The 71596-nt window shown below is 43.2% G+C and overlaps 5 protein-coding genes across 5 annotated transcripts; 2 read left to right on the forward strand and 3 right to left on the reverse strand.

Moving 5' to 3' along the window:
- Positions 1-9846: 9846 nt before the first annotated feature.
- On the forward strand, positions 9847-10878 carry LOC100346078 (olfactory receptor 52P1-like). Its single transcript, XM_008264937.3, has one exon. It carries the CDS (start codon positions 9847-9849, stop codon positions 10792-10794), a length of 948 nt encoding a protein of 315 aa, XP_008263159.2. The 3' UTR covers positions 10795-10878.
- A 10532-nt stretch (positions 10879-21410) lies between these two features.
- Positions 21411-22364, reverse strand: LOC100346598 (olfactory receptor 51H1-like). The gene has a single exon (XM_002708733.3). It carries the CDS (start codon positions 22362-22364, stop codon positions 21411-21413), a length of 954 nt encoding a protein of 317 aa, XP_002708779.1.
- Positions 22365-41432: 19068 nt separating this feature from the next.
- TRIM21 (tripartite motif containing 21) lies at positions 41433-50368 on the forward strand. The gene is made up of 7 exons (XM_070074479.1): positions 41433-41591; positions 42903-43358; positions 44164-44259; positions 45343-45573; positions 46967-46989; positions 48608-48708; positions 49013-50368. The coding sequence occupies exons 2-7, from the start codon at positions 42951-42953 to the stop codon at positions 49558-49560; spliced, it is 1407 nt and encodes a 468-aa protein (XP_069930580.1). The 5' UTR covers positions 41433-41591; positions 42903-42950; the 3' UTR covers positions 49561-50368.
- A 6734-nt stretch (positions 50369-57102) lies between these two features.
- LOC100345302 (olfactory receptor 52B4-like) lies at positions 57103-58047 on the reverse strand. The gene has a single exon (XM_008264910.2). It carries the CDS (start codon positions 58045-58047, stop codon positions 57103-57105), a length of 945 nt encoding a protein of 314 aa, XP_008263132.2.
- An 8519-nt stretch (positions 58048-66566) lies between these two features.
- Positions 66567-67510, reverse strand: LOC100346343 (olfactory receptor 52B4-like). Its single transcript, XM_002708732.4, has one exon. The coding sequence runs from the start codon at positions 67506-67508 to the stop codon at positions 66567-66569; it is 942 nt and encodes a 313-aa protein (XP_002708778.2). The 5' UTR covers positions 67509-67510.
- Positions 67511-71596: the final 4086 nt, after the last annotated feature.

Below are 71596 nucleotides of genomic sequence, written 5' to 3' on the forward strand. Positions count from 1 at the left end.
TGTCAATAAGCAAGAATACATGACCTCTCCTTTCTAACTCCTTATTCCGGACTGCTTTTTTTCCAAGGCATTACTGCAGCTACAACTGAAGTGGGGCCAGGAAATGCAATAGAAGGGAAGTGAGCAGTAGTAATGGAGGACTGTGACTAAGGTGACCTGGGTTATTACTCAGTAGATCCAGAAGCTAAGGTTTGTGGATGGGCTCCTTAATGCACAAAAGAGAAAGAAACACCAGCTCCTTTAGAAGAAAGGGTTTCTCCTATAAGGGTAGGATAGGAGGCTTTGAAGCTTGCAGGAAATCAAGTATTTGATAAGGGCAGAAAGATCTGTAGATGGAGATGCACAAGGATGAAACTTCTAGAAGAGAAGCAGGAGGGAAGATAATGCCTGAGCCAAGGATAAGTTATCTGTTTGGGACTAAGGGACACAAAAGCAGGACTTGCTCTTTCATCCCATGGCTCACTCCCCTGACCAAGCTTATTCCCCTCCAACATTGAACAAATCTCCACTCTGCCTTTGGGTAATTCCTCTAGTTATCAATCCTACTTCTGCCATTCTGCTTTCTTGCCTACCCAAGTTAACATCCCTGGGCCTGTTTCTCATGGCCTGTGTTGTCCAGTTAATTTGCTCCAGTGCCCAGAGTCAGCCAATTCCAGAATAGCAACCCCTCCCTGGTCTGCTGGCCCCTCATCTCATCTGTGTAAACCACCCTGTTGTACCTCTGTATGCTCTTGGTGCTCTCACTCCTCAGCATGACTCATTTTCTGCAGGCTTTGAGAAGAAGTACAACCATCTTCCTCTTGGTGTGAAGGATGGGTAAGACAGGGTTGGAAAGGGAGTCTGGCTATATCCTCATAACCAGACCCTCTTTTCCCAAAAGAAAGAGGAAACGGCAGGCATTTCTCCCCGAGGAACATCCAGAAGGGGCCCCTTGATTGGCCCTGATCTCTCCTCTAGGGGACACTCTGCTCCAGTCTCCAGTCTTTGGGGATTTCTGCCTCTGGCTTCTTACCCTATTCCCTCACCATCCTGTCGCTTTCACCTCTCTCAGGGCAGAGTGCTGTCTGATTTCAGTGGTAACTCTGCCTCTCCACACTCTCCTTGCTTTCTTGGAGGGTCTTCATAGATTGTGCAGATGGCTGCCCACTGTATGTGATTGTGACAAAGGCAGGATTCAGTCATAATTAGGTTAACGTTATCTGTTTGTTTTGCTTGGAGTTCTAATGTTTCATGGACAAGGTTGTGAGTTAAGGTTATGGGTGAGAGATCTAGGCTTGAGTCTTGTGTCCTATTTGAGACACTGAATATCTCTTCCTTGGACTGTTTCCTCATTGTGAAGACAATAATTCTTGTTTCCCAACTCTTAGGATTTGGGAGTATCCAATTAGATAACTGTGATAAATAACTTAATGTTTAGCCATGAATACGGAGATGTTTTCCTCCTATGACCTCAGAGCCGGCTAGGCTGCCATTGTCCTGAGAAGGAAAAGTTGATTTTTTTTTTTTTTTGACAGGCAGAGTGGACAGTGAGAGAGAGAGAGAGACAGAGAGAAAGGTCTTCCTTTGCCGTTGGTTATGTCCTCTAATCTGAGCTAACCTCCATTGGACATCCTCACAGCTCCTAAGACTGCCCTACTCCTCACATGTCTCTCTTCTCACAGACATCCAGATCTCACCAGGAGCCTCCTGAACATATTGGGTTGAGGAGGGGCTTCTACATATGGGCTTGCTTGCTGCAGTCTGAGTTAAGCTTAGGAGACACAGACTATGTAGAGATGGTAATCCTGTCTTGAGGTTCATAGGTTGATATTAGGAGCAGTCAATGTGTAAGATATCTAGGCTGGGGGCCAGTGCAGTGGGTTAACGCCCTAGCCTGAAGTACCGGCATCCCATATGGGTGCTGGTTCTAGTCCCGACTGCTCCACTTTTGATCCAGCTCCCTGCTATGGCCTGGGAAAGCAGTGGAAGATGGCCGTAGTCCTTAGGCCCCTGCACCTGCGTGAGAGACCCAGAGGAAGTAACTCTCTTCATATCAGCACAGCTCTGGCCATTGCAGCCTACTGGGGAATGAACCATCGGATGAAAGATCCTCTGTCTCTGTCTCTCTGCCTCTTCTCTGTGTAACTCTGACTTTGAAATAAAAATAAATAAATCTTTAAAAATCTAGGCTGAGTTAGGGAAAGATCATGTAGCTTTGTTTACTTTCTCTGAAGAAATACCATACAGTTTTCCACAGTGACTGTGACATTCCCACAAGCAATGTACAGTGTTCAAAATCCATACATTTATTAACACTTATTTTCTTAGTGCTGATATTCACCATTCTGATGGGTATGAATTGATATCACTGTTTTCATTTGTATCTCCCTAATTAGTGATGTGGGGCATCTTAATGTATTTATTGGCAATCTGTATGCTATTTTTGAATTCAATTATCTGGGAGACTTTGTCAGAGTTCTATAATCTGGATAGTATATTTTCTGATTACAAATACTTCATAAGTCGCAATTCCATTATCTTGAAAGTATTCTTTGAACAACAGTCTAAAGTCCAATTTTTCTCTTGCTGTCTATAGTTCAAGGGTCCTATCCAAAATCACTTTATTGCCAAACCCAAAGTCATGAAGCTTTTTTCTTGTTTATTTCTGATTTTTATAATTCTAGATATTCCAATCTTCGTTTCATTTGTTGTGTGGATCCAGTCCCATCCTTTTTCATGAGGACATTCAGTTTTTCCAGTACTGCTTATCAAGAATCCATTCTTACACTCCATCTTACTGCACCATATGACAGCATTTGGTAGTTCATCAATCCCCACTTCATGTTTTCCTGAACAATTCTCCCTCCAGATTTTCTTCCTCCTTCATTAACACTGTCTGATAAGAACTAGTTATTCGATCCAACATGGGAAGCGAGATACACAGCAGACCCATAGAATGGCAGATGTCCTAAACAGCACTCTGGCCTCAGAATCAGCCCTTAAGGCATGTGGATCCGGCTGAAAAGTCCATAAGAGTATTAAGGCATGGAAAGCCAAGACACTCTGGAAAAAAAAAAAAAACTAAATGAAGATCTCCACGAGTGAGATCCCAGTGAAAAGAACAGGTCATCAAAGAAGGAGGTACCTTTCTCTGAAGGGAGGAGAGAACTTCCACTTTGACTACGACCTTGTCTAAATATGATCAGAGTTGGTGAACTCAAAAGGCTTCCATAGCCTTGGCAACTCATGACAAGAGCCTAGGGTGATTATTGACGCCATAAACAAGAGTGTCAATTTGTTAAGTCAACAACAGGAGTCACTGTGCACTTACTCCCCATGTAGGATCTCTGTCCTTAAAGTGCTGTACATTGTGATTTAATGCTATAACTAGTACTCAAACAGTATTTTTCACTTTTTTCTATGTGGGTGCAAACTGTTGAAATCTTTACTTAATATATGCTAAACTGATCTTCTGTATATAAAGAGAATTGAAAATGAATCTTGATGTGAATGGAAGGGGGGAGGGAGAGGGAAAGGGGAGGGTTGTGGGTGGGAGGGAAGTTATGGGTGGGGGGAGCCATTGTACTCCATAAGCTGTACTTTGGAAATTTATATTCATTAAATAAAAGTTAAAAAAAATAAAAAAAATTTTTTTTTGCTTGTGCCTAATAAAATTAACTTAGTTTCCTGTTAACTAAATAACTAGCTCTTTTTTTTTTTTTACATTATTTTTCCTAGCCTTGGTGAACTTTCTCTATCCATACTCATCTTTAGGTAGTGTCATTTGTCATAGCTCTACCTAGCTATCCTTTGACTTCCAATGTATATCTTCAACTCAGATACTTCCCTTAAATTTTATAAATAGTAAATAAAATCAAGTCTTACACCCCTGGATCCAACCAACCAAAGATCAAAAACGTTATGAAAATTGCACCTATATTGAATATATACAGACTTTTTTAAACAACACATAAGAACTCATAGCATTTACATCACTTTAGGTATTATAGCAATCTAGAGATGACTGAATATGGAAAGATTTCATATGCAAATATCTAGCATTCTAGATTTTAAAATGTCTACTATTTTATATAAAATAAAAACCTGAGTACCTGGATTTCAGTACCCACAGGGGATCCTGGAACCCATCCCTCACAGATACCAAAGAATGACTAATTTTTCTAATTGACTTCTATTGAGTAACATGCATTTACAAGCTAACGTGTCCAAAACAAAGCTGATTTCTCTCTCTCCCTTCACCCTTGTAATCCTTGTTTTCTGTTTTACTTATCACACTAAAGCCCTTCCATTCACCTAGTTCCTCAGCTGGGAAACCTCCTAGAAGCCTATCATGTTCTCATAATGCCACATCCAATCAACTCACTAATAAATCCTATGTATTGCAACTTCAAAATTTACCCCAAGTGTAGACACTAATCTGTGCATCCACTGCTGCCACTGTGGTCCAAGCCACCTTCATGTTACACTTTGGATTTAATAACTTGAACAAGTGTCCTTTTTTTTTTTTTAACTCTAATCCCCTACATATTATCCAGAGAATATCTTTTAAAGTTCAGGTCACAAGACAACACAACTGTAGAGTGGCTAAATCAAGGTAATTCTGTGGTAAGAACACAAAACTCAGCAGTCTTCAAGAATGCTGTACACTGTTCACTATGAGCACCATGTTGTACAACAGATCTTAGACCTATCCTCCTAACAAACTTTTAACCCTTTTTAAAAACTTAGCTCATTAAATGTATACCATGCTGACTGATCAAAACAGGGTAATAACATTTCTCTTCTTTGAGATTACTTTGTGATTGAAGGATTGAAGTTTGTTTCTCCTACTCATTCATATAATATGTATTAGTCTATCATGAACTAGTTACCAATGATGTCGTATAACACTAGGAACTTACTCCTTCATTAAAATCCTGATTTGGTACCTGTTACCCAAATCCACTCTATCTCCCCAAACTTTCCCAAACTCTAGGATGACCATTCCCTGCTCCAAATTAAGGGGTTTTTTTTAAGCTCTCACATGAGAGAGAACAAGCAGTATTTGTCCTTAGTTCATTCAACAGGACGTTCCATTCCTTTTACTGCCAGTAATAGGATGTTTTCCTTATCCATTCACCCGCTGATGGATACTTAGGTTGTTTCCATATCTTGATACTATAAACAAGGCTGCAATGGATAGTGGAATGTGTACTGATTCCATAAATATCCTCAGTAGTGGGATAACTGGATCATATGGTAGTGACTTGTTTAACTTTGAGGAACTCTGTACTATTTTTCACAATAGTTGGACTACTTTATATTCCCACTAACTGCAAATCTACTCTCCACATCATCTTTAATACCTGTTATCCTTTATCTTTTTGATAATAACCATTCTAACTCCATAGAACCTCTTAATACCTTTGCTATATGTTGAATTTAGTGAAAGACTTCCATTATCATAAAAGCCCAACAAGAGCAGGGCTTTCTCTTTATGCACTACCACATTCCCAATATTTGGAGAGAAATTGATATATCATAGGTTCTCTGTAATCTGTAGAATAAATGCTGTTTAGGGAAATCTGCCCAATATTATCAGTTCTTGCTGGGTATCCATGACTGTCCCCAAGATCCATTAGTATAATGGATATCTTGAGTACACTGGGGATGACAAAGTTTATCTGTTTGCCATAGTAAAATTGTTGTGTCTCAGAACAAAATAGGAGAATTTCCAAAACTAAGATCCCTTAAACTTCTAATTCTTGAAGCTAGTCTTCTTAACTCCCCAGGGAAGCTATATACTTAGTGCATAAACTATAGGTTTTATTCTCTATCATTGAGGCCATGATAGCTGACTACATATTCAAGTGCACTTAAATCAGGAAGCTTGGGAGGTCAACACTGTTGCACAATGGGTTAAACTGCAGCCTAAAATAATGGCATGCCACACTGGAGCACCAGTTCAAGTCCCAACTGCTCTACTTCTGACCCAGCTCCCCCTGAAGGCACCTAAGAAAGCAGTGGAGATAAGTCTAAGTTCCTGTGCCTGAGCCACACGTGTGGGAGACCTGGATGGGGTCCCTGGCATTGACCTGGACCAGCTTCACCAATGTGGCCATTTTGGAAGTGAACCACGTTCCCTGTTTCTAAAGTTCAGTGGAACAAGAGGCTAATACCTATTACTTAAGTTACCTAAGATCATGGCAACAAGATCTAGAATGGACAGAACCATTCAAGTAGCACTTGACAAGACTGAGTAGACAAGAAGTGGGAAAGGCTATTCACTGTGAGCAGATTAGGGTATCATAAGACTCACAAAACCTGTCTTTGAGCCAAGTTCAGTGCTCCCAGAACATGCCCATTGTGCCTTGCCTGCCATGTTTTACACATGTGCTCTCCCTTCTGTAGTGTGACTCTCTCTAAGCCTGCCTTAGTCTTGTAAGCCTTAAATGCCTGGCTATCCCTCATGGAGTGAACTCCACTCCTGCTGAATGTGTGACAATTTTATATCTACATCTCAATGAATTAATTTCTGTCTGCCTATTTGCCAAGTCAGCCTCTGATCACCCAGGGAGCATGAGCCTTTAACTTTAGGCCCTAAAATTTAGCACCATACTTCATATAAAATAAATGGTTGATGAAAGACCATTAAGTAAATTACATTAAATATTTCAGTGCTTGGCCTAGTCCAGGTCAGATAAGTGTTTTGCATATATAACCTCATTTAATCTCCATACTGCTTTATTTCACAGAGGCAGAACTAACATTCAGAAAATTTTATCTAGGCTATCCAGAGGAAACACTGAAAGGAAATATTTGGGATGAAGGAAAGAGAAAAGGCATGTTTTAAAATGGCCAAAAAGCCATTGAGATTATTTATGTTCAGGGACCTCTCCACCTGCATACTTCCTACTTGCTATGTCCTAAATTTCCTCTCCAAAACTCATGTTGAAATTTAAGTGCCACTGTAATAGTACTGATGTGTGTGATATTTAAGAGGTGTCTTGGAGGGCCACCATTCTGGCATCCCAGATGGGCACTGATTCTAGACCCAGCTGCTCCACTTCTGATCCAGCTCCCTGCTAATGGCCCAGGAAAAAGAAGAATGACCCAATCATGTGGGCCCTTGTCACCCACATGGGAGAGCTGCATGAAGCCTCTTGGCTTTAGCCTAGCCCAGCTCTGTCCATTGTGGCCATTTGGGGAGTGAAGCAGCAGATGAAAGCTCTCTGTCTCTCCTTCTCTCATTGTAACTCTGCCTTTCAAATAAATCTTAAAAACAAATGATTGGACCATGATGGCTCTGCCTTCATTGAAGAACGAAGGCTGTTGCTGTGGGAGTGCATTAGCTACTAAGGCAATAGGCTCCTGATTGACAGGATGAGTTCAGCCTGTTTCCAATATGTGCCTGCTTGCCCTCCTGCCCTGTCATAATGAGCCCTCAGACAGGGTCCCTTGATCCTCGACTTCTGAGACTCCAGAACTTTGAGCCAAATAAACTGTCATTTATCAAGTCTTTGGTACCCTCTCAGCGGCAGGAAATGGACACTATCCACTTGGAAATCTCAAGCTTCTCTATCCTATCCCTCCCTCTTCAATTTCCTAGCTTTGATTTGCTGACTCTTTCTAGCATCCCAGAGGTCTCTTGCTGTCCTCGTCCGTGGGGAATCACTGTTACAGCTATGGTCCTAAAACTGCATAAATACTCAAACTGTCTTGCTCCATGCACTCTAAGCCCTGCATGACCTGAGAGCCCCCTGCACTCCCTTCCCCAGACCTAGTAAGTCTCTGTGTGCTCAACTCTCCAACAGGTACTCAGAACCAACCAAGGACCTGGCTGCCACTAAGAATTTTCATATTGAGGTAGTATTTCAGGTTAAAGGGATTTACAAATAATCTTATTTTTGACCCTTGCTGTGTGCCTCATACGATGATTGGCTCTTCAGGTAATTGTCTCCCTCATAGTAGCCTATAAACAGGACTCGGGCTCTCCAGGTCACAGAAGAAAGCAGGTTGAGAGAGTTTAGGTGACTTGACCAAGATCACAGCAGGTGAGTTTTAAAGCCAGAATTTGAATTGGGCTTCCTGTTATTGGTGTCTTCTATTAATGAGTGCTGAATCCTTGGCAGGTAGCTTCCAGATGTTCTTGAACACCTGCAGAGATAGAGCTCCATCCTTACTGCATGACACAGCCTTGTTCCTAGTACTCTATCTTCTACTCTTATACACAAGAGATCTTCAGTATGTTCCTGGAAAATTAATATGAGAAACTATGCATGGATTTCAGATCTTTTTGTACCAAGATAAACATCTTTAATTCCTTTTCAATGAACTTTTTGAAGTACCCTCATTTTAAATAAGGTCTTTCTTATATAAAATGCTAAAATAATTCAGAACACAAGGGAGGAAGGAGAGACACATAGTAGAGTTGTTTATTTTTTTAAAGATTTCATTTATTTGAGAGCTAGAGTTGCAGACAGTGAGAGGGAGAGGCAAAGAGAAATGTCTTCTGTCCGTTGGTTCACTCCCCAAATAGCTGCAACGGTCAGAGCTACGTCAATCTGAAGCCAGGAGCCAGGTGCTTCTTCCCGGTCTCCCACGTGGATGCAGGGGCCCAAGCACCTAGGCCATCCTCTACTGCTTTCCCAGGCCATAACAGAGAGCTGGATCAGAAGAGGAGCAATGGGGACCAGAACCGGCGCCCATATGGGATGCTGGCGCTGCAGGCAGAGAATTAACCTACTGCTCCACAGCGCAGGCCCCATTAATAGAATTGTTATTCTGGAAGTTATCTGGAAGTGACTGAGAGTCTTTTTACCTGATCTAACTCATAATTCATTGCCATCCTTAGAAGAAAAGAACACCAGAGTACAGGCAGTTAGTGCTCACAGGTAAAGAAAAAGCTATAAGAGCCTCTAGCTACTTCTGCCACGGAGAGTGCTGCAGAAGTGCCACTCTTCCCCCAGGCCACAGCTGAGACTGCTAAATTGGAATCGGCCAACAGCTCCTATTGAAGTCTAGCTATGGTACCCATCTCCTACCTTGCATAAACTTCCACTGCTGTATGATTTTCTCACACTGAATGCTTTTCAAGTAGCTGCACTGAAATATGACTGAAGAAGAAAAGAAGGGGAGGGAAAGAATAGGGCTGTCCCATTTATGCCTGGCTTACCTAACTCTCAATTTTCTCCACACCAGAGAAAGGACACTGAAACATTGACACTCCAGAAATGATCTCTTATATAAATGTATGTACCTATGTCTTAGCGCAGCCTTGTTAATTTTGCACAGCAGCATCTATAGACAATCACATGCTCAGCCAACCTGAAAGTCCTCAGTTATTAAGTGGAATTTCTACACAGATACTACTTGCCAAGGTTCCCCACACTCTAATTCCTCTCTGTCCCTGGAACCTCAGCCACCAAAAGACCGAAGCCTCTGGGCTTGGGCCCAGGATGAATGGTGGAAATTCAGTGAGGGGAAATACCACCAAATATAGGAAACTAAGAGGGAAGAAATGATGAGGCAGGGACAAGATAATTTGTTCAATGTCAGAGTACAGCTATGGTAGCACTCAGATGGAAAAGAGGGGGGTCCTGTAGCCAATCATCCCCCAACCCACAGCCCAGACATCACTGTAAGAGTTGAAAGGACTCCTTTGACTATTAGGACTTGCTAACCTACCTTTGCTCTATTTCCCAGTAGCCTACAATCTTATCCTGGATATTTTTGTGAAGCCAGACTCAAATATTTCCTGCTGCCCTTCAATCACAGGATAATAATGAATCCCTGTGGCTTCATCTCTCAGGACTTCCTAGGTCTCAGAAGTAAGACTGTGAAGTGTTCTCTATCCACCTCCTAGCCATGCAACCCACCAACCATAGCCATCAGAACCCACCCTCCTTCCTGCTCGTGGGAGTTCCTGGCCTGGAGTCATTCCACTTTTGGATTGCATTTCCCTTCTGCTCCATGTATGCCCTGGCAGTGCTTGGCAACATGGCAGTGCTGCTGGTGGTGTGCTCAGAGCCTGCGCTGCACCAGCCCATGTACCTGTTCCTGTGCATGCTGTCTGCTATTGACCTAGTGCTCTGCACCTCTACTGTGCCCAAACTTCTTGGACTCTTTTGGGCAAATGCTTCAGAGATTGCCTTTGGGGCCTGTGCTGCCCAGATGTTCTTTATCCATGGCTTCTCAGCTGTAGAATCTGGTATCCTTCTAGCAATGGCCTTTGACCGCTACTTGGCCATCTGCCGGCCACTGCACTATGGGTCACTGCTACCTCTAGAGTCTGTGGGTAAGCTGGGGGCTGCTGCTGTGCTTCGTGGTCTGGGCCTCATGACCCCACTCACCTGTTTACTGGCAAGACTGAACTACTGCAGCCGAGTGGTAGCCCACTCCTATTGTGAGCACATGGCTGTGGTGAAGCTGGCTTGTGGAGGCACACAGCCAAACAACATATATGGCATCACTGCTGCCACACTGGTAGTGGGCACTGACTCCATCTGCATTGCTATCTCCTATGCACTCATCCTCCAGGCTGTGTTTAGCCTCACCTCCAAGGAGGCAAGAGCTAAGACTTTTGGCACTTGTGGTTCCCACCTGGGTGTCATCCTTCTCTTCTATACCCCAGGGCTCTTCTCGTTCTATACTCAGCGTTTTGGCCAGCATGTGCCCCAACACATCCACATCCTCCTGGCTGACCTCTACCTCATTGTACCACCTATGCTCAACCCAATCATCTATGGCATGAAGACAAAGCAGATCCGGGATGGGGTGCTCCGACTGCTGAAGCAGAGCCCTGCTGAGTCATAAAATCTTCACCCCCACCCTGCAAACCTCATGTTCTCTTAGCTTTAGGCAATTTTTAAGATTGGCTCCCATTGTGATGAGGAGAGAGAAGCCCATACTCAGCGCTATCCTTACCAATCAGATAGCAGAGGAGCCATCAGGTGTTTCCCATTTGCAATGTAGACATGGTGTCAAAGCTCAAGGACCCCTTATCTAATGGGAAATATGGCTACCAAACTGATGGCCTCCCAGGGAGCCCATTCTGCTGACATCACCCCTACCTTCCAGGAGACCTTGTTAAAATGAGAAAGATATGGCTCCTGGTCTGATAAGGAGAAATAATCCTTATCCACAGGCAGGTGTTTCTTTGATAGGTATACATGGATACCTCCCTTAGCGAATTCTAACTAGGAAGTACATAGAACCAGAAAGACAATGCACTCAACAATTGACCACAGGGACAATAACTGAGGAAGAGTAATCGGGAGCAAACTGAAAAGAGGAACAAGCTATAAGGTCAATCTAATTCTCTTGAAGATGAGTTTTTATCTTTTCATTGATTATGTGCTGTGGACCAAATATTTTTGCTAAAACCTAGAGGCATGGACTTGTTTATGTCAAGAGTCCTACTCTAATGGCGACTATCACTATCAGAGGAAACATACATATAAGGAGACAATGGCCAAACCAAATTACATAATTAGAGCAAGTGCAGAGACTGTTAAAATTGAGTAAGAACACTAACTTGCTGAAGGGAAGCAACATCCCAGGACCCATCTTATCTCATTCATCCCTTCAGGAGTAGGAAAGACTGCTTCCTCAGAAGCCCCTGACCTCACCTGGGTGTGAGGTGCAGAAATAAAGCCTACTAGACGACATCAAATCTTTCCCTCTACTCTCTGGAAATAACTATGTAGAACTTCTACTAAGGCTCAAAACTCTAGGAAACAGACCAGTCTCCTCCTGGAGAGAAAGTGGGGAACTCGGTCCAGTTTGACCTCTTGAGCAGATTTATGAAAATGAAAGGGATGGGGCCAGCACTGTGGCATAGCAGGTAAAGCTCCCACCTGCAATGCCAGCATCCCACGTGGGTGCTTGTTCGTGTCCCAACTATTCACTTCCAATCCATCTCCCTGTTAATGGCCTGGAAAAAGCAGCAGAGGACAGCTCAAATCCTTGGGCCCTTGCACTCACATGGGAAAGGTGGAATAAGCTGCTGGCTTTGGCCTGGCTCAGCCCCAGCCAATGCAATCATCTGGAAAGTAAACCAGCAGATGGAAGATCTGTCTATCCCTCTCTCTCTGCAACTTTTTCAAATTTTTTTTCTCTTTCATAAACAAAAGTGAGCTGGTGCCACGGCTTACTAGACTAATCCTCCACCTGCGGTGCCAGTACCCCGGGTTCTAGTTCCGGTTGAGGTGCCAGATTCTGTCCCAGTTACTCCTCTTCCAGTCCAGCTCTCCGCTGTGACCCAGGAAGGCAGTGGAGGATGGCCCAAGTCCTTGGGCCCCACACTTGCGTGGGAGACCAGGAGGAAGCACCTGGCTCCTGGCTCCGGATCGGCGCAGCAGCCATTTTGGGGGGTGAACCAATGGAAGGAAGACCATTCTCTCTGTCTCTCTAACTCTGCCTGTCCAAAAAAAAGTGATGGCTGCCACTGGAAGGCCCCTTAGGTTCCAGAGTTCTCAAGGGCTTTTGGACAATCTCGCTCAGAATATAAGGGTAGAGCCTTCTTGTCAGGCATTTTACTTCTGGGTAAAGCATTTAATAAGCTAGAAAAGAAGCTGGAGTTGGGAGCCAAAGCCATGAATCAAACTCAGGTGCTCTGATGTGGAACATGGGCATCTTTGTCAGTAGGCCCCTCCATGAACTTCTTGAAGATTGGCAAATGATAGATATCCTACCTCCTCGCTCAAGATAAAGTATTTTTGCAATCCTAGAATCTTCTCTTGTGTTCCCTCCAGGTAATACCTTTATGTCTTTATGGAAACAACCACATTTGATTTTTGATCGCCTTGGATTAAATTTATAATTTTTATAGATGCAATTACACAATATAAATACTTTGTATCTGATTTCTTTGGCTCAGTATACTGTGGAGATCCATTGATGTCATATTGCATTGTCTGTCACCTGTCAAACCTGTAATATTGTGATTCCTTCATTCAGTTTGGCCACCCCAGTGAGTGTAACTCATGGTGATTGTGATGTGCATTTTCTGATGATGAATGATGTTGAGCTACTTCTCATGTGTTTATTGTTCATTCATATCCCTTCTATGAAACGTCCATGTATTTTTCTCCTTAATGTATTTTTTGCTTTGTAAAGAAACTTTGTAATGAAGTCCAAATAATCAATTGTATTCATAGTTAGTGCTTTGTTTTATAAACTCAGCTTTTGATGTCTATGATCCAACACAAGTAACAATTGTATTAGTTATTTTTCCCACAAATAAATGTCGAATTGTTTCAGCGGCTTATTTTTACACCACAGGGTAGTGGTACCTGCTTTGTATGTCAGAAAATTACAACACCTTCAAGAGGTGTTTCTCTCCTTTACCTAACGTTCTAAGACCTTTATAACTTTTTAATCAATACATAGCAATGTGTATATGGGGTACACTGTAACATTTAAATACATGTACACATTTCAATGTGTATACTCTGAGTATCAGTAATTGGCATGTCTATCACTTCAGACATTTCTTTATGTTGGAAATTTCAGAACATTCCCTACTAGATATTTTGAAATATTCAAGCATCAGCAACAATAATTAACCCATTTTGCACTCCAGAGTGCTACCATTCACTCCTCCTGTCCAACTGTACTTCTCTCCATCCCATCTTCTCACCAGGCTCTGTGAACTGACATTTTATTCTCTAATTGACATCAACTTATTAACTCCTATATGTAAATGGAAACATGCGGCATTTGCCTTTCAGTGGCTGACCTATTTCACTTAACACAATACTCTCCAGTTTTGTCCATGTTCATGCAAATGACAGTTTATTAAAAATGTTTTCTAAGAAAAACGTATTTTGTTATGGGCTTCTTTCACTTTATAGTGTTCTATTGTTTCATGTTTTAGCATATACCTCTTGTGGCTGAAAATACTGAGTATAGCACATTTTGTTTATTCATCAGTTTATGGATATGAGTTGCTTCTACTTTGGGCTATTAGGAATAAATGTGGCTGGCTGTAACATTATGTGTTCACATGTTTTCATTTCTTTTGGATATGTACTTAAGATTGGAATTGTTATACAGTGACTTCATACAATCATTTGAACTGCCAGTTTTTCCACAGTAGCTGAAGTATTTTACATTCCCGCCAGCAGTATATGAATACTGCAAAATTTTCACATCATAAATAATACCTGCTAAAGTCCTCTATGGTCTTTTTTAAAACTTTATTAAAACATAATTGATATACGAGAAACCTTACATATTTAATGTACATAGCTTTCATTTGGAAATATCCATATTAGGTGTGGCCTTGTTTCTGATCTTATCAGTCTTTAAGTACAATGTTAACTTTAGGTTTCTCATGAATGCCCTTTATCAGGTCAAGAAAGGATGCATCTATTGAAAGTTTCATGCAAAATGATGAATTTAGTCAAATTATTTCCACATACTTAGATGATAAATGATTTTTTATGCTATTGATATAGTATACTATGTCAACTTATTTTCAAATGTTAAACTACTTTTCACTCCTGGAATATAAACTCTACTTGGTCATGATGTACCATATTCATATATTGTTGGATTTGTTATGGGAATGTTTGTCTCTATTCCATGTTCTTGCCCCCCCCCCTTGAGATAAGAATTCAAATCAGACACATAATAAGGTACACAAATAAGATTTAGAGAAGTGATTATACATCCATGCCTGAGTGTGGGCAATGCTATCAGAGGAGATACATGCCATGAGAAGGCCAGAGAGCTGCCTACAAGGAGGGATTATGGAAAAAAGCAAAGAAGGAAAGCCTAAAGGGCCATTCCACATTCCACAGTTCTTTTATGAGGTAGGGGTATTGAATACACAAATGGGCAGAGTCTGCATGGGGTTTAGCATACATGAGGTGTTCTAGAAGCATCATCATTATCAGCACATGGAGTTTAACTTCCCCATGCCCATTATATCATCTTTCCTGGCATAAGAGACAGATGCATCGTGGGAATGTGGGTATACTGGATTGACATGCCAAGAGGGCGGTGTTATAGTGCAGGGCTGCAGAGACAGAACTCGTGGGTAGTCTCCGAGCTCATTTATTCCTACCTAGTTCCTCCATATCAGTTTGCTATTTCAGTAAGGATAATTATGTCCATGTTTGTGATACTGCTTTTACAGTCTTTCTTAAAATGTCTTTATTATGAGGCAGGCTTTTTCCTGCCTCATAAAATATATCAGAAGTTATATCAATGAAGTCTGTTTTCTTTAATTTTTCATTTTAAGATTTATAGATACCCATCTTAAAATTTTTATACAACTTCTATTCAAATATTTTATAGAATTCTGCAAGACGCAAATGGAGGTCTAAAGTTATTTCTAATTCATTTTTAGTAAGTTAATCTATTCAGATTTTCTACTATTACTTTCCACGTCCTCTAGGATTGTGAAAATATTATACCTACATAGACAAAATGTTAAGATCTCCCTTACTATCCTTTCAGTCCTACAGGACTTATCATCTTTTCTATTTCTCAGATCAGTTAATTGTGCTTTATTCTGTCTTGCTGGTGGGGGAAGTATATGTATCCATTTTACTTTTAAAAGAACCAAATTGTTGCTTCCTTAATTATGATTTCTTTTTCATTAATTTCAAATGTTATCTCTTTCATCTCTACATCAACTTGTTTTTATGATTTTATTATAAAAATTCCATGTATTTCATGCATACAGACATAAGAACATGGTGCTGCTTCCCACCCTTCCTTCCCACCATGGTTCCACCCTTCCTCTTCCTTCCTCTCCTAGTGCCTCTTAGTTTTCACAATGATCTACTTTCAGTTTACATTATACTCGTAAGATTAACTCTATGCTAAGTATTCAACAAGAAGAAAAATAAAAACTGTAAAAACTGTTTAGGTCTGTAAACAATCACGAAGCTCAAAATGTCAATTTCACTCCTACGCAATTTTTAGTTTAAGGTGGAAACTTAGATCACTGGTCAAGAAACAATGGGAAGTGGCCAGCGCCGCGGCTCACTAGGCTAATCCTCCGCCTAGCGGTGCCGGCACACCGGGTTCTAGTCCCAGTCGGGATGCTGAATTCTGTCCTGGTTGCCCCTCTTCCAGGCCAGCTCTCTGCTAGGGCCCGGGAGTGCAGTGGAGGATGACCCAAGTGCTTGAGCCCTGCACTCCATGGGAGACCAGGATAAGCACCTGGCTCCTGCATTCGGATCAGCGCGATGCGCCAGCCGTGGCGGCCATTGGAGGGTGAACCAACGGCAAAGGAAGACCTTTCTCTCTGTCTCTCTCTCTCACTGTCCACTCTGCCTGTCAAAAAAAAATAATAATAATAAAAAAAAAACAATGGGAAGTGATAAAGTAGATTATTTAAGATATAAAAGTCTCACGTATTTCATATACACAAAGTTAGGGACATGATGATACTTCTCCCCCCAACCTTCCCTCCCACCCACAACCCAATCCTTCCTCCTCCCTCTCCCATTCTTAATTTTTACAAAGATCTATTTTCAGTTTCTTTTTAGTTTAATATTTTACTTAACATTTTTAAATGTATTTTTAATTTACACAAGAGTAAAAAGTTTAATGTTGCACTAAATAGAGTTTAACCGATAAAAATACCATAGTTCAGCAGGAATATATGCAAAGGCTATGCATGATAATCAAATGAAAAGATGTTCAACTTCACTCGTATACACTAAAAATTGATAACTAAAGCTATGTTAGTATATAATTTGCTTGACAAAGAGTTAAAAACTTTGACAAAACACTTCATAGCAAAACAGATTTTTTGTTTTAAAAAATTTTAGCACTCATATAATGGTCTATTTCTTAAATTTATACAAGTCTCATTTATTTCATACAGATTTAGGAACATAGTGATACTTCCCCCCTACACTCCCTCCCACCTACCCAAGCTCTCACCCTTCTCCCTCTCACATTCCCACTCTTAATTTTTACAGAAATCTATTTTTAGTTTACTTAATGATCGTATAGTTAACCCTACACTAAGTAAAAGAGTTCAACAAATATTATGAAGAAAAAAAAAACTGCCTCAATGAAAGACAATGGCTGTAAACAATCATCAGACCTCAAAATGTCTTTCACTCCTAAACATGATAATTCAAATACTCCATTAGTTACCTCAGATCAGGGAAAAAATATGGTATCTGTCTCTTGGGATTGGCTTATTTCACTAAGCATAATAGCTTCCAGTTTCGTCCATCTTGTTGCAAAGATCTAATTTTTATGACGATCTATTTTCAGTTTCTTGAAGAGACCAGGAAACCTTGCAAAGCAGCTGCTTTAGGCAAGGTCGTGTCCTGACTCCCAGGCAATCACATTTTCTTCTAGCATGGAAACAGTAGTGCTCCTGCAAGCCTGGAAAGTTCCAATAAAGTGAAAAGTTCAGCGTTATAGGTTCATGCACTCAAATGGCTCATTTCCAGCACCTAAAGGCCCATACTTTCTTGGAATTTACTTTGATGTAGATGACCTTTTGAGACTGCCTATTCAGTCATGTTTATATCTCTGCCACCTTTAAAATCAGATTGATTCTGATTTTCAGCAGCCTGTCTCGGGCTTCAGGAGATTCGAATCATCTTTAAATATACTATGAAGGGACCACTGCCTTTTGCAACACATTTTAAGCAAGGATGGTTGAATAGTATGAGCCCCTCAATTTTTTTTGGCAAGTCCAACCTGGATGAGTTGCTTTATTAAAGGACAAAATCTAAGAATCTAGAACTAAAATTGGGCTTTTTCCTCCTGTGGGCTCTAATGCAGGTCCAGAACAGTTTAACCATTTTCAGAGTATTAATTTCCAATATTTGACCACAAGAAAAAACCTAAAGTGTTCATGCTGTACTTAGGAACATTACTCAATCCTTTAAATCTTTATACATCAAGAATATTTAGAATAAACTTGAAAAACCAAGATTTTGCTCAGTGACAAAAAATAAATATTGTAATTTATAAATGCCTACACAAAAACAAATATGAGGGAGGACTTTTGTCAAAGATTAGCTGTCTGTATATTCATGGACTTATTTCTAGTATCTATTTTGTTCCATTGATCTATATGGATTTAAAATCCACGTGGATTTAATTACTGTAACCCTGTAATGTATTTTAATGTCGGGTAGTATATTGCCCCTCCTCTATTTTTGCTGAGGATTGCTTTGGCTATTCAGTCTTCTGTATAGTTCCACACAGAATTTTAGATTTTTTTTTCTACTTCTGTGAAAGTGTCATGTGCACTTTGATGGAGAATAAGCCAGATATATAAATCAGTTTAGGTAGTACAGACACCTTAACAATACTTATTGTTATAATTCATGAACATAGGGCATCTTTCCATTACTTTGACCTCTTCAATTTCCTTCATTAATTTCTACTTATTTTATATAAACCCACACGCATTTATAGCCAAATGATCTTTGACAAAAGTGCTAAGAACGTGCAATGGAAAACAGTCTTTTCAATAAATGGTGCAAAAATATGACAGGCATTTGATGCAATGGTTAAGGGACCACTTGGGACACCATCATCCCACATCTCGGAGTACCCAGGTTCAAGTCTTGGCTCCTTTGCTTCTGACCTAGCTTTTTGTTACTATGCACTGTGGGAGACAGATGATGGCTCAAGCACTTGGGTCACTGCCACCCATGTAGGAGATACATATTGAGTTCTGGGATCCTGGATGGTATACTCCAAGTTTGTGATACTCTGGAACTAGGTGGTGGAGTCCTTGACTGGGGGATGAATGACAGACTCATGTTGTATACTTTGACATAAAAGTCTGTGAACACTCTGCTAGGCCTGGCTGTTAGCAATCAGAGGATTGAGTAGGGGCTGGTTGCAGAAAAGAGCAGGAGGAGGTGAATTATAGAAATTAAGATGCATGTCTCAAGTTCTTCAAAGCCAAGTCATCTGAAGCAGATGAGTCTACCTTGTTCATGGACTGGCCATAGGGCAAATGATTTCCTAATAGCCCCCAGTAAGACAAAAAGCTGCTTTTTCCCTTTACAGAGATAAGAAAAAGGCCTAGAGTGGTTGATCTAATGAGAAACTGCTGTGAATTCATTTAGTAACCTTGTGATGCAAAGTTTCAATGAATGAAAACAATTTCTGTAATTCTTCATGGGTTAGAATATAAGGGAAAATGGCCATTTGAAATGTCCTGAATTTCCTTCACCTCCTGTCATGGGCCAGTAAGTAAGAATAATTTGAAGGACAGAGCAAGGAGAGAGAAGGGCAACTGCATATTTGACACAGGAAAGAACATAAAGGAGAGAAAAGATTCAAAAACATGAAAATGTTAACAGCATTCCTAAGTCTTACTCCTATATACTAGGCCTTTTTGGGGGATTGTCTTGCTCCAAGTTTGTTTTGTTGTCATTGTTTATAACTTCACTAAGAAACAGAACCAGGTACCTAAAATGTATTGCTTTCAAATATAAGCTTAATTTCTCTATCTCTAAAATTGTGATAATGGTTGTATTCCCCATAAAGCTCTTTTTGATGATTGAGACACATATTTGGAACACCAAAAAATACAATAAATTTAATAATTTGTCGGTGCAATTTATATATCCTTTGGGCCCAAACAGCTGAGGCATTACCTTTCCTAGTACTCACCTTCCTCACACCTGGACCAGATGCCCTGATTTAGAGATGGCAATGGCCTCCTCATTATTGATAGGCACTGACAGGGTCCTGAGATCCTTGGATTCCATGCTTTGGTGGTCAACATAAGCAGTTTATCTAGCAGATGACATTGCCTTTCCAACAAGAACCGTCTGTGTAGGATTCACAGCTCCCCTTTCTACCTTCTTGCCTTTGAGTTCCTCATTATCTCTTAGCTTGTGAAAAATGACACACGGAAATGACTAGTCGTTAAATCCCACTTTTTCCAGATGTCCATAGATACAAGCAAAGTACTTCCTGATAGTTTTCATAACTGCATCTAATAAATTTGGGTGTTTTTCAAGAGTATCAGTTCCTCAAGAAATAGAGAGAGGGTACTATAGGACTGAGCAGGTCAGTAACAGTGATAGAGTAAGACAACCTTCAGTTTCTCAAAAAATTTTGAGTTTGGAAAAAAATCTTAGCTCCTCTGGGAGATGCATCTTCAGAAACAGTCTTCTTGACCATGTGGTATGGAGAATCATACTTTGTCTTCAAGGTTCTGACATCCATTCCCACCTCATTCCATGGCTGGTTATTAACTGCTTATGTTCCCCCAAAAGCCTCAAAATCAGATCCCCCAGTCTTCTCCCACCCTGAGAATTAGCTGTCAAATCTCTTGTCACTTCATCTTCCTTATTCAACAATATGAACTGAGCACTTACTCTGTGGCAGGCACTGTTCTTGGAGCTGTGAATACACCTGTAAACAAAAAGCCCTGGATCCCTGGCCTTGTGGATCTTACAGCCTAGTAGATCGGCTGCTGTGGAAGTGAGTGCCTGTTCTATCATTACTACTAGTACCTGAGAAATCAGCATTACCCAGAAGCTACAGTGAGAAACTTCCCAACCTTGGCACTGCTAAACTTTCTATCTCAGGACACACATGGAGAGAACCGAGAAGAAATTACCACTCAAAAAAAGTGCAAACAAATGCAAGATAAGTTCAGCATGTAAAGTGTATGAGTTTCCAACACATGCTTCCCTTTTATATTTCTTGCTATATTAAGTGGTTAGTAATAATTTCACCAGAAAGCCAATATTAAGGCAAAGGTAGCTTACTGTAATTCTTTTTTAGGCTTAGAAATTAAATGAAATCCAGTATGGAAAAGGAGATGGGGGCATGCACAAATACACATATTCATCTGCTCACTTCATGTTGTTAAGTTCCCTGGACGGCCGGCACCACGGCTCAATAGGCTAATCTTTCTTCCGCCTGCGGTGCCAGCACCCTGAGTTCTAGTCCCATTCGGGGCGCCGGATTCTGTCCCGGTTGCTCCTCTTCCAGTCCAGCTCTCTGCTGTGGCCCGGGAAGGCAGTGGAGGATGGCCCAAGCGCTTGGGCCCTGCACCCGCGTGGGAGACCAGGAGAAGCACCTGGCTTCGGATCAGCACAGTGCGCCGGCCGCAGCAGCCATTGGAGGGTGAACCAACAGAAAAAGGAAGACCTTTCTCTCTGTCTCTCTCTCTCTCTCACTGTCCACTCTGCTGTCAAAAAAAATTCCCTGGGTAAGGAGATGCCACAGTGTGAGTCTGAATAGTTTAGTTTTAACAAGAAAGAGCGATGAGAGGATTATAAAGGTGATACTTTAGTGTTTAGAGACAGATGATTGGAAACATTAATTATAGAGGCTGATGAAGGCTCAACAGTAAGAGCTGAATTAATCAGAAACCTGAACAATTAATGCTTCGTTAGTTCCCCTTTACTCCAAGATGAAGGCTGACCCACTGGGACCATGCACGACCAGGTCTTTCCGCTGTCCTAGGAAACATCAACCCTTTTCTGCTGGAAGCGCCTTAGGAGGCCCTGGCGGATCTGTTTAGACTTAACACAGTACACAATGGGGTTCATGAAGGGCGGGACCAAGAAGTGCAAGTTAGCCATGAACACTGCCAGCGCAGGGTAGCTGTGCTTCTCGACTCGGTGCAACACCGACAGCCCCAGTTTGGGCAAATAAAATATAAGGACAATGCAGAGATGCGAGACACATGTGTTGAGTGTCTTGAGCCGTTCCCCAGGTGATGCAATACCCAGCACAGTCTGCAGGATCAGGGCATAAGAGACCACGATGAGTGAAGAGTCAAGGCACAGTGAGAAGAGGATGGAGACCAGGCCAACCAGGCTGTTGATCTGGGTGTCTGAGCAGGCCAGTCCCACAAGGTCACAGTGCAGGCAGTAGCAGTGAGAGAGCACACTGATGTGAGGAAAGAACAGGCGCCGCAAGAGGATGGGCCCTGGGAGGTTGAGCAGGACAGCCCTTACCAGAATAGCAGCCCCCATTTTGGCCATGGCTGAGTGGGTAAGGACTGTGGCATAGTGTAGAGGGTCCCGGATGGCAATGAAGCGATCAAAGGCCATAGCCAGCAGCACACCGGATTCCACATAGGTGAAGGCATGGATGAAAAACATCTGTGCTGCACAGAGATCAAAGGGCAGCTCACGAGCTCCCAGCCAGAAGAGCCGCACCATGGTGGGGAAGGTTGAGGCACAGAGACCCAGATCGGAGGCTGCCAGCATAGACAGGAAGATGTACATGGGTTCGTGTAAGGCGGGATCTGTCCGGATCAGGAAGAGGATGATGCTGTTACCCAGGATGGAAACAACACAGATGAGGTTGGTGGGGATGGAGACCCAATGTTGAGAGGCTTCCAGGCCTGGAAAGCCAGTGAGGAGGAAGGTGGAGTGCCCAGAAGTGGTGGAATTGCAGGAGAACATAGTGATTCCAGGAGGGAGTTTTCCAGCCTAAGAGAAAGAGAGATTCATTCCCTTATCACCTATAAAGTCCCTACTAAGTATGGTCAGTAAGGAAGAGTCCGTAACTCTTAGACCATGAAAGAAGTCCCATTCCCTTTAGGAACTCCATCCCCCTCCATTTCCCAGAAAGTTTTCCTTTGAATAAAAGGGTATTGGACCAATTTTCTAGGTTGATATATGCTTTACTCACACAGCAACCATCTTCCCTTTGGCCTAAACAACCTCTTTTCGCTTAAGCTAAACCTAAAAGCCATTGCCTCCAGAGTGTTATCTCAGTCTACATGATGAAAGAAAGAGCATAATTTTTCATCAACAGTGAGGTGATAATAGGAACAAGCAGTTTAGACTGCATTTCCCTTCCTCTTAGAAGCAGGTTTTCCTCAATCTCATACATCAAAAAATGCTGTATTTCCAGTGTCATTGTCTTAGAGGCTGGTTGCTTAGTCCTCTGGTGCTGCTAATAGAACCAGCATTTCCTATATTTTTTTCTGGAAATGCCGTTGGGACCCACAACATGGGTTCTCCTGGCTTACTCTTCAAAAGGCCCATGACAGCCAGGTCTGGGCCAAGGTGAAACCAGGTGCCAGGAACTCTATCCAGGTCTCCCACATGGATGGCAGAAACTAAAGTACTCGAGCCATCATTAACTACTTCCCAAGTGCATTAACAAGGAGCTAGACGAGAAACAGAGTACCTAGGGCTCAAGCCGGCCCTATGATATGAGATGTAGATGGTCAAAGTGGCAAATTAACACACCTACCATCCAAACTGCCTCTCAAGTTGATTTTTGTTTTTTAAAGATTCACTTATTTGAAAGTCAAAGTTACAGTAAGAGAGGAAGAGAAAGAGGAGAGAGAGCTTCTATCTGCAGATTCACTCCCCAAATGGCCACAATAATCAGGTCTGGGCCAGGACAAAGCCAGGAGCTTCACTCCCATGTGGGTTCAGGGGCCAAGCATGAAAAATTATGCTCTGTTCAAGTTGATTTTTTTTTTGAAACAAAGACTTCTATTCTTAATCCAGTGGCTACCAGCCAGTCCCCTTCCCCAGGGCCTGGCTCCCTGTGTTAGCCCATCTTGCAACCATGTACCTAAACTCTTAAGATGTCTTTCTATTCAACTTACTCATCTTAATGTGATAATTGAAATATAGCATAGACATAGAAAATATTCATAAGTGTAAAACTTGAATTTCCAGAGTATTACAAACACTCAAATCAATAAACAGGATATCAGCCCTCAAAAATCCCCTGTGACTATTCCTATTACTCTTCTCTCAATGGTAACCACTCTCCTGACTTCTAATACCATTTTTTTGTTTGTTTTCTTCTTGCTATATTCCTTGCTTTCTGATATTTCTTCAGGGTCCTAAGCTTTCTTAAATAATGGTATCATAAAATAACATACCTGTCTTTTTTAATTTTTTTTATTTAATAAATATAAATTTCCAAAGTACAGCTTTTGGATTACAGTGGCTTTTCCCCCATAACCTCCCTCCCACCCACAACCATCCCATCTTCTGCTCCCTCTCCCATCCCATTCACATCAAGATTCATTTTCTATTATCTTTATATACAGAAGATCAATTTACTACATATAAAGTAAAGATTAACAGTTTTCACCCACACAGAAACACAAAGTATAAAGTACTGTGTTGAGTACTATTTATAGCATTAATTCACATAGTACAACACATTAAGGACGGAAATCCTACATGGAAAGTAAGTGCACAGTGACTCCTGTTGTTGATTTAACAATTGACACTCCTGATAATGGCGTCAGTAATTACCCGAGGCTCTTGTCATGAGTTGCCAAGGCTATGGAAGCCTTTTGAGTTCGCCGACTTCGGTCTTATTCCGACAAGGTCGTAGTCAAAGTGGAAGTTCTCTCTTCCCTTCAGAGAAAGGTACCTCCTTCTTTGGCCATTCTTTCCACTGGGATCTCACTCACAGAGATCTTTCATTTAGTTTTTGTTTTGTTTTGTTTTGTTTTGTTTTGTTTTTGCCAGAGTGTCTTGGCTTTCCATGACTGAAATACTCTCTTGGGCTTTTTAGCCGGATCCAAATGCCGTAAGGGCTGATTCTGAGGCCAGAGTGCTGTTTAGGACATCTGTCATTCTTTGAGTCTGCTGTCATACCTGTCTTTTTACATAAGAATTTCACACATACTACTTAATGCCTGTCCCTGTGAGACTTTTTTTTTTCCTTTTCTTATGAGAAAATTAAGGTTTAAGGAGGCTACGTACCTTTACCAAGGTCTTATGAGTAGGCAGTAGAGCCAGGATTTAAATCCACGATGGCCTAAAGACAAAGGCTATCCATTTACTTCATGTAAGGACAGAGTAATTCTGATCCTTAGCACCTCATGGTTATCAGATCCTATGCCCACAAGATACTTAAATGCCAGTTGTTCTACCATTTACTTTTAAAGCAGATGTAGGGATTTAAGATGGGAGCCAGACTACCCAGTAAGAGAAACAGTCTTCAGACCAATCCAGCCAGGCTTCTCTGCTTCCCTTCATTCACAGTGTTTCCAATTTCCCACATGGATTGTGCTTCATCCCCTGGATACAATCCTAAAGTCACCTTCCAGCTCCCAACTATACCCAAGACCCAAAATGCAGCAGGGTCTGGTATGTGAGGCTGTACCTTCTAGGCCAACGCTGTGGGGAGGCAATGTCCTTACCATGTAAGAAGGGACACTAATACTTCAGAGTGGTGTGAACATGGAAAGACTATACACTGTTTAGCATATAGCAGGAATTCATTAAAATGTGGTAACCAGACACCACCCTAGGACTTCACAACCATTAACTTATGAAGTCTGCCTCCTCTTAACGCCTCGGAGTGGCATCATCCCCTTTCCACAGTTGAGAATCATCTGAGAGGAGAGGAAACCTATCTGTGACCAACTCAGAGTTAGTAGAAGAGACTGGCTTCAAGCACCCTTCTGTTCCTCAGCAGTTTCATCCCTAAAATCTCTGAAAAATATTTCTCTAAAGATCATAAAAGTAAGGTACACAAGACACTCAAAACCATGCCTACTGTGTAATCACAAAAATAATGGCTACTAGGAGTATTGATTGCTTTGCAGTTTGGATACAATGATCATTCCCATTTTGTATATGGGAAACCTGAGGTGCCAAGTGGTTGGATAACTTGCCTAAGGTCATGAAGTTACAAGGTGAATGAGCCAGAGTACAAACTCAGGCAGCCTAATTCCAGAGCCCATATTCTTTCGCACTATGTTATGCTGCCTTCTGTTATCTACAATGAATATTAATGCTGAAAATATCCATCCCCAAAGAAGATGAAATACAAGTGCATATTCATGGGATCTCCTCACACACTCCTGCCTTTTCCCTGACCACTGGCCTGCATCAGTCCTTGAGGGTTCCCAAAGAAAGCCCTAAGAGCATAAGGAGCCTGTGTCTTTACTTCACTATCCCTGTTTTGCACACCATTTGGGTTTTATTCTAGGCATATAAGAATTTTCTCCTCAGTCATGTTCTAAGAGATCAAAGGAGACACTTGACAAAACCATGTAGGAAAAGAGCTATAAAGATGGAGGTAGAAAGATGGAGAGAAAATGATGATGAATGAACAGAATTAATGCAGGGACAATCCCTCTAAAAAAAAAAAAAAAAAAGTGGGGAACAAAGTACATTCTCTGCCCTTACACTGTCGTACTCATCCAGGTTCCAGAAGACCATGAATAATGCATAATCAGGGAAGTCTCCCCAAAAGCAAAGCTTTGAGTCACTGTAGGAAATGACCCAGCTTAGAGCAGTTTGGAGACCCTTCTCCCACAAGAAAGTCTCTAGAGCAACTAAGCATCAGTCTCCAGCGCTCCAGGGAGTATGTGGTGTTAAGCCTCTGGCTTTGCCAGCTGTGTCCTGGAGGTAAGAGGAAAGTTAGAGAAAAATGGGGCCTAGCCTGGTAAAGACTGTCAGGAGTTAGGAACCTAAACTTTCTCCAAGCCCACAGTAATGATGTGCTTTCACCAAAAGTATACCTACCACTGTTCTTTTTCAGAAACAAGCTTAATTTAAGCCTGCCCAAGTCAAGCACCTGTAGCTTAAAAGACAATCTGCAAGGTTTCCAGCCCCCAAAAACAACTCGGACTCCTTTATTTCTGCTTCCTAGCTATCTGAAGCTTTATGCTATAGGTGGGAACGGAGGATGTGAAGGGAGGTGCCTACATCCAAACCTGCTTCCTCCCCACACCACATACAAATTGAGGCTCAGAGACTCGTATGATGCTGCTAAGTACTAACACAGGACTTATACAACGAAAGCTACCATGAAGCTGAAGTGAGATCTGATCAAAGGAATAAAATTGGAGTTTCCCAAAGAGTGTTTTATTTTATACATTTAGAATCCAAATGGCAAATAAGACATGTATTTAAAAATTGTTAAGTTTTAAAAATTCTATGCAATATCTAATGTCTAAATATTTTTAAATCATAGATCATATTCACATCTAACCATACAAGTGTTATCTCATATTGAAAGTTGGCAGGAAAGAGTCTTGGTTAGATTGATTAGGGTTAATTTGGTGAAGCCAGAGTCTGAAATGGATCAGAAATAGTCATTGGAAATAGAAGAGGGAGAAGGACGAGGGGTGGGAGAGTTGGGGGGGGGTGGTGGCAGGTACTGTGGGAAGAATTGCCGTGTTCCTAAAGATGTAATTATGAAATGTATGAAGTTTGTATTCCTTAAATAAAAGACTTCTGGGAAAAAATAAGGATTTAACATAAATTGAAAAAATATAAACTCAGAAGCTTTTAAATGCAGAATCAACTCTGATACAGAAGACTTCATATGTAAATCATTAGCTCTTGTGAACATTTTGGGACCCAGCCTTCTGTGTTCTTCCTCTGTGACTAATAGATAAGTCTGCTAAGGAGGTCTGAACTGTTCGCAAATGTGTTTTCTCTACCTTCCTTGAATGTCTTTAAGTACATGAGTGATGTACTTTCCATTAAAGACATGCATCTTACTAACATTTCAATTGGCATACTATGAGGATACTTCATTGAAAAAATGGAATTTGAAGATCTGCTTATTCTGTGCAAAAATTTCAGAAACCCATTCATAGTTTTTTTCATAATAGGCATTGTTCATGAACATTTTGAAGATCACTTTTGTACATGAATTTCATGTACCAGAACAAACATTTAACTGCATTTTCCACAAACTTTGCTGTACACTCATTCATATATTTTACTCTAGTTGGGCAGCACAGGGATAGAAACTCATGCTGGGGCCAGCGCTGTGGGGTAGTGGGTAATGCCACCATCTGCAGTGCAGGCATCCCATATGGGCACCGGCTCGAGTCCTGGCTGCTCCACTTCCAATCCAGCTCTCTATTATGGCCTGGGAAAGCAGTAGAAGATGGCCCAAGCCCTTGGGCCCCTGCACCCATGTGGGAGACCCAGAAGAAGCTCCTGGCTTTGGATCGGTGCAGCTCCAGCAGTTGCGGCCAACTAGGGAGTCAACCAGCAGATGGAAGACTTCTCTTTCTCTCTGCCTCTCCTCTCTGTAACTCTGACTTTCAAGTAAAAAAAAAAATCTTTAAAAAAAAAAAGAAACTTATGCTCTAGATCTAGACTCTGGGTTTGAATCCTGGCATTACTACCTATCAACTGTAAGACCACATGCAAACGTAACCCTCTGTGTCTCAAATGTTCTCACCAATAAAAGGGAAATGACAGCACTTCTGTCACTTAATTGTGACATTAAATGAGTTCATCAGGAAATCATAAGCCCTTAAGTGGTAACTATGATCACTTTTTACATAGCTGACAGTTTCTCTGCTTGAGTTAGGTTAGGGTGATAGGGAGACCCACTCCTCTCTTCCCTTACTCATGCTAGCCAGCATGTGCAGCTAAGGGGAAGTTCAATCAGATGGACCCCAGACAGGGATGCAGAGCCTACATTCTAGGCCTGTCTCTGCCCTACAAGAGATTACAGGGCAACTGTCAGATCCAGCCTGTGTTAAGAGCAGCCACTGCAGATGAGCCTGCAGAACCATCTACAGATATCTTCTAGACTTGACCAGCTGGCTGAAGATTGAAGAGGAGGAACAGTGTTTCCTTTCATCCTGAACTTCCTTGTCCCAAACCCTAAGTTGAGCTCAAACAGGACTGATACGATAGTAGCCCACAGATGCCCAGTGAGGCCCATTATAAAGGGGAAGACCAGCAAAAGTAACTCCCTCTCTCAGGTAATGGAAAGACCTGGAGAAAAATTGCCTTCCTCAGACAGACTCATTTCTGTGCTTCCTAGAGGAAGAAGGGCTGAGGAGGCTGCCAGTACAAGGTCTGAGTTCAGTCTCTTCATCCCAGACCCCAGTTTTGACGCCCTTGTCCTTGCACTCACCACAGCTCCAGAGCTTGTATTTCCTCTCATTTGTTCTTCTGTGTGTGGAAGGCATTTCTTGCTGGGTCTGCAAAGGCCATTACTTTATAATCTTCTGGTGGAGGTATGGAAATAACAGGTCTGCTGGGATACACATTACAAGTCCAGGAGATTTTCATAAGAGAACTTCCTGAACCCCCTGAGTTCTGGCTCAGGCAGCTCTGGGACTTGGGAGGAATCATCAGGCAGAACATCCTGATGATTCAGCACCTGATGATTTTCTTAGCGGACACAAGAAGTTGGACTAAGATTCCTTATACTAAAGCACCTGCCATCCCCGAAGAGCCAGCCCTTTGAATTGCTTGGTGAGACAGATGGAGGCAAGAGGATGGTTACAGACTGGGACACACTCTATCCTGGGGAAACATAGGACATGAGAAATTGACACTTCTAGAACAAATGAACCATAGGTTCTATGGAAAACATGTTAGAGATGACAGGTTGTCTCTATCTAACATTGTACCTAGGGAATGAGAGTAGGTGAAAACAAAGCCATGCTGATGCAGCAGTCTGTCTCCTGGTAATACCTTTGGATATCATCCATCAAGTATGATGCAGTGGAGAAGCCCTGATCTATTCCTAGTTAGGCCACTTATCAACTACAGGATAATGAGCACATGCTTTACTTCCTTGAACCTCGTATGTCTTATTTGTAAACTGGGGACAATGACTACTTTGTGGGATTGTTGGTAGAATATGAGAGTACTTCAAATAGTTCATAGAAAATGGAATTAAAAGATTTTTTACAAAAAAATTCATGCATTTTCCATGAAGTTTTTGAAGACCCTTCATGCAGATTTAAAATGTTCTATGCCAAAATATTTTAATTCTGATTTCCATGAACTTTGTGAAATTGCCTCATATATAAAGGCTCCCAGAAAAGGGTGGCATGCCTTACATTACTCCCTCTATTTCCTTTGCAATAGGAGGTTGAGAACCAGTTCTATAAAAAATTTGAAAGGCAGCATTATTAGGTGAGAGGGATGGGTGGAAGAAGACCTCTCTCCTGTGGTTCACTCTCCAAATGGGCACACCAGCCAGGGCTGGGCCAGGCTGAAACCAGGAGCCTCATTCTAGGTCTCCCACATGAGTACAGGGGCCCATACTCTTCAGCCATCTTCTGATTTCCTAGGCCATTAGCAGGGAATGGGATTGGAAGTGTAGCAGCTAAGACACAAACCAGTGCCCATATGGGATGCTGGCATTGCAAGCAGTGGCTTTGGCTTTACCCACCACACCATGGCGATGGCCCTGAGAACCAATTTTGGTAACTTCTCAGAATTCCTCTATATCCAGTGTGTCATTGTAATCTTTCCCCACCACTCATAGCCAGAGGTATTTAACCAACTTTACCTGAAATAATTTTAAATCTGCAGAAAAATTGCAAAAATAGTTGGTTTCTATATGGTTTCAACCAGTTTCCTTTATGTTAACATATTCCATAAGCAAGGTACATTTGTCAAAATTAAAGGATTAATAATGGTACAATACAACTAACTGAATTCTACTCTTTATTTTGATTTTATCAGCTTTTCTACATGTCTGTATTATGTTTTAACAGCCAACCCAGGAAACCACACTGCTTTTAATTGCCATGCCCCCTTATTCTCCTCTGCTATGTGACAGTTCTCAGTCTTACTTTTCACATTCTTAGAAGTCTTTAAGAGTTAGAAACATGCCAGGGGATTCCAATTCAATCCCATCAAGATGGCATGTACCAATGCCATCTCACTAGTCAAAGTGATCAGTTTCAGTTCACAATTGATCATAATGATAGGATTAAGAACCAAAGGGATCACAGAAACAAGACTAGTGTCTACTAATACTAACTGATAGAATTAAAAAGGAGAGAACGATCCCACATGGGAAGTGGGATACACAGCAGACTCATAGGATGGCAGATGTCCTAAACAGCACTCTGGCCTCAGAATCAGCCCTTAAGGCATTAGGATCTGGCTGAAGAGCCCAGGAGAGTATTTCAGGCATGGAAAGCCAAGACTCTGGCCAAAAAAAAACTGACCTAAATGAAAGATCTCTGAGTGAGATCCCAGTGGAAAGAACGGCCATCAAAGAAGGAGGTACCTTTCTCTGAAGGGAGGAGAGAACTTCCACTTTGACTACGACGTTGTCTAAATAAGATCAGAGTTGGCAAACTCAAAAGGCTTCCATAGCCTTGGCAACTCATGACAAGAGCCTTGGGTGATTACTGACGCCATTATCAGGAGTGTCAATTGTTAAATCAACAACAGCAGTCACTGTGCACTTACTTTCCATGTAGGATTTCTGTCCTTAATGTGTTGTACTATGTGAATTAATGCTGTAACTAGTATTCAAACAGTACTTTACACTTGTATTTCTGTGTGGGTGCAAACTGTTAATCTTTACTTTATATGTAGTAAATTGATCTTCTGTATATAAAGATAATAGAAAATGAATCTTGATGTGAATGGAATGGGAGAGGGAGCAGGAGATGGGAGGGTTGCTGGTGGGAGGGAAGTTATGGGAGTGAAAAAGCCACTGTAATCCAAAAGCTGTACTTTGGAAATTTATATTTATTAAATAAAAGTTAAAATAAAAAAATTAATAAGTCTTGAAGAGTAAAGAAATGACCAGATGTTCCGTAGAAAAGTCAGCTTTTAGGCCGGCACCGCGGCTCACTAGGCTAATCCTGCACCCTTGCGGCGCCGGCACACCAGGTGCTAGTCCCGGTCGGGGCGCCGGATTCTGTCCCGGTTGCCCCTCTTCCAGGCCAGCTCTCTGCTGTGGCCCGGGAGTGCAGTGGAGGATGGCCCAAGTCCTTGGGCCCTGCACCCCATGGGAGACCAGGAGAAGTACCTGGCTCCTGCCATCGGATCAGCGCGGTGCGCCGGCGGCGGCGGCCATTGGAGGGTGAACCAACAGCAAAGGAAGACCTTTCTCTCTGTCTCTCTCTCTCACTGTCCACTCTGCCTGTCAAAAATAAAAAAAAAATAAAAAATAAAAAAGTCAGCTTTTAATTCACTTCAGCTGTCCCATCCTCATCTCTGCTGGAAAGAGAGGAGGGCAACCCAGAAGTGAGACCATGCTACAGATTTCCTGACTTCTCTTTGTTCCAATGTAGGTCTTGGGGTTTCCTGGAGACCAGAGAATGGCATTTGGTCTGCTTAAGGCCATTAGCAGTTCCTCAGATTATCCAGTATTTCTTCCAACCTGGAAACCAATCTCTGTCTTCCATGGGCTGGACCCCATTATAGGCCTTCCCCCACATGTTACACATCACATTTTCATTCATTAAAATTTCATTTAGAAATGTTGCAGGTTCGGGGCCAGCACTGTGGCTCATTTGGTTAATCCTCTGCGGCGCTGGCATAAGGTTCTAGTCCCGGTTGCTCCTCTTCCAGTCCAGCTCTCTGCTGTGGCCCAGGAAGGCAGTGGAGGATGGCCCAAGTGCTTGGGCGCCTGCACCCGCATGGGAGACCAGGAGGAAGCACCTGGCTCCTGGCTTCAGATTGACTCCAGCTTCCTGCTAGTGCAAACCCTGGGAGGTGGCAGTGATGGCTCCAGTGTTGGGTTCCTTACTGTCCATGTGAGAGACCTGGATTGAGTTCCTGGCTCCTGGCTCTGCCCACCCCTCTCCCTCCTTGCCATTGTGGTTGTTTGTGGGGTGAACCAGCTGATAAGAGCATTTTCTCTGTCTCCCCTTCTCTCCCTTTTTTATACAATCACACATGTATACACATATTAATTTTTTAGCCATATGCATGTTATTTATTAGACTTGCAAGCAAAAAATAAATATAAATTTCCAAAGTACAGCTTTTGGATTACAGTGGCTTTTTTCTCCTCCATAACACATATTTTTTTTATTTTTTTTTTGCATCATTTTTTTAACTTTTATTTAATGAATATAAATTTCCAAAGTACAGCTTATGGATTACAATGGCTTCCCCCCCATAACGTCCCTCCCACCCGCAACCCTCCCCTTTCCCACTCCCTCTCCCCTTCCATTCACATCAAGATTCATTTTCAATTCTCTTTATATACAGAAGATCAGTTTAGCATACATTAAGATTTCAACAGTTTGCACCCACACTGAAACATAAAGTGAAAAATACTGTTTGAGTACTAGTTATAGCATCAAATCTCAATGTACAGCACACTAAGGACAAAGATCCTACATGAGGAGTAAGTGCACAGTGACTCCTGTTGTTGACTTAACAAATTGACACTCTTGTTCATGGCATCAGTAATCACCCCAGGCTCTTGCCATGAGCTGCCAAGGCTATGGAAGCCCCCTGAGTTCACTGACTCTGATAATTTTTAGACAAGGCCATGGTCAAAGTGGAAGTTCTTTCCTCCCTTCAGAGAAAGGTACCTCCTTTGATGACCCATTCTTTCCACTGGGATCTCACTCGTGGAGATCTTTCATTTAGGTGGTTTTTTTTCCCCAGAGTGTCTTGGCTTTCCATGCCTGAAATACTCTCATGGGCATTTCAGCTGGATCCGCACGCCTTAAGGGCTGATTCTGAGGCCAGAGTGCTGCTTAGGACATCTGCCATTCTATGGGTCTGCTGTGTATCTCACTTCCCATGTTGGATCATTCTCTCCCTTTTTGATTCTATCAGCTAGTATTTGCAGACACTATTCTTGTTTATGTGATCCCTTTGGTTCTTAGTCCTATCATTATGATCAATTGTGAACAGAAATTGATCACTGGGACTAGTGAGATGGCATTGGTACATGCCACCTTGATGGGATTGAATTGGAATCCCCTGGTATGTTTCTAACTCTACTGTTTGAGGTAAGTCAGCTTGAGCATGTCCCGAATTGCACATCTCTTCCCTCTCTTATTCCCACTCTTATATTTAACAGCAATCACTTTTCAGTTAAGTCTCAGCACTTAAGAAGAATTGTGTATTGATTACAGTATTCAACCAAAAGTATTAAGTAGAACAAAAAAAAATACTAAGAGGGATAACATATTAAGCTGCTCATCAACAGTCAGGGTGAGGGCTGATCAAGTCACCGTTTCTCATAGTGTTCATTTCACTTTAACAGGTTTCCTTTTTGGTGCTCAGTTAGTTGTCACCTATCAAGGAGAACAAGTGGTATTTGTCCCTTTGGGATTGGCTTATTTCACTCAACATAATGTTTTCCAAATTCCTAACAGGGATCACTTTTCAGTTAAAATTTAAACACCTAAGAATAATTGTGTGTTAATCACAGAGTTCAACCAATAGTACTAGAACAAAAAAACTAAAATGGATAAAGTATTACATTGTACATCAACCGTCAGGACAAGAGCTGATCAAGTCACTGTTTCTCATAGTGTCCATTTCACTTCAACAACTTTCCCTTTTGGTGCTCAGTTAGTTGTCGCCAATCAGGGAGAACATATGATATTTGTCCCTTTGGGACTGGCTTATTTCACTCAGCATGATGTTTTCCAAATTCCTCCATCTTGTTGCAAATGACTGGGTTTCGTTGTTTTTGACTGCTGTATAGTATTCTATAGAGTACATGTCCCATAATTTCTTTATCCAGTCTACTGTTGATGGGCATTTGGGTTGGTTCCAGGTCTTAGCTATTGTGAATTGAGCTGCAATAAACATTAATGAGCAGACTGCTTTTTTGTTTGCCAATTTAATTTCCTTTGGGTAAATTCCAAGGAGTGGGATGGCTGGGTTGAATGGTAGGGTTATATTCAGGTTTCTGAGGAATCTCCAGACTGACTTCCATAGTGGCTTCACCAATTTGCATTCCCACCAACAGTGGGTTAGTGTCCCTTTTTCCCCACATCCTCTCCAGCATCTGTTGTTGGTAGATTTCTGAATGTGAGCCATTCTAACTGGGGTGAGGTGGAACCTCATCCCATAACACATATTAATTTTTAAAGAAGACAATTGGGATAAAGGGAAGTAAGGCAAGGAAAAATGCAAAACAATGTGATGTGATACCTTATTACTCTGGATAGGAATTCATGAGTTTCAGGAAGATACAAAAAATCTAGTAGCAAACAGATTTGCTCATTAGGATTGAAAGGGGAAAGTACACCTTGAAATAGTCTTCTGTTTTTAAGGATTTACTTGAAAGGCAAAGTTAGAGACAACTTCCATCTGTTGGCTCACTCACCAAATGGCTGCAATGGCCAGGACAAAGCTGGGTCCATAAGCTTCTTCCAGGTCTCCCATGAGGGTGGCAGGGGCCCAGGCCCTTGGGCCAGCTTCTGCTTTCCAAAGCACATTAGTAGGGAGTAGGTTGGAAGCAGAGCAGCCAGGACAAGAACTTGAACTCATGTGGAATGCTAGTGTCCCAGATGGTGGCTTAACCCACTTATACCACAAAGCAGGTGACTGAAAGAGCCTTTAAAAAGAGAAAGCAGGAATTTTGTGTCTCTGCTGTCTCCCACTCCTCATTGATCAATATTTACCCCATGGTGAGCTAAGTCTGCATTGTTTGTTATTTGGTCCATACTGGCTTTTTAGAAATCTTGATCTCATGCCCTGTAATGTATTGTTTTGACCAAACCCCAAAGTATACATATAAAATGGTGACCCAGTACTACTAAGTGCTAAGAAAAGGGTTCAACAGAATATGATATGGTGCACAAGCTGGTATCCACACAGATCACCCTGAAAGTAGTGAATGAAAATCTTATCAATGGACAGACTTTAACAATTTTTAAAGATTTTATTTATTTGAGAGATAGTGTTACATTGAGAGCGAGAGAGAGAGAGAAAGGACTTCCATCTGCTGGTTCACTCCCCAAAAGGCCGGAACTGGGCCAATCCGAAGCCAGGAGCTACTTCTGGGTCTCCCAAGTGTATGGGCCATCTCTGCTTTCCCAGGCCAGAGCAGAGAGTTGGATTAGAAGAGGAGCAGCCAGGACTAGAACCAATGCCTATATGGGATGCCAATGCCACAGGTGGAGGAATAACCCACTGTGCCACAGCCCTGGCCCCGGCCCCAACAATGTTTTTAATATTAATATTGATCTATTTGAAAGGCAGAACTACAGAGAGAAACAGAGGCAGAGAGGAATCTTCCATCCACTGATTCACTCACCAAATGGCCACAACGGCCACAGTTGGGCCAGGCCAAAGCCAAAAGCCTGGAGTTTCATCTGAGTCTCCCACATGGGTGCAGGGACTCACATACTTGGGCCATCTTCTGCTTCTTTCCCAGCTGCATTAGCAGAGAGCTGGATCAGAAGTGAAGCAGCCAGGACCCTAACTGGTGCCCATATGGAATGCCAGCACTGCAGGCAGAGGCTTAACCAGCTATGCCATAGTGCTGTTTCCCAAGCAAATTTTTGTCCATTTTGCTTGCAAGAAAAATTTAGTTATGCAGATTAGCTCATGTATACAATTAATTCATTTACATATACTGTCAGTTTATGTAGAACTTCTAGGAAAATGTTCAGAGTGTGAAAATATTTGTTTCTACATGAACCTTACCAAAGGGCATCCAATAACAAAGAAGGTGCTCAATGATCAAGTAGACAAGGTGATCCATCCTGTGGTTGTTGACCGCTTCTGTCCCAGCCATTGGTTGCCTGTTCAATGGGTATGCTCTACAAGTGCCCACATCCATAGTAGTAAACAGGTAAGCCTTAGGGGAAATTCAGGTAGTGGGGCTCAGGCAGAGCCTCTGTGTTGCTATGACACTTGGACATAAACAGTCAACTCTGACTCTGATTTTTCACTATTTCTAAGGAGGTCTGCAAAGTATCCTAGTGGCCTATTAGTTACATTGAGCCAAGAACAATGTGTCCTCACAAAATAGGTAATACTCCAGAGACATACTTGTTTTCCCTCTGACATTGCTTCTGCCAGCACCACCCCCCTTTTAAACTTACACTATCAGGGTATTCTAACACTATCACTTGCAACCAAAGAACTGATTTGATAATAAAAGAATTCTGAGAATTGCATTGCCCTATGGCATTCACTCACCTTACAGGTACTCTGTCAGCCAGAGGAGCAGCTGGCCAGTCGAACTGTGCGATGCGTTGCTGGAGGTTCAGGTATGGCAGGGATTTGGAATCTCCACCTGCTGTGGTCTGAATGTTTGTGCACCCCTCCCTACTTCATACATTAAAACCCAATCCCCATGGTGATCGTGTACAGAGGTGGGACCTTGGGATCCATGCCCTTATAAAAGAGATCTGAGGAAGCTCCTCTGCTTATCAAACGTGTAGGATTCACTGAGGAGTCGCCTTTGAAGAAGAAAGTCCTCACCAGATACCAAATCTGCAAACACCTTGATCTGGACTTCCCAACTCCAGAACTGTGAGCACTAAAATTCTGTTGTTTATAAATTACCCAGTCCAGGATATTTCATTACTGCTGCAGGGATGGAATTAGACACCACCCTCTGAGATTGAGTGATTATACCATAAGTTCTGGTATAAATTTCTAATCAGCAAGCGATATATGCTAGCCCTTTTTTCATACCTAGTATAAACATGCTTTTTAGAGAATCGATGGGAAGGTAGAGATGGCTCCTGTTACTATTAAACTCATTTACAGGACATTTTCTTTCCCTTCCCCAACACAGGGTTCAGCCAGTTTCTACTCAACCCTAGAAAGGGAGAACCCTTTCCACTAGGGAAAGGAAACTGACATTTGTAACTATCTCCTGCTCTCTGGCACTTCTTTAGCCACTAAGGAAATAGGCAGAGGATATTTCTACGTTAGCAGGAACTGACTTATCCCTATTACCAAGGAGAACTTGGGTTGTTGGTACCCAACAGGGACAATGAGGACTATTCCTAAAACCCAAAGTATACATTGGAGAGATTCCTCATTCTTATGGTCCAGTGACAATAGCCAGTGTGTTAGGCAGGAACATTACAGACACTGAGCCTTTAGAAGTAAAGATTTGGGTCACTTACCCCGGAAAAGAACTCTGAAATACAAAAGTACTAAGCCGGCGCCGTGGCTCAATAGGTTAATCCTCCACCTTGCGGCGCCGGCACACCGGGTTCTAGTCCCGGTTGGGGCGCCGGATTCTGTCCCGGTTGCCCCTCTTCCAGGCCAGCTCTCTGCTATGGCCAGGGAGTGCAGTGGAGGATGGCCCAGGTGCTTGGGCCCTGCACCCCATGGGAGACCAGGAAAAGCACCTGGCTCCTGGCTCCTGCCAGGATCAGCGCGGTGCGCCGGCTGCAGCGGCGGCCATTGGAGGGTGAACCAGCGGCAAAGGAAGACCTTTCTCTCTCTGTCTCTCTCTCTCACTGTCCACTCTGCCTGTCAAAAAAAAAAAAAAAAAAAAAAGAAATACAAAAGTACTGTCAGTGAAGGCTATAAGTGGCAAATTTGGTCTTACAGTTCCTACCTTGGTAATTTTCTGTAACAGTTATGCATATGTTGTGTTAATGATCTATGTGCACATTATTAGCCATACACTAAAATAACCTTGTAGAGTATGCATTAAAATCTCTGATAAGGAAAATGGATAGGCAAATAGCTGGTAAGTAGCAGTGTCAGCAATGATGGTACACCTGCCTTATTATGAAACCTATGTCTTTACTACCCCTCCTGTCAGTAGCTACTCAATGCCTGCAGGAAACAATACAGGGTTTTTAGCAATCCTTAAGATTTATGTATTTGAAAGGCATAGTGACACTCTGGCCTCAGAATCAGCCCTTAAGGCATTCAGATCTGGCTGAAAAGCCCATGAGAGTATTTCAGGCATGGAAAGCCAAGACACTCTGGGGAAAAAAAATGACCTAAATGAAAGATCTCTGAGTGAGATCCCAGTGGAAAGAACAGGTCATCAAAGGAGGAGGTACTTTTCTCTGAAGGGAGGAGAGAACTTCCACTTTGACTACAATCTTGTCTAAATATGATCAGAGTCAGTGAACTCAAAAGGCTTCCATAGCCTTGGCAACTCATCACAAGAGCTTAGGGTGATTACTGATGCCATAAACAAGAGTGTCAATTTGTTAAGTCAACAACAGCAGTCACTGTGCACTTACTCCCCATGTAGGATCTTTGTCCTTAATGTGCTGTACATTGTGAATTAATGCTATAACTAGTATTCAAACAGTATTTTTCACTTTGCGTTTCTATGTGGGTGCAAACTGTTGAAATCTTTACTTAATATATGCTAAACTGATCTTCTGTATATAAAGAGAATTGAAAATGAATCTTGATGTGAATGGAAGGGGAGAGGGAGCGGGAAAGGGGAGGGTTGCGGGTGGGAGGGAAGTTATGGTGGGGGGGGAGACATTGTAATCCATAAGCTGTACTTTGGAAATTTATATTCATTAAATAAAATTAAAAAATAAAAAAATTAAAGGCATAGTGACAAAGAACTTCTGTCCCCTGTTTCATTGCCCAAATGCCCATGATAGCTAGCCAAAGCGAGGCCAAGAGCCAAGAACTCCATTGGGTCTCCCACATGGGTGATAGAAATCTGACTATTTGGGCTTTCATCCAGTACCACATTAGCAAGAAAGTGGATCAGAAGTGCTGATTAGTAGTGGGACTCGAACCAGGCACTCTGAAGGATGTGAGCATCCAAAGAAGTGACTTAACCCACTATGCTATAATGCCTATCACCCAGAGTTATTTTCTGAGAGTCTAAAAGCTCTGATACAGGTCTCTTCTTGCTTGATTTTTAAAAAAGATTTTGAGAGGTAGAGTTAGAGAGAGGGAGGGAAGGAGGGAAGGACAGACAGAAAGGTCTTCCATCTGCTGGTTCACTCCCAAAATGGCTAGCTGGAACTGTGCAATCTGAAGCCAGGAGCTTCTTCCAGGTCTCCCATGTGGGTGCAGGGGCCCACAGACTTGGGCCATCTTCTTCTGATTTCCCAGACCATAGCAGAGAGCTGGATCAGAAGAAGAGTAGTTGGGGCACGAACCAGTACCCGTATGGGATGCCATCACCTCAGGCAGAGGCTTAGCCTACTACAGCACAGTCCTGGCCCCTCTTCTTGCTTTAGATTTTTTAAACTGTTTCCATTCTGTTTTCTGGGACTGTTTAGTCAAATCTGAGTACAGTGGCACCGTCTGACCATTAAATGTCACTTGATAGCCTTTCACTGAATATAAGTTCTGAAAAACCACTGAAAATTTCAAAGTATGAAGTTTTTTAGGTTTCCTAAGTCCATAATAAATACTAAGGAAAGTTCAACTGATATTTTTATTTTAAGTTATAAGGGACCAAAAATTCTGAGTTAGGATTGGGAACTTTCCTGGCCTTATCACTCTTCCTTTTTTCTCTTTTGCAGTTTCTGACCATGCCCCTATTAGCTGTTCGCAGCTTCTGCTTGAACCAATGCAACAATCTGTTAGCTCTATACTGCCCCTAGAATGAGGGTCTTCCTGCACCTTCCACAAACATGTATCAATGTTTTCAACGTCACCTCAAGCAAGCTGCTTCATCCATTCAGCCTCAGCACCCCTCCCCTCACATAAACCATAATAACCCTTAATCTGCCAAATTATTATGTGACTTACATAATATAACCTAACATAGCAACATTATTCTCAATAGTCAAAAGGTAGGAGGAACCCAAGTATCCAACATCAGACAAATGGATAAATAAAATGTACATACAATGGGATGTTCAGTCTTAAAAAGGAAGGAAATCCTGACATGTGATACAACATGGATGAACCTTGAGGACGTTATATTAATGAAATAAGCCAGCTGTGAAGGTACATATTCTAAAGCTGATTCCACTTATATGAGGCACCTAGAGTAGTCAAATTCATAGAGACAGAAAGCAGATGGTGATTGCCAGGGCCTGAGAGAAAGGAAATAGTAAGTTATTGTCTGGGTACAGAATTTCAGCCTGGGATGATGAAAATGTTCTGGAGCAGATGGTGGTGATGGTGCCACAACAAGGTGAATGCACTCATTGACATTCAATGGCAAACTGAAAATGGTTAAGGTGGTAAATGTCTCATATTAAAATAACATACTGTAGAATAGTGGTTTTTTTTCTATTTAACCCTACACTAAAGAGTTAATCTCATGAGTTATACAGTAAACTGAAAGATCATCCTAAAAATTGAGGGAATAAGAGGAAGGAGGGAGAGAAGGATGAGAAGTATCACTAGGTTCCTAAATCTGTAGATGAGTTACATGAAATTTGTTTTATCTTAAATATCAAAAATAAAAATGATATAACCTGAAAATATCCTTAGCTCAATGACAAGAACCCAGCTGGTGCTCAATAAAATGTCAGCTCCCTTCCTACCACTGCCCCATGTGATATCCGCCTCAGAGTCCTGAGGAATAAATCTCCCACCCCTGGAGGTCACCAGAAACATGAGTCCGATGGGAAGCAACTGTTTCGGCTGTCAGGAAGCAGGTGGTGGAGGCCTGTGAAGGAGAGAGCCAGGCATCCTTTGCATCCAAACCTCCTGAATAGCAGCTCCCAGAGGTGCACATAGCATTCAGGTACGAGGTGATGGCCGGTGTCAAAGCATCGATTTTTTTCACTAAGATAGATGACAAGGACAGGAGGAGGAGTGTACGCCCAGATGACATGTTGCTGAGGTTTAACTGGGCTGTGACAACTCCCCCGGCTTGGCTCTGTCTTCCCTCCTCCCACTTTTCTTTCTCTGCCCTGCTCCTTCTCCCCTACACCCGGTCATCCCCTGCCTCCGCCCTGACCCCGCCCAGTCTCTGCCCTGTCCCTCCCACCACCCCTCCCTCATCCTCCTCCCTGGGGCCCCTCCCCTTTCTCCTCCCACTCTCCTCCCTTTTCCGTTCAGACTGGCCTCTTAGAGGAAATTGAAAGTGAAATAGAGAGCTGTTGAATCGCCTGATCAGGTGAGTGAACCCGGCAGGACCACAGTACCCCTTCTTGCCTGGGTGGGGGAGGGTCTCTCTCCCCTGCCTCTGATTCTCTCTTCCAGCTACTCACTAACCCTAGAGCCTTCAACCCCACTGGCCCCGACTCGTTCAACCCAAGCCCAGCCATTCTTCCAGCACTGGCCGGTCTGCCTGAGAGGAGGCTGGGCTGAGTGTGACTTACAAACCACAGGGATGGGTGGAGCTCAGGCTGCTGTAGTGCAGGTACCTGAACTGGGCCAAGGGAAAAGGTGACCCTGGGTGTAAGGGAGCTGGTGGGTGCCCAGAGGAGCCCCCTGTGGAAGAATCCTCACTCTACTAAACTGGTCCCCAATCTCCTGCTAGAAAGGGAAAGGGCAGGCTGTTTAGGGTGTTCAATTAGAAACTTATTTAGGTTCAAGATTCTTTGCCCTAGAGGAAGTGCACAGACATATTCACATCTGTAGCAGAATATTTCAAAGTTAATGGAAATGGAATTTACTTTTGGTGCAAAAAATTGGAAATCCATGCACCCATTCGTAGTATACATTTTCTGTGAACTTTTTGAAGACCCCTTATGAATTTTTTAAGATTTTATTTTATTTGAAAGGCACAGTTGCAGAGGCAGAGAGAAAGACCGCATGCTCTTCCATCTGTTGGTTCACTCCCCAAAGGCTGCAGTGGTGGAGCTGAGCTTATCAGAAGCCAGGAGCCTACTGTTTCTTCCAGGTCTCCCATATGGGTGCAGGGGCCCAATGACTTGGGCCATCTGCTTTCCCAGGCCATAGCAGAGAGCTGGATCGGAAGTGGAACTAGCACCTATATGGATTGCAGGCAGCGGCTTTACCCACTATGCTACAGTGCCACCCCCCCCATGAATTTTTATGTATTTCATATATATGGGAGTAGAACAGAGAGAGACTCTTGCCATTATATTGAACAGTAGTGAAGATATTATACAAAGCACATAGCTCCTCTCTGACACATAGAAAGCACCTGGTAAATGACTGCTCATACTATGATTACCTCCTCCAACCTAGGCTCTGAGGATGTAACCCAGATGGACATGATGAAGTAGAATTGTCAGCAGACTTATCTGAGTCTCTCCCCCGTTTTCTCCTCGTTGGAGGACTCTGTCTCCCTTCTTCCAACAGGATCACTGGGCCAGACTGTGGAGGAGAGGCTCCTGCTGTTTGGGTTGATGTTCTTGTCTTCTCTTGCTTGGCACCACCAGCTCATCTTGTTTTCCTTTGCATTATTGTGTTCCTGTCATGCAGATCTCTTCTTTTCTGTTCCTTCTTCCCCCACCAGAGCACCCCAAGGTCTGCACAGTGCTGCCCAACAAGGACTGTCACTCCCATGGCTTCTGCAACGCCCCTGGCAATGATGTGGGAGGAGGTCACATGTGCCATCTGCCTAGATCCCATGGTGGAGCCCGTGATCATTGAATGCGGTCACAGCTTCTGCCAGGAATGTATCTCTAATGTTGGGAAAGATGGGGGTGGTATCTGTCCTGTGTGCCGGAATCACTTTCTGCTCAGGAACCTCCGGCCCAATCGGCATCTAGCCAACGTGGTGGACAACCTTAAACAAAACAGCCAGGCTGCCAAGGATGAGCCACAAGGGCAGCGGTGTATGATACATGGAGAGAAACTTCACCTGTTCTGTGAGGAAGATGGGCAAATCCTCTGCTGGGTGTGTGCCCAATACCAGAAACACCGTGAGCACCACACAGTCCCTATTGACGCGGCTGCTCAAGAGTACCAGGTGAGGCCTTCGCAGAGACATGGACAGATCCAAAGGAGAGGGGCTGGGTGAGTTTTGTTACCTCTGGAGTTCAGAGGTTGGGAAAAGAGGGATACTTTCCTCCTTTCATGTCCAGTCTAAACACAACCTTCTCATTAGAGTAGTGGATACACTCTGTGCAAATGCTATGAAGTCCATGTTTCCTTGTGGACTCCTGATAAATTAGGTGTGAGAAATGCCCTCATCCTGCCATGCCAGTAGTTCTTTTTTTTTTTTTATTTTTTGACAGGCAGAGTGGACAGTGAGAGAGAGAGACAGAGAGAAAGGTCTTCCTTTGCCGTTGTTTCACCCTCCAATGGCCGCCACGGCCGGCGCGCTGCGGCCGGCGCACCGCGCTGATCCGATGGCAGGAGCCAGGAGCCAGGTGCTTTTCCTGGTCTCCTATGGGGTACAGGGCCCAAGCACCTGGGCCATCCTCCACTGCACTCCCTGGCCACAGCAGAGAGCTGGCCTGGAAGAGGGGCAACCAGGACAGAATCCGGCGCCCCGACCGGGACTAGAACCCGGTGTGCCGGCGCCGCTAGGCGGAGGATTAGCCTAGTGAGCCGCGGCGCCGGCCAGTAGTTCTTTTTTGTAAGACGCATGATTTGGGCTTTTTCCACAGTCTGCCTATCCACCAAATGCCTACCCTAATCAGACCCCAGTCCTCCCTCCTTCTCTGTGTTTAGGCTTTATTGAAGAACCAGAATGATCATCTCCCACCCCAAGCCACTCCACCCTACTTCTTGGTTTCGTTGGGATTAACCTGTTACTTTGTTTTTGGCAGGAAAAGCTCCAGGTGGCATTAAAAAAGCTAAGATGCCAGCAGGAGTTGGCAGAGAAGTTGGAAATAGATGTTGCAATGAAGAGAGCAGAGTGCAAGGCAAGAGACACTTCTTGATGGGGTGGGGGGGGGTCAGAAGGCTGGGCAAAGTCCAGGGTCCTAGTATCAAGAAAGCCTTAACCTGAGCTATGTCTGAGAATGATAATTGCCATATCACACCCTCTGGGAACCAGCCATCCTCTTAGTCTCCAAATAGAGAAGAAAAAAAAAAAAAAAAGGAGAGGCTCACAGGAGAACTCCCAATCAGGAACAAAGAGAATTATTGAACAACTGTTCTGCGAGGGCCAAGCTACATCCTAGGGCTCCCTGCTCCTCTGAGCCCAGACTCAGGGTATGTATGACAGCATCAGAACCTCAGTGTCTGGAGCAGGGGTATTCCAAGAGAGAAGCCCCACTGCTATGCCTTTAAGGAGATGAGAGGAGCTACAAGGAGCAGACCTCCAGGATCCATCCAGGCCTGAGATGGAAAAACCAATCTGAACAGGTGGTGGCATCACTGTGCCGAGGCCACTGGTTGAAAGCATAATGCAGAAGTAAAGCTTGTTCACCACTGGTGACTTGCTAGTACAGGGGAGGTGTGAAGAGTGAAAGGAACTCGAGGCTAACGGGCTCCCGGAAGAGAGGTCTGGGAGTGGGGAAGGGTAAGTCAGGATTTGGTGGCACAGGGGGCCATCCTACATCATGAGCTGACCATCCAGTTACCAGCAGGAGAAGGTGAGCAGAGAGTGTCCCAAAGTCACCCTCTGCCAGGACTTGGGAATAGCACTGTGAGCCCATCTCTGTGAAACCTCTGGGAATGGTTGAATATCAGATATGACTGATATTCAAACACAGATCTGGGTGATAACTGCCTTTTGGAATAGAGGTTGAAGAACATCTCTGATACTAAAGGTTGATGCAGCTGGGGTGTAGGCCAGCGACAACATGCCAGCACCAATCATACTCTGTTTAGTCCCCAAAGCCTCACCCACCTATCTCCTCAGCAAAGGGTGTGTGTGTGTGTGTGTGTGTGTCTGCCTATTCACTTGAGTCTCCAGGTGACAGAAATAGGTTTCAACTTCTACCCCCAAAGCCTGGGAGATTTTCACAGAAACCTCCTCTATCTTTCCCTGGACACCAAAGACAAAGGTTGAGATGCACAAGTCCAGGATTCATGCAGAGTTTGTGCAGCAGAAAAACTTCCTGGCTGAAGAGGAACAGAGGCAGCTGCAGGCACTGGAGGCAGAAGAGAGGGAGCAACTGAGAATCCTAGGGGAAACAGAGGCTGACCTGGCCCAGCAGAGCCAGGCCCTACAGGAGCTGATCTCAGAACTAGAGCGGAGGAGGCGGGGCTCGCCGCTGGAGCTGCTGCAGGTGAGACTGGGAGTTGGGCCCAGAGAATAAGCGAAAAAAGCTAGAACTCTGTAGCTACCATTAACCCAAAGGCAAACCTGGTGTCCGTAATATTCTCATTTAAAACAAACTGGAATTTGGACCCATACATGGTTTGCATTCAATCTATAGAAGAGCCCAGAATTAGGAGGGAATGGTCCATCCGGCAATTAACAGATGTGGACATCCCAGGTCAGTGTTCATTCTAACACGTACCAACTATGAAACCCTAAGAAAGTTCTTTCATCTTTCTGAGCACTGGGTTTCTCATATTTTAAATGGATATTTGGAACTGGCATTGTGGCACAGCAGGTTAAGCAACCCTCTCTGATACTGGCATCCCATATGGGCACCGGTTCTAATCCTGGCTACTCTACTCCAGATCCAGCTCCCTGCTGATGTGCCTGGGAAAGCAGTGGGAAACTACCCAAATCCATGGGAGACCTGGACTTCTAAGCTTCTAACTTTGGCATGACACAAGCCATTTGGGAAATGAATCAGCAGATGGAAGATCTCTCTCCTCTTCCCTCTCTCTGCAATTCTGTCTTTCAAATAAATCTTTTAAAAAATGATGAAATCCACTAAAGCTCTTATATAAGTGTCTACCCATGGGAAGGTTTTAATAAATGTGATAGAACTGAAAACAATGAATGGAACATTGAGACTAGCTGCCAAGTCTCCATTACTCTAGGTTAGGTCATTTTCCTTTCCTGGACCCAATACATTTGCCTCACTTTGGGAAACTGCGGATTAAATGGTCCCAGAAGTCCTTTCTGCTCTAACGTTCTTACCATTCCCTTCTAGTGTGAAAAGGCTGATTGTTCTGACTTGACTTGACAGGCTCTCTTTCACCCGACTTTCAAGTAGGCTTCAAGTACACTCTTGAGTGGGCCTTAAGACAGTCAGTTCCCATGTAAGGGCTCCCACAACCCCTGCAACACAACATTCTAGAGTAATTCAATTTCATACACAGGAATAGGTAGCCAGCACAGCATTAACCAACCAGCCCTCCCTCCCAAACAGCTCAAGCCCACAGGGAACTAGGATGGTTTCTGGGCCTCTTATCCCAGCCATTCTCTCCCTGAGACTGCATGGGCTATCTGCCCACTTGCAGCTGCCTCCCCGCTTTGCCCTCCCCCTAAGAATATGGTCTTTCTATTCTGGTTTCTGAGTCAGTCGTCTTTAACACCCCTGCAGTGTTTCTGGTTACCCCAGAAGCATCACATGTCCTTGATGCTTCAAGCTAGTCAGAATCCTCTTCGGAGCCTCAGCCCAGGGCAGTGAGGCAGAGCAGAACCCCAGACACAGGCTGCTATCACATCACCCATGGGACTGAGGTCTTGGCAGTGAACTTACTCTCTGTCTTTTTTCTTAGGAAGTGACAGTTGTCCTGGCAAGGTAAGAGGGGTTTTATTTATTAAAAGAGGGGGCAATATTCAAGCTGATTTACCTCAAACGGTAGAGTTAGAAACATACCAGGGGATTCCAATTCAATCCCATCAAGGTGGCATGTACCAATGCCATCTCACTAGTCCCAGTGATCAATTTCTGTTCACAATTGATCATAATGATAGGACTAAGAACCAAAGGGATCACAGAAACAAGAATAGTGTCTGCAAATACTAGCTGATAGAATCAAAAAGGGAGAGAATGATCCAACATGGGAAGTGAGATACACAGCAGACCCATAGAATGGCACATGTCCTAAACAGCACTCTGGCCTCAGAATCAGCCCTTAAGGCATGCGGATCCGGCTAAAAAGCCCATGAGAGTATTTCAGGCATGGAAAGCCAAGACACTCTGGGGAAAAAAAAAAAAAAACCTAAATGAAAGATCTCCGCAAGTGAGATCCCAGTGGAAAGAATGGGCCATCAAAGAAGGAGGTACCTTTCTCTGAAGGGAGGAGAGAACTTCCACTTTGACCATGGCCTTGTCTAAAAATTATCAGAGTCAGTGAACTCAGGGGGCTTCCATAGCCTTGGCAGCTCATGACAAGAGCCTAGGGTGATTACTGAGGCCATAAACAAGAGTGTCAATTTGTTAAGTCAACAACAGGAGTCACTGTGCACTTACTCCTCATGTAGGATCTTTGTCCTCAGTGTGCTGTACATTGAGATTTAATGCTATAACTAGCACTCAAACAGTATTTTTCACTTTATGTTTCTGTGTGGAAGCAAACTGTTGAAATCTTCACTTAATGTATGCTAAACTGATCTTCTGTATATAAAGAGAATCGAAAATGAATCTTGATGTGAATGGAAGGGGAGAGGGAGTGGGAAAGGGGAGGGTTGCGGGTGGGAGGGACATTATGGGGGGGAAGCCATTGTAATCCATAAGCTGTACTTTGGAAATTTATATTCATTAAATAAAAGTTAAAAAATAAAATAAATAAAAGAGGGGGCAATATGATCATATATGCCTCTGAGAGGGTGGCAAAGGTAGAAAAACATGCCCTGGACTTTCCCGTGCTTGCCTCCCTGTTCTCAAGGAGATCCTCTATTAAGCACTTTCTGGTTTCAGAAGGCTAACAAATGGATAGCTCAGTTGCCAAGTTTCCCAGAGGATTTGGGCTATAATATCTTCACAGAGCAAATCCCCAACAACTGGGGAAAGGCTAGGAATTTCTCTAGCCTGCTGGGTCTGCTTTTTTAGAAGCAGTTACACCAGTTATAAACTACCTCGAAAGAGCTGTAAGACAGACCTACAGCATGGCCAGACTCCTTGAGGCTTCTCATAGATGTGATTCAGCCTGTATCAGACACCTTGCCTGTAAGATAAGATGGAGCCCAAGGTCACCAAGTAAGCATGAGAGAAGACACATGCTGCAAAGACTTTCATAACTAGGAATTTCTGGATAAATCCTGGAAATTTTTGCCTCTCATTCCTACTTCCCAGAGGCAATTATAAGTTTTGTACTTAACTATCACAATCCCCAAGGAAGTCATAGTGTTATGGTTGGGGTGGGGGAGCGGGTAGGTAATAGGAGTGGAAGACGAGTCTGAAACTCTTTCCCCAGGAGTGAGTCCTGGAGCCTGGAGGAGCTGAAAGTCATCTCACCAGACCTGAGGAGTGTGTGCCATGTGCCGGGGCTGAAGAAGATGCTGAGGACGTGTGGCGGTGAGGCGAGCTCTGGGAGTTGTGGGTGTGGGGCAGATGGGAATGATGAAAGTGTGGAGTAGACCCAGGATGGGGGAGGATGGACAGCAGTATGGAGGAGAGATGGCAGGTGGGGGAGAGATAGGAGTAGAGAAGGTAATCCCTTCAAAGGCCAGGGCAAGGCCAGGGCTCGCTGGAAGTCAGTTCCTCACCTGAGGAGGTCGGCCGCTCGTCCTCCTCCTGGAATTGACACAGATCCCCTTGCTACAGGCACAGGCTGAGGACTTCCCACACCCCAGGCCTGACCGTGGTGCTCTCTCTGCAGTACACATCACTCTGGATCCACAAACGGCCAATCCACAGCTCATCATCTCAGAGGACCTGAGACAAGTGAGGCTTGCAAACACCTGGCAGGATGTGCCAAAAAATGAAGAGAGATTTGATAATTATCCAATGGTCCTCGGTGCCCAGCACTTCAACTCTGGAAAGCATTACTGGGAAGTCAGTGTGAGGGGAAAGAGGGCCTGGGACCTGGGAGTCTGCAGAGCCTCGGTGCAGAGGAAGGGGAATTTTGTGCTCAACACTGAGAGAGGCTTCTGGACAATTTGGCTGTGGAAAGTAAAACAATATGAGGCTGGCACCTGTTCCCCAACCCCCCTCCACCTTCGGGTACCTCCATACCAAGTTGGGATCTTCCTGGACTATGAGGCCAGCACTGTTTCCTTCTACAATGTCACTGACCATGGGTCCCTGATCTACACCTTCTCTGACTGTGACTTTGCTGGACCTCTGCGGCCCTTCTTCAGTCCTGGTTTCAATGATGATGGAAAAAATGGAGCTCCTCTCACTCTCTGTCCACTGAAGATGGCATAGTCTGGACTCGCCAATTACTGAGGGCTCTTCATGGACACCCTCGTCCCATTGGGGCCCCTCCCAGCAGCAGCCCCTGCCTCTTTTGCCCATGAACGCTTGAGACACTTTTGCCTCTGCAGAGGTGTTGGGATCCCAGGAAGCAGTTGTTAGCAGGGGTGGGAGGTCACTGAAAGCCAATATCAAGTGGGTATTTCTGCTTTAAATTGCCGATTCCCTCCAGTGAAGCAAACTGCAGATTTAGCCCAAACTCACCTGAACCAGTTTCCACCTCCTTTATGTCGCTGAAGTTCTGTCCTAGGGGACAGCACTGTAGCATAGAAGGTTAAGCCACAGTTCAAATCCTGGTTTCTCCACTTCCAGTCCAGCTCCCAGCTAATGTGTCCGGGGAAGCAGTGGAAGAGGGCCAAGTCCTTGGGCCCCTGCACCCATGTGGGAGACCCAGACAAATCTCCTGGCTTCGGCCTGACCCAGCTCTAGTTATTGCGGCCATTTAGGTAGTGAACCAGCAAATAGAAGCTTGCTCACTCTCTTTCAAGTAAATAAACCTTTAAAAAAAAATCCTGTTTTAGCCTCTCCATCTTCAGGTTATTATCTTAGGTCAGAGCTCTGTTATACTGTGGGTGGTTTGTAAAATAGCTTCCTAAAAACAGTTGTGTTGTATTCTGCCCTTGTTCCTTAAACCTGAAATATTTGACAACTCTGATTAATAGTGATATACAACATTCCTTCAAAATGTTCATGGAAAATACATATGAAAAGTATGCATGGATTTCAATTTTTGCACCAAAATAAATGTATCTTAACTCCATTTTTTTTTTACAAACTTTAAAGTATGCTTAGATATCTAATGTTGCACATTTTTTCCTGCCTGGGCTGCCCTCCCTACTTCTGCATCTGGATTATTTGGTCTTGGGCAGAAGATACCAGTAAGAGTTTCCTCTCTTGATCTCCAAGTGGCCACTGTGATAATAGAAGGCATTTTGAGATTGCAGTCACTGCCCGAGGGCAGGTGCCCTTCACATAGAGGGAACTCCTGGGTTTGAAACAAAGTGCTCTCAGAGCTGGTACTGTTCTCTGTATCTCTGAAAGACCTGAGATGCTTCTGTCCATGTTCTTGGTTGACCAGTGAATGTCACTGATAGAGGGTGAAGGCTCGGGTGCCCTCAGCTCTCAGCGTTCTTCCTGGAAAATGGAACACTTCTACTCCTCCTGGGACATCCAAGTTTGCTATCATTCCTCTCTGAAATTCCCCCTTTCTTGGGCAAGTTTTTCTGGCTTTTCCAGGGGAACACATATGGCCTCCACTAAGGAATAGCAGAAGGGACTTGTCTGCAGTGAGTGAGACCATATCCTCAGTTATGAGAATGGAAGTTTGAGCAGGGTGGGATGTGTCTGTGTCCACCTGTGTTCCAAGTCAGCAGCTCAGGTTATGAGAACTGGGAAAAAAGGGCTCAGTTTATCTTCCAGAAGCTTCTACCATAGAGGATGAAATCAGCCAAGGTAAGGGGAAGGGGAGGGTTCCATATCCTTTCTGTGCAACCACACCACCTCCTCTCTGAATCCTGCCCCCAGTCCCAGGGCTTGAAGGTTTTGTTGTTGGAGAGAGGTGTGGAAAAGAAATTTAAACAAAGGAAGTATCTAAGGCCCCAGGCCTAGCTGCTAACAAGTGTCCTATGTATCTACAGCTCAGGCCTGTGCCTCAGGACCAGGGGTCTAGGAATGGGAGGATGGAGAGAAGAGCAGGGACTGTGTAGGGGGTCTAGTGCTGCATCTCTGGGGAGGGAAGGGCCCTGCCTCTGCAGACAGGGCAGGGGTGTGGGGGCATAGACTCTGAAGTCAGAAGTAAGGGAGCATGGGCCCAGCACTGTGGTGCAGCAGGTTAACACCCTGGCCTGAAATGCCGGCATCCCATATGGGTGCCGGTTCAAGACCCGGCTGCTCCACTGCCAGTCCAGCTCTCTGCTATGGCCTTGGAATGCAGTAGAAGATGGCCCAAGTCCTTGGGCCCCTGAACCCACGTGGGAGATCTGGAGGAAGATGCTGGCTCCAGATTGGCACAGCTCTAGCCATTGCAGCCAACTGGGGAGTAAGCCAGCGAAAGAAGACCTCTCTGCCTCTCCTCTCTCAGTATAACTCTGTTCAAATAAATAAACCTTAAAAAAAAGCATCTATTTCTACTAGTGTCCCCTCAGAAGTGGTTTCCACTCCCTCTAATAGAAGAAACCTTTCTCCCTGTTCTTCCCCCTCCCCTAGATTCAGACCCCTCAGCCTTTGAACTGCTCCCCCAACCAGCAGGGACATACACCACACACTGTATTAACCTGCCCTGTTGGCTTCTCTGACCCAGATCTCTGATGGCTGCTAGTAGATTCTGCCAAAGCCTCCCCCCAGAGTAGAGGACAGAGCCTGGAAGCCTGTGGTACTGGTCCCCCCTGGGGTCCTATGGAAATTGTCCAAGCCTGGTGAAGGACTGCAGGTGGGAGATGTCTACGGTGCAGAGGAGGTTGGGAATAGGTTGGTGTTGGTCCCTGGGAGTGGGAGTCTCTGTAACATGTGGCTCTGGGGTTGTGTAGATGTACCGTCCTCCCTGCTGCCAGTTCCTAAATCCCATGAGCTAGGACTGGAGCTCTCCCAGCCACACCCTGGTCACAATGGAGTTGGCACTACAGGCACATCGTAGTGTGAAACACACTTTCCCAGAGCTACGATGTGACCACATCCCCTCTTGGCCTCCTGACTTTGCCTGGGAACTGTTCCAATGGAGAAGAAGGTTAAGTACTTGCTCTGTGCCAAGCCCTGGAGGTGAAGACCCCACAGCTTTCTCCAGGCCTCTATAAGGACGACTCCAACATCAGGGAGCAGCAGCTACATGTGGAGCTGGTTTCTTTAGGAGGAGAAAGGATCTTAAATACTGTAATGGTGTCTGAGAAGGATATGGATCCTGGAGCTTGATTATTACATCCCCTATGCCTAGTCCAGTGCCAGGGACACAGCAGATCCTTAGGAAATGGTTTTAGGACCAGATACTGGGGATCCAGCTGGACAACTCACTTGGATAAATGATGGAAGAGCATCATACTTCAGTCATGATACAAACTGCACTTCTAGGAGTGACCGACAGGCTGATCAAAAAGGCATGCTCATGTGGCATAGCATGTTAAACCACCACCTGTGATGCTGGGATATCATATACACCAGTTTCAGTCCTAGTGTTCCACTTCTGAGCTGTCTCCATGCTAATACACCTGGGAAAGCATCAAAGGATGGCCCAAGGGCTTGGGCTCCTGCACCAGAGTGGGAGACCTGGAGGAAGATCCTGGCTTCAGCCTGGCCAAGCCCCGGGCATTGTGGCCATTTGCGGAGTGAACCAGCACATGGAAGATCCTTCTCTGTCTCCCCCTCTCTGTGTAATTTTCAGACAGATAAGGACATTCCACACTGTCTACAAGGCATACTTATCTTCCATACCTACCTATCTACAGACTCTGAAAGCCCCAGACATCTGTGAAAATTTAAAAGGAAGTAGGAATGCCAAAAAGGAACCCTGAATAGTGCCATAGTTTTCCTGATGATCTAATGTGTACTGTTAAGTTTCTTATGGACATAAATATGCATTCAGAACAGTATACACAGTATGCTAAAAAATTTTTCTTGTGACTGAATACTCCTCTGTAATAGAATCCAAATCCAGAACACTGCCAGCACCCCCAAAGATCTGAATGAGTTCCCTTCAAGTCACACACCACAAAGATCATCACTAGCCTCATATATATAGCATAGATTTGTTTTCTTTATTTGAATCCTATGTAAATGCAATTGCACAGAACCTATTTATGTGTAGCTTCATTTTAGTTTCATGGTGTTCCTCAGTCAACATTGTAGGACTGGGTGTTAGGATTTCTTGTAATTGCCATCGATTCATTCTCTTTACTGTTTCTATGGCATTGTTTTGACACACTCTCCAACACAATTTACAGAGCCTTTCCATTGAAGACATTTAAATTCCTTCCAGTTTCACACTATAAAAATTTTTTCATGAATATACATAAAATATAAATCAGATGTGGCTATTATATAACCTCTAAAATCATGATGAACATTGTTAATTAGAGATTCTGTGAAATCTTACAAAATGTGTTCCCACTAAAGCAACAATACCTGGCAGTCTTATTTACTTTCATTTTATTTGAAAAGCAGAGAGAGAGAGACTGTCCATCCATGGTTCACTTCCCAAATGCCAGCAACAGCTGGTCCTGGGCCAAGCCAAAGTCAGGAATCTGGAACTCAATCCAGGTCTCCCATATGGGTGGCAGGGGCCAAAGTACTTGATCCGTCATCTGCTGCCTTCTCAGGATGTGCTTTAGCAGGAAGCTGGATTGGAAGTGGAAGCAAGACTGTGTGCCGTGGGGTAGTAGGCTAAGCCTCCATCTGCAGTGCCAGCATGCCATATGGGTGCCTCTTTGTGTCCAAGCTGCTCCTCTTCTGATCCAGCTCTCTGCTTCTGGCCTGGGAAAGCAGTAGAAGATGGCCCAAGTGCTTGGGCACCTGTACCCACATAGGAGACACAGAAGAAGCTCCTGGCTCCTGGCTTCAGATCCGTCCAGCTTCAGTGGGAGTCAACCAGCTGATGGAAGACCTTTCTCTATCTCTTGCTCTGTCTGTAACTTTATCTCTCAAATAAAATCTTTTTAAAAAGACTTCAACCAGACATTCCAGTATGGGATGCAGGCATCCCAAGTGAGCTCTAAACCACTGCACTAAATGCCCACCCCTGACAGTCTTAATCCTACATGGAAAATGCATATTACCAAAATCTCAACATGGATTTTTTTTTGCACTGACATCTTTACACTTTTCCTTGAACTTTTTCAAGTGCTCTCATACATACCGAATAACAGTTTCAGATTTGTTACATTCATCTCACTACCAATTTCAAACTATAAAATGGCATTCAACATTAGTTTGCTATTATATTTTTGCTTTTTGATAAAGAATATTCAGTAAGTATTGTGTTCAGTAGAAAACTATTGGTATAGTTTTCTCCTCTGGGTGTGTTGTTTTATCTATTTGATGTTAGGCTGTTCACAAACACTTTTAGCCTTTTCTTATGCTTGGTGATTTTTATTTTTGAATTGTAAGTTAATATTTCAATTCAAAATTTCCTCATGCTGGTCCACTTCCAATCAATTCCCTGCTAATATGCCTGGGAAACAAGATGGCCAAGTACCTGGGCTCTTGCCACCCATATGAGAAACCCAGATGGAGTTCCTACCTCCTGGCTTTAGAGTGGCCAGGCCTGGCAGTTATGGCCATTTGTGGAGTGAACCAGTGGATGCGAGATCCTTCTCCCTCCCCTCCTACCTTCCTCTCCCTCTCTGCCTTTCAAAAAATAAACCTTTAAAGAAAAATTTTTACTGCACACATGTGCATGCATACAGAAAGAAATGACAGTCCTTTATTGATAAGGACTGTCATCTCTTTGCTCTTACATATATAAAATGAATATGAATATTCTTATATATGTTATGGGGAATATGTGTGTATGTTCTATATTTGGGAGGGACATATATCTAGAAGTACACAAGCAGCCCCAAATTTACAATTTCACTTGGGATTTTTCAACCTTACAATGGTGCAAACGCATACTCATACAGCTATTCTATGCTTCACGCTCAGTAGCCAATAAACTACATGAGATATTCAATACTTTATTATAAAATAGGATTTGTAATAGATTATTTTGCCCAACTATAGGTTAATGTTAGTGTTCTGAGCACTTTTAAGGTAGGCTATACTAAGCTATGATGTTTCTTATCTAAAATAGAATCTCAGATTGCCATTAGACCATTAGCAAAATATTTTATGAAAAACTTCAATACTAACAAAGATGTCAGTGACTTTGAACAGAGTTTCTTGATGAACTGTTTCTAACTATGAGTAATGGTCTGTCTGAATGCTGAACAGAGAGGTGGTCCTGTTGAGAAAAGACAAAAAGAAGAGCCCCAGGCCCAGGTCATGAATCCTCAGGCAACATTACAGAGCTAAGTCAAGATAAATGAGCATAGTTAACCAGTGTATTGCTGATAAACTGGAGAAGGAATACAGAAAACTCATGCTGATGCAAATGAGGGTGTACTTGAGACTGATTGACTTGTATGTGTCAGGTACATGGGAAAATGTTTTTTAAAAATGTTGGTTATCATGATAGTTCTGCTTTGTATTTCTGTATTGAGGTTGACCAGCATAAGTGACAACTATGGTGATAGAAGACTGTCACTCTGATATAAAGTTAATCTCATTTCTCAAAATCTGAATACCTTGGCATATCAAGGTATCCTTGGAGATATTCATTACAAATATGACATTCTCTTTGGTTTCCAGTCAGAGATTTCATGGTAGCTCAAGTTTTTCCAAACTTATAGACACTCACCTGAGTGCACTCCTATTTTCACATAAAAATGATCTTGAAAAATGATAGACTATATCAGCACTAATTGATAGTGTCCTTTAAAATTCAAATAAGTTCTGTTGAATTTCCTAATATTTGATTATTCAACTTCCTATTGAATTAGGAGGGGCAGAAATTATTATATCAAAATTTTAGGCCGGTGCTGCAGCTCACTAGGCTAATCCTCTGGCTGCGGTGCCGGCACACCAGGTTCTAGTCCCGGTCAGGGCACCGGATTCTGTCCTGGTTGCTCCTCTTCCAGTCCAGCTCTCTGCTGTGGCCCGGGAAGGCATTGGAGGATGGCCCAAGTGCTTGGGCCCTGCACCCACATGGGAGACCAGGAAAAGCACCTGGTTCCTGGCTTCGGATCAGCACAGTGCGCCGGCCGCAGCGCGCCAGCCTTGGCGGCCATTGGAGGGTGAACCAACGGAAAAAGGAAGACCTTTCTCTCTGTCTCTCTCTCTCACTGTCCACTCTGCCTGTCAAAAAAGAAAAAAAAATTTTAAAGAATGGGGAAGAAAAATTAAAAATGTGTCCACAGCTTACTCTTATGTACATTCAAGATCATCATGTTTACACTTTCAGTTCTATCACAGCCCTATGATTAAGGTACAAGAAGGATATCAGAATGAAAGCATTATAGCACCTGCCCATATCTAACTTAAAATGTATTTTTAATGATATCAAATGTGTATCTATGATTACATTAATACAGATTCTGTCTAGTCTGTGATGCCCTAGGTAAGTTCATTGTGGGTCAAGTTTTCTCGTGGTTTAAATTGGTTGCTTTGGTTTTGATATCTGTCTTTTTCGATTACCCTAAGCATGTGCTAAGAAAAGTATTTGAGAGACTAATTGTCCCACAGTCAAACACATCATTATTAGTAAAGCCAAGAGTCAAACATGATTTGGATTTAAAAGCTCATGCTTTTTCCTAAACACTACCCTTCTCAAAGTCATATGGAAATCTGACACGTCACTTTGTTCACAGTCAGTGGAACTTTTAATCCATAAGTCTCTGCAAAGTAGGCCCAAAACAAAAAGTGAAACCCTATATTGGTAAACATCTCACCACCCCCTGATCAAACTAGGCATCATTTCCACTGTGAAGACCAAGTACTGAGCACACGCTCTCGAATCTGTCTGGTCTTGACCCCATAAATGATGGGATTCAGCATGGGAGGGGCCAGCATGCAGACGTTGGCCAGCAGGATGTGTGTATGGAGAGGAACATGGTGTCCAAACCGCTGGGTAATTATGGTAAAAATGCCAGGTAAGTAGAACATGGAAATGACCCCAAGGTGGGAGCCACACGTGCCCAGAGCTTTTTGCCGAGCTCCTTGGGAGGGGAGGTGGAACACTGCATTGAGGATGAGACTGTAGGAAACTAAGATGAGCAAGGCATCTAGTACCACTGTAGAGAGAAGGACAGACAAGCCATACCAGACATTGACACGAATATCAGCACAAGCAAACTTGGCAACAGCCATGTGCTCACAGTAGGTATGTGGCAGCAGATTGCTACGGCAGAAAGGCAATCGCTTCACCAGGAACACATCTGGGAGTATCACACAGAAGCTCCTCAGGACCACAGCCGAGCCTACCCTTACAATCACTGCATGATTCAGCACTACGGTATAGTGCAGAGGGTCACAGATGGCCACATAGCGGTCAAACGCCATCGCCAACAGAATCCCTGATTCAGCAATGAAAGTAGCATGGATGAAGAAGATCTGGGTGACACAGCCATCTAGGGAGATCGCCCCAGCATGGAACCAGAATATGGCCAAGGCCTTGGGCACAGTGGTAGTGGACAAGATGAGGTCAGCCACGGCGAGCATGCAGAGGAAGAGGTACATGGGTTCATGGAGGCTGCGTTCAGTAATGATGATGAAGATGAGGAGGCTGTTCCCAAGCAGAGCAACAAGGTAGGAAAGAAAGAAGGGGAGAGAGATCCACGCGTGCTGGTCTTCCAGTCCAGGGATGCCCAGCAGAATGAAGAACGAGTGGCTGATGCTAGTGGAATTAGGAGTTGCCATGCCCAGTTCAGGTCACCTGTGCCTTGGTGTGTAGGATTTGGCAGTCACCTCTTCTCTCTTCCCAGAAAGCTGGATGGTTGGAGTAGGGGAGGAGGGAACAGATCATATTCCATTGAACAGAGCAGTGAAAAGGGTCCCAGTCAGGAGGCAGGAGTTAAACTTACTTTCCATTTGTTCACTACCCATGTAATCTCAGTAAAATTACTTCCCTGCTCTGGATCTTTGTTTTATCACCATAAAACTGAAGTTAGGGAGAGGGTTGACTGCATCATCTCTAAGAGGCCTTCCTCTCTGAATGCTGTAGACCATAACAAACTGCCAAAGGCTGTGAATGGCAAACACCACAATCTCCACTTTGACCACCAGATTGTGACGTGCATCTCAAAAGGGAACTGGAAACTGAGCTGCCTATCAATGTAACAAGCCTACTATGTGCAGGCATGGCTGCCTGAGGATCTACTTAGTAGGAGACAGGCCATTACTATGAGCAGTGTGGAGGACAAACTAAACAGAGGGGCTGTGGAAACATGGAAAACTCCCTATGAGTTCAGAAAAGATTGTTTAAAGGTACCAGCCCGAGTTGAACCTTGAACAATGAGAATTTGCCAAGTGAAGAAATGTGATGGGGTAAGAACTTGAATGAAGTCATAGAGATATAACAGGACATGTGTTTTGGAGGAAAATTGTAACGATTCAGGGTTAACAGCAAAGGAAATATGGTAGAAAAGAATGTTGAGAAGTGAGATGAGGCCACTCATCAAGGGCTTCAGTATTACTCTGAGTGAGAATTTGTTGTATTAAGAGGCACTAAAAGATCTGTAATGTAGAAATGGTGCATTTGCATTTTAGTTTTGCTGCCTCACTTGCTCCCTCTCTCCCTCTCCTCCTCCTTCCTCCCTCCCTCCCCTGTCCCACCTCCCCCCATCACTCCCTGTTATTTTAAGATGACTGGGGAAGGAACAAGACCACTGAAGAACAGAGAGCAGTGAGGAGGGGCGCTGTGCTGAGGGCTTTACATGCATTATCTCAATTAAGCAGCCAGAGGCGCCTGTAGCCATCTGCCCCATTTTACTGATGGGTTGCGAGGAAAGCTTGGAGAATGTAAGTAGCAGCCCACCGAGGTCACCTGGCCAGCAGAAGGTAGGGATGGAATTTGGCTTCCCAGACTAGGCCCATTCAGGTCTGCCCTGCTTCCTCTCACTCCCATGATTTCACGATCCTTTAGCCTCCCCCACATTCACTTTGCCACCTACAAATTTACTTATATTCAAATGTAATATAAATTTGTATTTTCTCTCTTACTCTTTCCCAAGGCTAAACCTTTTGTCCATGCACAGTCCACTTACCTCCCTCTTAATCTTCAACCATTGCCATTTTACTTACAACCCAACATACCTCTTAAGCTTCTTTTTCTAAGTCTGCCACAACACGCTTGCACAATCTAGCCTCACTTTTCTTATTATTCACAATCTCTAATTTCTGTTAATAGTTCCTGGTTGTATAATAGCAACCATTCAGTACCTACTGAGTGCGAGGTCCATTTCTTATTTCTGATATCCGCTTGGTGCAGTGAGCACTGCATCAGTCGTACATAAATACATTTCTTGTTTCTAATGCTCACCTATGAAATTGGAATCATCACTGGTTTATGAATGACAAGTGGTCCAAATGTGATATTTGAAACCAAGACTATTAGGATTAAAACATGCATTAGCTTTTTAAAATTTCCATTTTGTTATTCTGATTACCTATACCATCTTTCCAGGGTTTCTACCCATTCCCTTCCAATTCTCCTATTTATGCTGCAATTTTTCAGACATCTAAGAGCATAATATAGGCAAAATGATATGGCTTTAGATTTAGACCTACCTGGGATCAATTCCAGCTCTGCCAACTACAAATACACAAACACACACACACACACACACACACGCACACACACACTCATTCAGATGCATAGTTTCATACATTCATTTTTTTCCTACATTCATTCTTATTCACACATTTATTCACTCACATACACTGGGTAAAGGAATATACCCTGACACACATTTACACAACCTACACAAACAGCCCATCACTGCGACACTTCACACACCTACTTTTAAACTTTCCCACATGCATGAGTACGGACTCATACAAATCTGCATAGAGTCGTTAATTACCCAAGCTCACTCTCATATGGGCAGTTTATGACTTTTCTAAGTCACCTTATGACTCACTCTCACTCTGCCTCCAGCCTTACAATCCCCTTTCCCCGCCACAGGAGGGGACTCTCACAAAAACGCAATTCACAGGGCTACACCTCTGCTTCACCAGTTCTATGCTTAAGCCAGAGATATAAGAAATAAATGCTGGTTGGGACTCATTCCCAGGGTTCAAACTAAAGTCAAATTCTTCCCACCACCTGCTTTTGTAAACTAAGTTTTATCAGAACATAACTATTCCCATTTATTTACATACTGTCTATGGCTTCTGTTGTGGGACACAGTTGAATGGGGCAAATCTGAAGCCTAAAATATTTACTCTGCCTGTTCCAAAATGGTTCCTCAACCCTACAATAGGATATTCTCAGGATGTAACACTGTATCTACAAAGGCCTCAGAAGGAAGGCAGTTGTTCCAAGGTCACGGAGGAACTCAGTTCAGGCAGTCCAGAAGCAAGCCTCACCTTCCACTAGTGTTTCCACTATGCCACAAAGCTGCTGCAGAAACAGTCCGGTCTGGCCTCTCTAATTCCTCTTCCAGAGGGTAGAAAACGCCGACTATAACCTCCATAGGGTGGCCAAATGAAGACGGTGATCCGGCATTATTTCCCACATCTCTCATCAATAAGCTCAGTGTTTTCCTTCACCTCCCCTCCCCGACACTCAGTCGGACCTCACAGTTCATGTCATAGAGCAGAAAAGCCCTCAGAAGCAGCAGGCTGTGCTGGTCAGTGCCCCTCACAGCATCAGGAATCGCCAGCTGGAGCCATGCCCCGGCCCTGATCCAAGCATGTCCCCACAGCCAGTGCAGTGGCCAACAGCCCAAACTGGAGGAGCAGCCGCAGGACAAATTATTCTTTTTTTTAGCATCTTCTGGGACCATAGATGTGTCCATGTGATTTGCTTCTCCCCAAGGATCTCCCCTACTCCCAGTGATATAAGTATAAAGGGAGCTCTTAACTCTTTCACTGCACGGACGCCAGGAGCCCACCATAAATAGCATGCCTGCGAGGTTCCATGAGCTAGGGAGCAAAGATGTGGTGGGAGGGGTTTCAGAGAGGAGACGTTAGGGCTGAGGGTAGGAATTGGCTGGGGGTCTTCAGCAAGGCCCCAGACTTGCTCCATGTCATCCTCTTCAACCCTGAATTCTGGAAGGCACAGAAACACTTTAGGAGCCAGAATTCTCTCCAACATTTGATTTAGTCATTCATCACCCATACAACCCAGAGGGTTTAAGTACAAAGTATACTGAGAGCATCATAATAAAATGTTGAACAACATCAAGTCCATTTAAAATTCTTTATTGTTTTAATGCTTTATTCCATGGTTTCATGATTAACAATGGAGTATTTTCACTGGTAACCCTCCAAGATCTTTCCTCCCCTATTTTTGCATTTCTGTTTTGTTGAGATCTTACTGTACATGTGGCATGCTCTAACTTTTCATGGTAATCTGTGTTCTGTAAACCACGGGGCTCTTTTAATTTTTTTTCCATTGTAGGAAATTGAGTTTATTTCTTTAAAATAAATTGCATATTTAAGGTATAAAACATGATGTTATAGGATATATAGAGAGATTTAAATGATTACCATAGAGGAAAATTACTATATCCATCATCTCCCACAGTTATCCTTTTGTTTTTATGCAAGAGCAACTAAAATCTACTCATTTAGCAGGAATCCCAGAAACAATACAATTTTATTACCACAGAGCTCTTTTACTACAGCTGCATTTGTCTCCAGTCTAGAACAATGTCACACACATAGTTAGTACTCTATACATATTCCTTTAAAGAAAGAGTTCCATGTTGGTGACATTCCATAATATGTTTAAATCATTCCTCGATTGTTAGACACTTATGTATCTTCTGTTTTTCTCTATTAAAATATTCTGTAATGAATATATTTATATATAAACTTCTGTGTGTGTTCTGAATTGCTGTATTTACATGCTTGACACACAGCAGAAGGAAATTCCATGGCAGTGCTTCCATTCCCATGTATTACATATTGATAAAACTTTCACATTTGAATAATTATTTATAAATCCTTTTTTACAAGAAGTCAAGTTTTTGCAAATGGAAACCTACTCTGGGACAGGCACTTTGCAATACAGGAATGAAGAGACAGTGCCTTTGTGGGTTTCCTTCCTGTGTGGATGGGAATCAAAATCTTAATTAAATATTTTTGTCCATTAATGTTTTACGTTATTTATTTAGAACCCGTGGGAGCCCTTAATATTTTAAAGATGCTTGAAATAACCCCAGTAGGGGGTTGGCATTTTTACTGCAAAACATTTCCAGGCTTTGTTCCAGACCAAAGCTCGTTCACTTCCTCGTAGAAGCTACTTCCCCTTTGTTCTTTTCCTTCTCCTACTCCTCAGTGCAGTCTGCAGGCCTAGACTGCCTCACAAATATATGCAAGAGTGGCACTGCTATCACAGACATTTCAACGTCCATAGACTAAACTAATTATTTACCTGTGCTCTCTTGTTCCAGTCTTACTTACAATTGACGAATAAAAATTGTAGGGTACTGGTTACTAGAGGCTGGGAGGTATAAAAGGAGTTTGGAAAAAAAAAAAGTAGGGGAGGTCGGGTGTGGTTTCATTTATTATGACAAGTATATTAATATGAAATGTTAATAGGGAAAATGGGGTGAGGGTATAGGGGAATTCATTGAAGTACTACCTCACAAGTATTGTTTTGTAAATTTAAAATTACTAACAATGACAAAAATGTATGTATTTAAGGTAGATGATTTTGTTTTGATATGTATATGCATTATGAAATACTACAATCAAGCCTAACTGAAGTATTTGTCATCTCACAGCATTACATTTTTTGTTACAAGCACATAACATCTACTTTCTTAGCAAGTGTCAAGTCTATGATTACAATACTGATAACTATACCTTAGATCCCCAGAATAAACATTCATCTTGAATAACTGAAACTTTACACCCTTTTACTGTCTCCCCACCTGCCCTCCTCTCCACCTACAACACTGCACTCTGCACTCTGCTTCTATGAGTTTCACTCTTTTAGTTTCTATATATAAGTAAAGTCATGTGGTATTTGTCTTTTTATGTCTGGATTATTTCACTTGGCCTAATGTCCTCTGGGTTCACCCATGTTGCCACAAATTCCCTCCACAATACACAGTAACAACTACTTACTTAGCATTTACACTGTATTATGTATTATAAGTAATTGAAAGATGATGTCAAGTAGATGGGAAGATGTTTTTTAGGTTATATGCAAATAGTATGCCTTTTTTTTTTCAAGGATTTAAACATTCATAGATTTTTGTTATCCTCAGGAGATCCTGGAACCAACCTTCTGTGGATATCAAAGGAAGGTTATAATTTTTATTTTTCAATTAAAAATGGATAATTTTAAAGGGGAATAAAAATTAGGTTACTATATGTACATTATATATGTGCAGAATAAGCAATACTCCATGTATTTATTGCCTGACAATGTTTTCTAGATAGATGTGGAAATTTATGTGGCTGGAGATAACATAGATACAGACCCATATACAAATACACATACATAAAGGCAGGTCTATAGCTATGATGAAATTTTAATACTGAAATTGAAATCTGTGAGACTGAGTTTCTTTTTTCATAATGGTCTATGTTTTCATGGAAACAGATTTTTAGTTAAGTATTAAAAAGGAGATATGGGAAATATGCTACTTTTCTTTTTTTATTTTTTTAACTTTTAACTTTTATGGTAGATAAAAATTTCCAAAGTACAGTTTATGGATTACAATGGCTTTTTCCCCCCCATAACTTCCCACCCACCCACAATCCTCCCATCTCCCGCTCCCTCTCCCATTCCATTCACATCAAGATTCATTTTCAATTATCTTTATATACAGAAGATCAACTTAGTATATACTAAGTAAAGATTTCATCAGTTTGCCCCCACACGGAACACAAATTGCCAAATACTGTTTGAGCACTAGTCATATCATTAATTCACATTGAACTACATATTAAGGACAGAGATCCTACATGAGGAGTAAGTGCACAGTGACTCCTATTGTTGACTTAACAAATTGACACTCTTGTTTAAGGCATCAGCAATCTCCCCAGGCTCTAGTCATGAGTTGCCAAGGCCATGGAAGGCCCCTGAGCTCACCGACTTTGATCTTATTTCTACAAAGCCATAGTCAAAGTGGAAGTTCTCTCCTCCCTTCAGAGAAAGGTACCTCCTTCTTTGATGGCCCTGTTCTTTCCACTGGGATCTCACTCGCAGAGATCTTTCATTTAGTTGTTGTTGTTGTTGTTGTTGTTTGTTTGTTTTTTGTTTTGTGTGTGTGTGTGTGGTTTTTTTTTTGTTTTGTTTTGTTTTGTTTTTTTTACCAGAGTGTCTTGGCTTTCCATGCCTAAAATACTCTCATGGGCTCTTCAGCCAGATCCGAATGCCTCAAGGGCCGATTCCGAGGCCAGGAAATATGCTACTTTTCTTATAAAGGAAGTATCAACTATAATACATTGAAAGGAGTGGTTGCTTGAGAAAAGTGTCCCAGAGGAGATGGCATCAGCATCCAGTATGGAAGAGAAATAGGAGTGTCCCACAAGTCAGTGGAGGTTGTTCCAAGACAGAGCAGAGTCTGTATAGCCTGGGAAAGATGAGGAGCTAATGGTGCGTGTATCCACAGCTCAGGTTGCATGGCAGGGGATGCGGGAAGGGTGGCTGTCAAGGCAGTCAGGAATCAGGAGACTAAACACCTGGAACGCCCTTCTGGGGAACAGATCAGTGAGGAACATAGCCTGACACTGAGCTGGAGGCGTTCCCTTTCCTCAGCCTTCTCCCGGCATACTCCATCCCTTCAGAAACCACATTCCTCTTTTCCCAACACGAGAGACTGGCCAGCCTTAGTCTCAAAAAGGGTTGCTCTGCCAAACCTAAATCACATAATTCACTCACATTCCCTTGCTATAAATTATTGAATTGAGCTGACAGTTCATGTTAAAGAAGATAAGGTTTGACAGCCCTAGCCAACCCGCACAGTAGCACTGGGCCACTGTCTGACAGCCCAGCCAAACTGCTGTTTGACTGCTAAGGCCAATCCACATGTGACAGCCCCAGCTGGCCATTCAGCAGTGCAACCTGTCACAGGACAGCTCCAGCAACACAACCTGCTGTGGGGTAGCTCCAGCTGGCTTATGTGGAAGCCTGGCTGGCTGACCCAGCAGCTGTGGCCAGTCTCCTCATAACTGCACAGCCCTGCTCCTTTTCTGTGTAGCATCCAAACTTCCTTCCCTTTCTGTGCAGCCTCCAAACCCATCTCCCCTGTACCACCAAGCAACTCACCCTTTTTCTGTGTAGTGGAAACTGCAAGTTTCTCCATGTTGCAATCTTAGAAGCAGTTCCAGCTGGAAATATCCAATATGGCTGCAGAATGTGTCCCCATGACATTTAAATCATTATAATGCCTCTAGGATAAAATTATCATAGCTGACACTCCCACTCCCATGATGCACCATGCACACCATGACACCACCAACATTTCCCAATCAGGGCACAGAAAAGGACAATACTCAAGCTCCACTCCAAATTCTGTTCCTTTTTAATATTCACTTATGTCCTACCCCAGATACCACCCTCTATGCCTTCCAGTAGAATAAAAAGGACTGCACAAACCTTGTTGAAGGTTTTTTGGTTTGGGTCTTTTTTGTATTTGAGCATTTTATCCATTCTCTTTCTCTCTTTCAAGCTGACCTGACTTACTTTTCTTTAAATGAATCCTGCTTTCCTGTACATCTTTATGCCACCACTTTGAATTCTTGAACCTGAAATATACCCAGCCAGAGACCTTGTTGCCTATAATATTATGTTACAAGAAAAACAAATAGAATACAATGAATAGAAATAGAAAGTCTAGGAACCACTGATATAAGGATGTCACTTTGAGCAAAGGACATAAACAAAGGGAAGTTAGTATGTGATTGCCCAAGGAAATTATAACATGTCTTGGGACTTGAGAAACTCAGTACAGGATAGCTGAACAAATGATGACAAGAACATTGTTCTTGCTTCCTCTATTTCCAAAGAGCATGCTAATGTCTTTAAGGGGACATGACTTCTAAAAACAACCCATCCTATCCCAAGTCCTGTGCAAAAGATAAGCTATTGAGAAAATGGAAAAGTCCTGCAACCTACCTGGTGAAACATGCATCAGACACGGAACACACTGACCTGGTTCCTACTGGGTCAGCTGACACCATTCCACCCATTACTTGCATAGACAATTTAGCAGATAGCTAGGGATTCTGAAAACTTTCTTGTTAAACCAAAGTCACTTCTGTTTTGCAAACAACACATGAACCACTTGCTCCTGGATTTGCTTGGTCTTGATCCCATAAATGATGGGATTCAGCATAGGTGGAGCCAGAATGCAGACATTAGCCAGCAAAATGTGGATATGCAGTGGAATGTGATGTCCAAACCGCTGAACGAGGGTTGTAAAGATTCCAGGTCCATAAAAAAGGATGATGACACAGATATGGGAGCCACATGTATGCAGAGCTTTGTGGCGAGCATGTTGGGAAGACATGTGGAAGACAGCATGGAGAATCAACACATAGGAAACAAAAATTAGCACAACATCTAAGACCACTGTTGACATTAGAACAGAAAACCCATACCAGATGTTTACTTGAATATCATTACAAGCATATTTGGCCAAACCAATGTGTTCACAAAATGTGTGTGGAATTATATTATTTTGGCAGAAAGTCAATCTTTTCAAAAGAAATATTATGGGGAAAATCATACCATAGCTTCTCAGAAAGACAATCACACCAATTTTCCCAATCAGTCCACATGTAAGAATAGCAGTGTATCTCAGTGGGTAGCATATGGCAACGTAGCGGTCAAATGCCATCACCAGCAAGATCCCTGACTCAGAGATGAAGGTGGAATGGATGAAGAAGAGTTGAGTGATGCAGCAATCCAGGGAGATCTCCCCGGCGTGGAACCAGAAGATGGCCAAGGCCTGAGGCACCGTGGATGTGGAGAGGACAACATCTGCTCCGGCCAACATGCAGAGGAAGAGGTACATGGGCTCGTGCAGGCTGTGCGTGGTGAGGATAATGAAGATGAGCAGGCTGTTCCCAAGCAGGGCGATGACATAGGAGATGCAGAAGGGGATGGAAATCCACATGTGCTGGTCCTCTAGGCCAGGGATGCCCAGCAAGCGGAAGACTGTGTGGCTAACACCAGTGTGGTTGAAAGGCATTCCTGGGAAGAACTCTGAGGTCCTCACCTCCTATCCACAGAGACAGAGGAAAATACACATTTCCTTTCAGGTCCTTTGTGATGTTACCAGAAGCTTTTTGCATATTCCATGTTCTGCATCTTCTTTGAACATGTAAATAAGGAGAAACACAAGAACATGAAAGGAGATGGTCTGTTTTCTCATGAGTGTCAGTCAACTACAATTATCTTCCATCATCAAAGAGACAGAATTATACGTATGTCATTTAGAAACAGAGGGTCATTAATACACAAAGAAAATCATTTTTTTCCTTGGGAAGCTCTAAAAGAATGATATTTGCACTTGACCTTAAAATTTATCATTTTATGAAAGATCTCTGTGAGTGAGATTCCAGCAGAAAGAATGGGCCATCAAAGAAGGCAGAACCTTTCTCTGAAGAGAGGAGAGAACTTCCACTTTGAATATGGCCTTGTCTAAATAAGATTGGAGTTGGTGAACTCAAGAGGCTTCCATCATAAATAAGAGTGTCAATTGTTAAATCAACAACGGGAGTCACTGTACACCTGCTCCCCATACAGGACCTCTGCCCTTAATGTATTGTACTATGAGAATTAATGGTAAAACTACTATTCAAACAGTACTCTATACTTTGTGTGTCTGTGTGGGTGCAGTCTGTTGAAATCTTTACTTAGTATATACTAAGTTGATCTTCTGTATATAAAGATAATTGAAAATGAATCATGATGAAAAATGAGATGGGAGAGGGAGTGGGAGATGGGATTGTGGGTGGGAAGGAGGTTATAGGGGAAAAGCTGCTATAATTCAAAAGTTGTACTTTGGAAATTTATATTTATTAAATAAAAGTTGAAAAGAAAAAAATTTTAGCATTTTACCATAAAGTGCATAATGAAAAAGAAGGGAAACACCATAAGAGAAGGTGAACATACGCATCGGTGCACAGTATGCTCCTGAACCATTTTGAGCCATGTGGGAGCTGAGGCATAAAGAGTACTAGAGAGGGGCCAGTGCTGTGGCTTAATGGGTAAAGCCCCTGCCTGCAGTGCAGGCATCCCACACGGGCACCTGTTTGAGTCCCAGCTGCTCTACTTCCCATCGAGCTCTCTGTTATGGCCTGGGAAAGCAGTACCCTCCTGGGAGACCTGGAAGAAGCTCCTGGCTCCTGGCTTCAGATCAGCCCATCTCCAGCCATTGCAGCCATTTGGGGAGTGAACCAGCAGATGGAAGACCTCTCTCTCTCTCTACTCTCTGCCTCTGCCTTTCAAATAAATAAATAAATAAACCTTTTTAAAAAAGCACTGAAGAGAGCAGGGAGGTGGCTGCACAGGCAGGTTTTCCTAATTGAGGAGTTGCTGGATCATCACTTCACTCTTAGACCTCATTCTTTACATAGGGGTATAGCCATCAGGTGTCTGGAAGCCAGGAGTACAGAACGATTCCTCCAGTTTAAAAAGTTAATGTGCATGTCTATTGAAATGTTAATTGACTGAGGACACTAGAGTCTTAGAAAGCTAGTGGGGTTACAAGAATGGAAAAGAGCTGGGGGCTGGCACTGTGGTGTAGTGGGTAAAGCCGCCACCTGCAATGCCGGCATCCTATATGGGCACCAGTTCAAGTCCCGGCTGCTCCACTTCTAATCCAGCTCTCTGCTGTGGCCTGAGAAGGCAGTAGAAGATGACCCAAGTCCTTGGGCCCCTGCACCTGCATGGAAGACCCAAAGAAGCTCCTGGCTCCTGGCTTCAGACTGGTACAAACTCCAGCCATTGTGGCCATCTGGGGACTGAACCTGCGAATGGAAGATCTCTCTCTCTCTCTCCCTCTCCCTCTCCCTCTCCCTCTCCCTCTCCCTCTCCCTCTCCCTTTCTCCCTCCCTCCTTCCCTCCCTCTTCTTCTCTCTGTAACTCTGTCAAATAAATAAATAAATCTTTAAAACAAAAAAAGAGCTGAATGGAAAGTAGTCACATAGGAATTAAATTAATGTTTATTAGGCATGGCTTTATGCCACAGAATATAGAATGCACAATGCACTTTATATATTCTTCAAGCAGGGAGTAGATATCTCCTCAGAAATGTGCAAATTATGCCCATTTCACACTTAAGGAAGCAAGCCCAGACAATGTGAATCAGTTGCCAAATGTCACAAACCAATAACTGACAGAACCAAGATTTGGAATCTTGGACTTAATACAGTTTCCTCACTTATAAAAAGAGAGTCTAGAGACCTTCAAAAGTGGCAGTGACCAGACCTATTTGCCTGAGAGGAGGCCCTCCTTGGGCTCACAGCTCAGGGAATCGAGCGTAGAAATAGCCAGCTTGTAAAAGGAGAGTTTTTGTTTCAGGAATGAGGGCTGCAGAACCTGATATCAGCAATAATAAATAATTGTTCTGCAAGTGGATATTACTGTGTGACTTCATGACTTCTAGCATAATTCCCTTCATCCACTAACTTCATCTTTCTTCTACAGCAAGCAGCTTTTGAGCAGTGACTGATTTTTCAGGCATCCTGCTGTAAATCCGAGTCCTAATCTGGCTTATGACTTGAGAGAATGGTAGTCTGTAAATATATGGATTACAGAAATGTTCCAGGGAGAATGGGCTCAGAGAGCACTTTCTGAGAAGTCATTCACATTGGAATGAAGACAGAAAGCCAAATAATCGCAATATTCTCTTCATGAGGTTTTGAGGATATGAAAGCAAGAACTACCAAAATTTCTGTTTCAATGGCTGAGATATAGCTAATGTTCATTAACATTTTTTCTTCCATTCCACTTCCTCCTCTTGGTACCCTCCCCCAATTTTTTCTGAGGGGAAAATTGGCTCCTAGCTTTCTTCTCACACTTGGAGAGATGCCCTGGCTGCCTTCAGAAAGCCCACTCCAATGTCCAGTTGAGGACAGATGAGCACAGCTCCCTGCCATTCTCGAGTCTGCTGTCAGAGGCGAGCAATCTTAAGTTAACAAGCTTTAGGCCAGTGCCGCGGCTCACTAGGCTAATCCTCCGCCTGCGGCGCCAGCACACCAGGCTCTAGTCCCAGTCGGGGTGCCGGATTCTGTCCCGGTTGCTTCCCTTCCAGTCCAGCTCTCTGCTGTGGCCCGGGAGTGCAGTGGAGGATGGCCCAAGTCCTTGGGCCTTGCCACCCGCATGGGAGACCAGGAGAAGCACCTGACTCCTGACTTCGGATCAGTGCAGCGCCCCAGCCGCAGCAGCCATTGGAGGGCGAACCAATGGAAAAGGAAGACCTTTCTCTCTGTCTCTCTCTCTCACTGTCCACTCTGCCTGTCAAAAAATAAATTAATTAATTAATTAATTTAAAAAAGTTAACAAGCTTTATGTTTTCTCATCTCCAGTCTAATTATTAGAGCACCAACAATTCATTGGGTTATTTCTTCTCCGTATAATTCCTTGAATAAATTTCCTGTGCCCCATAACTTTCAACCTCCCTTCCCACATTCACCTTCCACATCTGCTAAAACCAAGCATATTTGTGCCTCTGGTCCTCTTATTTCTTTGACCACATATTTCAACATTCTCCAGAGTCCGGGAACCTCTGGCTTATACGCTGCAACTCAAGCCTAGTTCCTACCATATTTCTGAAACTATCCTATGCCCAGACTAATTCACTCACCAGCCTCAGAGACCTCAGGAACAGGCAGAAGATCTGTGCTAAAATCCAGTTTTTGTGGCACCAGGAAGTTGGGTTTTTTTATCTTCTTCCATGAGAGCCCATGAGGGAGGCACTCACACCAGGATCTCCTGGGACGACAGAGCTCCACCAGCCCTGCCCTCTTCCCACGTGAGCTGAGTCTCTGTGACCATCCCCACCCCTCCTCTTCCTCCTACCCCTTTTCTGTCTTGCTTCTCTCAAGATGCTTCAATAAAAAAAACTTTTCCACCAAATCCAGTCTTACAACAGCCTATTTAAATAGATTTTAAGCCCATTTTCCACAGGATTATGAGCTTACAATTAATAAGTATTGATGATTTGTAAAGTTTTGTTCTTCATGAAAAAGATTACATTGAAGCCGGCACCGCGGCTCACTAGGCTAATCCTCCGCCTTGCGGCGCCGGCACACCAGGTTCTAGTCCCGGTCG

The sequence above is a fragment of the Oryctolagus cuniculus genome, chromosome 1, assembly GCF_964237555.1.
Source record: "Oryctolagus cuniculus chromosome 1, mOryCun1.1, whole genome shotgun sequence".
NCBI classification, from domain to species: Eukaryota; Metazoa; Chordata; class Mammalia; order Lagomorpha; family Leporidae; genus Oryctolagus; species Oryctolagus cuniculus.

What these genes read in the sequence shown, in the direction of transcription:
- LOC100346598 (XM_002708733.3), bottom strand. Translation starts at nt 22,364, where the DNA reads ATGTTCTCCTGCAATTCCACCACTTCTGGGCACTCCACCTTCCTCCTC.
- LOC100345302 (XM_008264910.2), bottom strand. Translation starts at nt 58,047, where the DNA reads ATGGCAACTCCTAATTCCACTAGCATCAGCCACTCGTTCTTCATTCTG.
- LOC100346343 (XM_002708732.4), bottom strand. Translation starts at nt 67,508, where the DNA reads ATGCCTTTCAACCACACTGGTGTTAGCCACACAGTCTTCCGCTTGCTG.
- TRIM21 (XM_070074479.1), top strand. Translation starts at nt 42,951, where the DNA reads ATGGCTTCTGCAACGCCCCTGGCAATGATGTGGGAGGAGGTCACATGT. An exon ending in CGGCTGCTCAAGAGTACCAG is followed by an intron (nt 43,359 to 44,163) that starts GTGAGGCCTTCG and finishes TGTTTTTGGCAG; the next exon opens with GAAAAGCTCCAGGTGGCATT. An exon ending in GATGCTGAGGACGTGTGGCG is followed by an intron (nt 48,709 to 49,012) that starts GTGAGGCGAGCT and finishes CTCTCTCTGCAG; the next exon opens with TACACATCACTCTGGATCCA.
- LOC100346078 (XM_008264937.3), top strand. Translation starts at nt 9,847, where the DNA reads ATGCAACCCACCAACCATAGCCATCAGAACCCACCCTCCTTCCTGCTC.